Source organism: Telmatherina bonti (assembly GCF_933228915.1).
Source record: "Telmatherina bonti genome assembly, chromosome: 19".
Lineage (NCBI taxonomy): Eukaryota > Metazoa > Chordata > Actinopteri > Atheriniformes > Telmatherinidae > Telmatherina > Telmatherina bonti.
Window position 1 is genome coordinate 7396299 of NC_136617.1, and position 72089 is coordinate 7468387.

General features: G+C 41.2%; 3 protein-coding genes across 3 annotated transcripts in view; all 3 read right to left on the minus strand.

Annotated features, from left to right (window-relative positions):
- Positions 1-1134, minus strand: part of LOC306770402 (collectin-12-like) — a gene marked incomplete at both ends in the record, with an annotated part of 1704 nt that extends 570 nt beyond the window's left edge. The window contains 3 exons of the mRNA XM_079259262.1: positions 1-73; positions 694-764; positions 1091-1134. The exon at positions 1-73 is cut by the window's left edge and continues 79 nt beyond it. Of these exons, the coding sequence (XP_079115388.1) occupies positions 1-73; positions 694-764; positions 1091-1134 (188 nt within the window). The remainder of the gene's footprint in view (positions 74-693; positions 765-1090) is intronic.
- A 12400-nt stretch (positions 1135-13534) lies between these two features.
- On the minus strand, positions 13535-31889 carry LOC306770403 (type-2 ice-structuring protein-like; the record flags this gene model as incomplete). The annotated part of the gene is made up of 6 exons (XM_079259263.1): positions 13535-13709; positions 13799-13923; positions 27150-27301; positions 27726-27803; positions 27931-28047; positions 31862-31889. The coding sequence occupies 6 exons, from the start codon at positions 31887-31889 to the stop codon at positions 13535-13537; spliced, it is 675 nt and encodes a 224-aa protein (XP_079115389.1).
- Positions 31890-33183: 1294 nt separating this feature from the next.
- On the minus strand, positions 33184-42645 carry LOC306770404 (collectin-12-like). Its single transcript, XM_079259264.1, has 7 exons — positions 42561-42645; positions 42409-42480; positions 36819-36944; positions 36560-36619; positions 33906-34057; positions 33682-33806; positions 33184-33592 (listed from the first exon to the last, which is right to left on the minus strand). The coding sequence occupies exons 1-7, from the start codon at positions 42616-42618 to the stop codon at positions 33409-33411; spliced, it is 777 nt and encodes a 258-aa protein (XP_079115390.1). The 5' UTR covers positions 42619-42645; the 3' UTR covers positions 33184-33408.
- Between the last annotated feature and the right edge of the window lie 29444 nt (positions 42646-72089).

Here is a 72089-nt window from a genome sequence, read left to right on the forward strand (position 1 = left end):
TTAGTGGTGGTGAAGTAATAACACTTTTCTCCATGAACCTCCCAGTCTCCAAAACATCCTAGACAGCTCCTTCCTAACAGAAAACAGCAAAGACTTGAGTGATTGAGGTGGAAGAAATCTCTGTTGATGTTTGTGTGATTTGGAGGCAGCAGGAGGCGTCTTCTGTCCTGCAGTTACAATCTAACTTCCTGAATCTGTCAGTCCATCAATGTTTCTTTAATCATCATCACAGGAAACAAACACAAGAAAATCTAAATCTAGAACTTACTGAACCAGTAATTGTCTTCAGAAGGCGGACGACACGCAGAAGGAAGTGGACATGTTTGAGATGTTTCTACAATTACAACAACAAAACTTTAATTTCAACAACTTGGTATCAGAATTTGATCAGAAACATGAAGAAAATGAACTGAATTAAACTAAAGGAGGTTGGAAATAATCTAGATTTAATCCAGAAAGATTAAAACGCGTAAGAGACAGAAAAGCTGCTTGGAGGAAAATAAAGAAGTAATTATGAGGAAGGTCATCTATATATCCGATGGAAAAGGTGTGAAACTGGCAGTTCGAGAGCTGTCCGCTGTGGGTTTCACACTTTACATCAATAAGTTTATAAATGTTTAAAGTGACAGTAACACACCAGTGACGTGATACTGAATGAGACTTCCAGACTGAACCTTGTGAAGAGTTTCTCACCTGGGAAATGTTTCCTCAGAGCTTCATTCTCTTCTTTCAGGCTTCGGAGAGTTTGATCGGTTTTAGACTTACTGAAGGGGGAAAAGACTGTTTACAGTTAGGATCAGAGCAGTAAGGGTCCAATACAAATGAACAGAAGGAAGCAGTAGCAGCTCACACAGAAAGCAAATAACGGAGAGAGCAGCTGCCAGCAGCGAAGCCTGAACCACCAGGACCAGCTTGGATCTTCTGTTCGATCTTCTGGGAGCAGCTTCATCTGAGGAGCATTTAGAGCAGAATCACATCAACACGACTAGAAACGCAGCAACAACCAGCTCTGATGTCACTGAACTCATCAGTTAACATGCATTTAAGTTTTCCTGCACCTGGAGTTAACTTGGTTCATGCATTCATTCACCTGGTGAAGGCACCTTTGATGCAGCTGTTGTCTTTATTCGTCATCTTCAGTGACCTAAAAGGTGCTTTTTACATCAAATTTATCGTTCCTGCACACGTGTTCAGTTATAATAAATAGGTTGTGCATGCATATCCATTATGCATGCATGAATGATTTATGAATTATTTATAAATGTAGTGTTGATTTATTTCCATTCTGTTATAAACACCAGAAAATGTTACCTTGGGGGGGTTTATGATTTTAAAAAAACAAAAAAACCCAAAACAAAACCTGTTTGGTACTATTGTTGAAGCAAAACTTGAAGACAGAATTGTTTCATTCTCAGAACCTTCGTAACATAATGCAGAAATATTTCAGACTTTGTTCTATTTGTGTGCAGATTAAATAAAATTTTAGTGTTGCTGTCAGTTTAAACATTGATGAACTTTTTTCTTTAAAGTGTGAAACCCACAGCGGACAGCGCTGCCAGTTTCACACCTCCTTCATCAGATAACAAATAGACGACCTTCCTCATAATAACTTCTTTATTTTCCTCCCCGGAAGCTTTTCTGAGTCTTGTAACCTTTTTATTTTTATTTTTTATCTCTTTGCAAAAAAATCTGATGTAATCTTAGTATAAAATGATTTGTTTCATTAATGATTGAAATTATCAGAATGAAATCTTTACTCAGTTAAAACATTTTCTCACGATACAAACTGTGAAAACCAAAGCAGACGCCTCGTTTACATCTTCCGTAGGAGAGAAGACAAACTTCCCCGTCATTATTTCCTCTTTTCTCCTCTTTATCTTTTTACTGTTTAAACTGAAAGTTTTTCATTTCTTTTATTAATACTTTGTATAAAATGTTAAATCAACATTTAATGTTGGTTTTAATCCTGCAAAGCATCACATGTGATGACATGTTGCAGTGATGGAACAGTAAATGTGGCCTGAAGTGAGAGAAAATGTTTTATTCCACTTTCTGTGTGTTATGTTGAGTCTGCTTGTTGTTTGTGTGATGATGAGCTCTCAGATGTGACTGCAGCTTCTTCTTCACCTTCCTGCTGATTCAGCAGCACATTAACGTTCTTACCTTCTGTGTAGCTCTGTGGACGCCTCATCATGCAGACACTTCAGAGTCAGTCCAACGTCTGCAACACAAACACATTTAACCTGATCTGGATCAGATCAAAACGCTTTTAAAGCTTCATGTTTTCATTTCATTCCCATATTTCTGCTGCTGGAAGGTAAACACATGAAATCCAAACTATTCCACTGACAGGAAGACGACTGGTGGAGAAGCTGAGTCTGGTTTAAATGTCTGACATGAATTTTTTAGCTAGTTTCGGGTCAGAAAATGAACTTGGACGTCATGTTGATGCCTCAGATTTTCTTAGTTTGTTGTACAGAAAGGCATCAGGACTCACCATAAACGTGTCCTCGCTCCTCTTCAGTCTTTTCAGGAAGAAATTCTGTGTGACGCCTTCATGTCTCACAGCTTTGTGTTGAATAAACTTCCTGTTGTTTAGAGGATGAGGAGGAGCCTTCATCATCAGCAGTCTAGTTCCTCATGTTGATTCAGATAAAACTGATTTTCTTCTTTAATACTGATATTGATGATTAGTTGGTTTGTTTTGATTGAGTTTATTTAAAATCTGATTTAAAGAGACCAGTTTGACCCTACTGTATTTATAGTAATTTATTCTGAATTACAGAAACTGTTTCTGGGGTAAAAATACATTACACTCAACAAAACACAACTTATTTCCAACTCGAACCACAGAATAACTAAAAAACTAAGTTGTAAAATGATCTGGATCTTTTCCCTGATTTCTGTAAAACAACCATCGTCATGACAACAAACACAAACTTCCAGTCTGTAAAGTACAAAGTTATTCACTAAACTTGCATCACATGAAGCAGATGTTAAAAATAGGACTGAAAAACACAAACGGACACACAACAGCACACACACATTCATGTGGTGAGATTAGCCACAGAAAAAGGCTCTTCTGGTTAATTTTGTCTTATTTTTCAGGTTTCAATTATTTTTTTTTTTTTGTTTGTTTTTTTTAACTGTGTAAAAACACTAAAACTTGGAACACGTTTGTTGAATTTAGTTGCAACAAATGATGCAGCAGGAAATAAATCTCCTCTGAAACGTCACACCGATGCCTCATTTTCCTGAATGCGCATGAATATTTAACTACAGGAAGAAATGAGAAGAAACAGAGTTTATGGATGAAAATTGTTTCATATATTTTCCAGGTGAAGCTGCAGATCATGACAATAAATAAAGAAATGAAACACAAAACATGAATCAAATTAGAAGATTTTGTTTCTTTCAACACGTCTAGAAGGAAACTTTAAATGTATAAAAAGAAGCATCGCTGAACTTTTTCCTTGAGGAGGAGGGGCTGGTTTGTTCTGGGACCTGGGTGACCGATGCCCAGTGGGCTCGGTGGCTGCTGTCCTCGGCCTCTTGGCGTCTGGGCTCCATGGCTGTGGGGGACTCTGGGTCGGTCGTCTGCAGTCTGGGCGGATGTGTGGTCGTCTCTGCGGTGGGCTGGCTGAGTTTCAGGTTTTTGGAGGCTGGTGTCCTGGATCTTGCCCCCCCCTGCTGGTCTGCCTCTGATCTTGCAGGGACCTGGTTGCATTTGCACAATCACACTCCTCACTGATCACTATTCATTCGGCAACATGCATGCTGACACCTGCAGGCTTAAAGCAGCCTAGGAGATGTTTTCCTGAAGCATTTTACTTAAAATCCCCTTCACACCAAAACAGAGAGTTAATCAAATGTTGTCAAAGAAAAATGGGGGAAAAAAGTCATCTGTGGAACCGACAGGACTGGGAAAAAAGAAACAACAACCAATCATTTTATCAAACCCGTCTGCCATTTGTCCCTCTGCTCCAGCCTCAACCCTTCTGCACATGCTCCTCTTCATGCACGCGCTCTCAGCAGCTTGGAGCTCTTGTGAAGAGCTTGGCTAGCTACATCAGCTAGCTGCAGCGGTTACCAAACATGAGTCCATGTTCAGATCGGAGCAAGTGGAGGAAAAGCTGACAGTTTCTGATGGAGTCAATAAGTTCCAGTAATTCCAGACATGAACTTGACTGGACTCGGTGGCAGTTTGGTTTACCAGGAAATAAACTGTACAGGTTGCAGTTTGGCTTCCTCCTGGAAGCTGTTGTGGAATTTATCTGATTAGGAATACATCTAGAAATCCACTGTTCTGTCCAGTTTATTACTCGAGAGCTCTGCCAGCCGCTCAGGGTGTTCAGCGAGCTTTAGGCAGACACAGACAGCCTTCGCCTGGCAGCACTCGTCAAAACAACTGCTAGCAGAAGATGATCGGAGTCAAAGCTGAAACAGAACATTGCATTTACTTACTAAAGCAGCTTTCTGGACTACTTTAAACTATGCAGAATATATTTTCTACGACATAAAATAACTTTAATAAAGGAGGAACACATTAAAAATATGCTGTCTAATTTCCACTACAAAGCTCCGGGGAAGTCAGAAACCATGCGTGTTGGCAGAAATGAATGATATTCATGGTGCGGCAGATTAACTTCACATTCAAATCCAGATCAGAACAGCCGACTGACCCACGTAAAGTCTCCTGCGACACACGTAGGGATGGAGAGCCGTCTTTGGGAATGAACGGGATATAACATGGACATGTTTCAGGGGGATCGAAGAAAGGGGTTCGGACTTTTAAATCGTGTCATTTAAAACTGCGAAGTGTTTTTCCAGGATCTTTTTCCAACTCCGGTTATGTTTGGGTTTGTTTGTGCTGATGATGTTGCTGCAATGTCCAGGTGGTTTTCTGTTTCTTTGCAGGTGTAGCAGCTGGTTCAGCTGATGTTTCCTAACTTTGTCCTTTTTTTCTGCTCTTCAGTCATTTTCTCTTCTGTTGAAAATCTCGTTTCTTTTAAATCTTTAAATCATCTAGTTTCTGCTGATTTCTCACAAATACTTTTGTGAGGGACGTTGCAGGATTTATCAAACCAACACTTCAGATCAGCAGCTCCTGTTTTCTCCCCCATCCTCCCACAGTCCTCTCCTGCAGGATTTTCTCCTTTCCAGTCATCCGGCTCCTTCTTCCTCCAAAAAGTCAAACTAAGAGATGAAGAACAGAAAGAACAGGTTCAGTAAAAGTGATGACTTTGATTCTGCAAATGGACCAAAATGTTTCAGAACAAACAAACCATGTGTCCAGAGGTGATCCGTCCACCCACACCCATCTTCCTTCTTCCTCGGAGTCTGTCAGTCCGATCCAGAACTTGTCCTCGTTTCCATCTGGCATTTTATCTCTCAGTCTTCTCTCCAGGAATTTCTGAAGAGAAAAGTGGATGAAAATGATTCTGAGATTATTCAGAAACAGGAGGATGAGATGAAATAAGTGAGAAGATGAAGCTGCAGCAGTGTTTCATACCTGCGCCTCCCTGCTGTCTATCTTCACCAGGTCTCCTCCTTTATCTTTACATCCAGCTCTGCCGACGTTCCAGGATGATTTAGTGGTGGTGAAGTAATAACACTTTTCTCCATGAATCTCCCAACCTGCTGCACACTTCAGACATCTCTCATCTTTGAACAGAAAACAGCAAAGACTTGAGTGATTGAGGTGGAAGAAATCTCTGTTGATGTTTGTGTGATTTGGAGGCAGCAGGAGGCGTCTTCTGTCCTGCAGTTACAATCTAACTTCCTGAATCTGTCAGTCCATCAATGTTTCTTTAATCATCATCACAGGAAACAAACGCTGGAAAAATAAACCCAGAACTCACTCAGCTTTGGTCCAGGTGGTGCAGATGTAGCAGGCAGAGGAGATGTTGGAGATGGTGTAGATGATTGAGGCGGTGTAGATGTCATAGCTGTAAAAATTATGATAGAAAGTCTGATTATTCGGAGTAAAGGAGGCCTGTATTTATCTTTCCTGATCAACCTGGACTAGTTTCATGCACGTGGTCTGTCTGTAGTGAGAAGCTGTGATGACCTGAAACCTCAAACGCATCATTTCATGCACCTCCCCATTTAATTAAACCAGTTTCAGCTGCTGGTGTTTGCTCCCAGGTCTGGAGAGATGCCTGAAGGAAAACCAGCAGACTACTAGATGACTGCAGTGAACTCTGACAAACCAGTTGAACCACTAAAAGACTGGACTGGACAGAGGATGAAGCTGCTGATCTGGATGCAGCTGCTGGAGAAACGGATGTGCAGGTTTGATCATAATAATTCTTTTATAAAAGCAGCTCTTCGGTTTGTCATGTTGCCTCCTTTCAGCAGACTGTGGGCGGGGGGGTATGGTCTGGGGTTTGCTGCAGCTGGTCCGGTCTCGGTTGTGGTCTAGGTTCAGGGTCTGAAGACTAGCTGAATATCCTGAATGAGCAGGTTGTTCCATCTTCCCTGACGGAAAGGTGATATTCCAGGACGACAACAGAAGGATTCATGAGGCTCAGATTGTGAAAGATCGGTTCTGGAAACAACATTTTCACACCTGCAGAGTCCAGACCTGAACCTCACTGAGGACAAGGCCGGATTGTCCAATGGGGATTATGTGCACAGGCCCAGGAGTCCACGCCCATCTGGGGCCCACGTAGGGCAAACGCCAGCAGTTTGGACATGAAATAAACTGTACATAAAAGCCAGGAAGTTACATCACAGTGTCTCGTGTATTGCTACTGGAACCACTGGCTGAGAGATGTTAGAAATGTAGTTTCACAAATTTGACAATGTTGCGGTGGGTAAGGGGCCCCCGGAACACTCCGGGCCCTGGAGCTTCTGCACTTTTAATCCGGCCCTGACTGAGGATCTTTGTGATGTGAGGAATCAGGCTTTGCACAGAAGTCAGACTCTCCAATCATCAACAGTGGACAAAAAATGTAACTATTTTTTCCGGTGTTTGTGCAGCTGGAACGCTGACTGTCATGACGTCCCTGATGTCACACGCTCGGAGTTACGAGACAACAGGAACGTATTTATCTAAGCTGAAGCATCATAGTCACAGTCATGGACTCTGTCGCCAGGATACGGATCAAATGGCTGCTAAGTTTCCTGAGTGTAAAAATGATGGACAGGAACATAAACTTTACCTGTCTGCTTAAACAATCAATGAAACAACATGCTTACCTTGTTTAGCAGACCTCACAGAGCTGAATACTGAGTGACAGGATGAAACAGCATAAAAAAACAAGAAAAAAGCAGAATTTTTAACAAAGATTTTCTGAATTAAATTTAATTTTTCAACAATCTGAGCCAATAAAACAGATTTCTACCAAAAACTGTTAAAGGGATTCTTCATCGATCCTTCATGTTGTTGTACATGAATAGAAACTCACTGGTGACTCCGAGCGCGATGACGGCAGCGACCAGAAGAAGGCTGACGACCAGCAGCGCCGCTCGCTCTGAGGTCACATGACTCTTCCTGTTCGACCTGGCCAGTTCCTGGCTGCAGTTGCTGCAGACTGACATGTAAAAAACACATCAGCACTTAGAAACACGTCCAGCTTGTTGAAACAGGATATTGTGCCGCAGATTTTTTTCATGAGATCATTCAGGTTATTGCTTCATAATACTTCATATATTCTGTTTACACTGCAGATCTGCTAAATGTTCAGCTGCACAATCAGCAGTGAATCTAGATTTTAGATGTAGTTATAAACTTGTTTTCCAAGCTGCACCTGAACTTCTGCAACGACTGGAACAAAGAGAAGAAAGTGGAGATATTTGGTCATGATGTCCACAACCAGTTAACTTGCTTTGTTTTGACTCAACATGACGGCAGCAGTCAGAAACTGAAGCAACTGATGATTAAATGAAGATAAGATGAAGAAATGAGACGATGCAGCTCAGGTTTTAGGTAAAGCTAAAAGTGTTTTGAAATTGAGGGCAATCGATGAAAAAGGGATTTACTGTCAATTAAACTAGAAACGGTCTGTAAATATCTTAGATATTTCCTGCGCTGCGTTTCCGTCTGCACTATAATAACAATAAAGAGCAAACCAGTAAACTGGACGAAATAATCACACATTTACAGGAAAGAGTGGCTTAGACTTTGTGGCTTATTGTTTCCACACAACCTCCTGAAGAAGACTTCCTAATTCTCAGTGACTGGACAGTTTTTTTTCCTGCATTTTTAAGAGAAAATCCTTCAGCAGAAGACAATACACACTTTTTAACTCAGTTATATTTTATTAGAACTTTATTTTTGTCAGCTAACTGTTAGAAAAGCAGGAGACATGATGAATAAAAGCAGTGCTTCTTCAAACTTCTTATCCATCGCCCTAAAGATAACATATGTTGGTGTTTGTGACCCCCACACGACAAACGAGTAAATATTGTTTGTATCAGATATTTCATCATGTAAATGTGAAGCTGTGAAACTGTCAGAATCTCAACCCAAAAAGTCATAATTCACATTTTTTCATGAGTAATAACTTTGTTGTTTATGCGTTACGGTGAACATTTAGGTGCTAATTTCACAAATGAGCTCTGAATTAATAGCTTATTTTAGACAGACCTGAAAAAGCCACAATACAATGAAACATTTATCTGAAGTGGTCTTGTGACCCTAATGAGGGTCCAAACCCCCACTTTGAGGACTGACTTCAAGTACTCCCCCGACTTTCTGCATAACTCCACCCACTGCCAAATGTAGAAAAGTGCCAGAAACCGCTGGTCTGAGGGGTGGAGTGGGCGGGCAGGAATACACAAGCAGATATTTGGGCTACATTGGTCTGCGGTGTAAATGTAGCCAAGGAGCAGCACCATGTTTATCTAAACGTTATGACAAACAAAACCTGGTTTTATCCTGTATGGACGTTCATTTTTTTACAGACAACTCCACATTTTTAAAGAAAAAAAAAGACCAGTATAGGTGGTTTTCATCACATTTAAGTAAAACAATGTTGTTGACATCTCAATACATAGACTGTATAAAAGATGGGCGGAGCCTTTGTGACGTCTCCCATAGTTTTCTGATAAGTAAATGTAGTTCATTTTCTGAACCCCTTTGTCCGATTAAGGGTCGAGGAAGGCTAGGCTGTGAGCATCATGGTGGATGATTGACATCTAGCGAACTCTGACCTGCCTGTAGCCAAGAGCTAACAGGAGTTAACCAGCTAACGGAGGTAAGCGGGCTAAAGCTAAGTAATGTTAACCGGCTAAAAACCGCGGTTGTTCCACATTCCTTCCTCTTGAAGCGGGACATTGGGTACCTGTCAATCAAAAGAACATGACCCTAAATATGCCAAATTTTGACATGAAATACTTTTAAAATGGGGGGTTAGAAAAAAATTCACTCCTCCCACAGTTGTCATGAAAGTAAACCTGACCTATTAAACCTAGAATGGATTTTTGTACCAGGCTGTAAACATGTTTATTCCTGCTGTAAACATGTTTATTCCTGCTGTGAAGTTGGTCTTTTTAACATGGGAGTCTATGGGGATTTGCTCTGTTTTGCAGCCCCTAGTGGGTGAAGGGGGAACTGCAGTTTTTGTCACTTCCATAAAGGCTTCTGTCCAGAAGTTGCAACTAATTTTGACTAATTTTGCTGCATGTAATATACAAGTTGAGTTTTTTCCCCTTTCAGGTGGATTTTTAAAATGGAATATTCTTGGATAATTGACTCTTTTTTGCTTTTAAGCATAAAAAACACGAATGGCTGAAAAATAACTACTGTTACTCCGGATTACAAGTAAAAACAGCTTCTCTCTGCTGTTCATAGAGAGATTCTGTTTGCTTGTTTTTACCAACCTGGCAGCACTGATGACAGAGTCTTGACTCCTGAGTAAGTGATACCATCTGATGATGTATCTGCAGCATAAAACATGGACATGCAATAACCTCAGGTTGTATCACAAATAGAGTATACATCACTGCAGATGAATGGTTTAGCTTACCGTTGTTTGGTCTTCTGAACTTCACATCAGTGTATATTACTTCAGCTTCAGCCATGTTGCAGCTGTGTGATCAGCAGCGAGTCTGAAACTCTGAAGCATATTGCAATGACTTGGCAGTTGCCTCCTTCAGTCTAAGCCTCGCCCCCATGGCGAACACAATGTTTTTTGTGAAAAAAAAAAAGAGAACCCAAATTGACACACACACACACACACACACACATGCGCACACATAACCAGGGCCAGATTAAAAGTACACAGGCCCCAGGGCCCAGAATGTTCCAGGGGCCCCCTTCCCCACTGCAAAATTGTGAAAAGTGGAAATGATACACTGTGAAACTACATTTCTAACATCTCAGTCAATGGTAGCAGTATTTTGTTTATTTGTTTATTTGAGTTTGCACTTTAAAAGTAACAGTAGAACATTCATAGAGGACAAAAAGGATGAGGAAAGATTCAAATGATAGACAATACGCGTAAATATAATAATATCAGTTACAGTGCTGGGGAGGCTTATCGAGAACCTCACCATTATCTAAATACAAGAATAGATTAAGTAAATAATTAAACCAGATAAAGGAAATACATACAACTGTCACTTAGCAATACACTAGACACTGTGGTGTAACTGTCTGGCTTTTATGTACATTTTGTTTCATGTCCAAAATGCTGGTGTTTGCCCTACATGGGCCCTGAGTGAGCGTGGGCCCCTGGGCCTGTGCTCATAATGCCCACTGGATAATCCGGCCTTCCATATAACAATATTCTCTGCAAGCACTGTCCGGACCTTCACTGACATGATTTTCCATGTAGTCTTGCTACTTGTAGGACCACAAACACCCACACACCCATATAGATGAGTGGATTTATCAATAATCACTAACAAAGAAGACACAGTTGTAATCAATGAATTATGTCCTGGCAGACTTTTTAAAAACCTTTATTTAATGTGATGAAGCTGTGCGACAGATGAGTTTCTGTTTCGGAACAAAGCCTGTCTGGTCAGTCGAACCATCTACGATCTCAGACTGGTTTGTGGAGTTACTGTAAAACATAACCCGTAACTTTCCTCAGAAATAACTACTCTTATATGTTCACAGTGACTCATTTAAAACTTTAATATCTGACCTAAAAATAATGGACTAAAATCTGAAGTCATTATTGATCCCTTTTGACAAAATGTGAAGTGATGCAGATCCCAGCAGCTGTATGTAGCTGTACAATACGTACACCGTTAAAGGCTGCAGGACTTTTTACAGAATGCTGCTTAAAGTTATGAGTCTAATTATATAAAATTACCATTGAACCAGTTTAATCTTTCATAACTAGTACGAACAGAACAGGTATGACTGTAAAATGGGCGAAACTCATCACTGTCTGCAAACCTTCAGTCCGCATCACTTCAGACTAAAATAACAGGTCTAATAAACATTTAAACTGCAAATAAACATTAAAATGTTCATCAGTGAAAAGAGTTTAGTGTTAGTTTGACAAGCCGGAAAGCTTTTCTCCAAGCTGCAGCTTGACCTCCGCTGAGCACATTTTCTATCAGATGACCACAAAGGCATAAAGTTCACGTCTGCCTGGAAACTCTTCTGTCGTGTTTTCTGTCCTTTTTCTTTTTTTCTGAAATAAAATCATGAAGGTAATCTTAGTTCTGGTCTCATCCCAGCAGTAGACTCATCAACCACTGTTATTTATTCAGTTTTATTATTGTTTTATTTATTATTTCTCTTTAATTCCTCCCACTCCCCTTCACCTTCTCTTCAGGATTAATTTGAATAGTTTTAATAAAATATTAAACTGCAGTGTATAAATCCATCCATCCATCCATCCATCCATCCCTCTTCTGCCGCTTATCCGGGGTCGGGTCACGGGGGCAGCAGCCTAAGCAGGGAAGCCCAGACTTCCCTCTCCCCAGCCACATTTGCCAACTCTGCGGGGGGGATCCTGAGGCGTTCCCAGGCCAGCCGAGATATAATCCCTCCAGCGTGTCCTGGGTCTTCCCCGGGGTCTCCTCCCCGAGGGACGTGCCTGGAACACCTCACCAGGGAGGCGTCCAGGAGGCATCCTGACCAGATGCCCGAGCCACCTCAACTGGTTCCTCTCGATGTGGAGGAGCAGCGGCTCTACTCTGATCTCCTCCCGGATGACCGAGCTCCTCACCCTATCTCTAAGGGAGAGCCCGGCCACCCTGCGGAGGAAACTCATTTCAGCCGCCTGGATACGAGGCAGTGTATAAATATCAGATAAAAACCCCCGTGACTTTGTTTCAGTTTAAAGCATGTGTTTAAATGTTTTCTCATTTTGCAAACTGTGAAAACCACAGCAGCGTAACAGGAAACTTGACAATTAGCTGATACCTTTTTTTTTTATCACATTGTGTAGATTTTAGTCAAAGAATAATTTTTTTCTTCCTCAGTTGTTTCTCTTTTCTTACCTGCATCTCTTTAAAGTATGAAAATGAGATGTAACTTTGGTCCTTTATCTACTGTTTCATAACATCATACAGAGTATTGTCACGTCTAAAAAAAAATCCCTTTTTAATGTATAAAAGTTTGAATTTCTGGAACAGACATTAACACTGAGACGCTGCAGGTGAAGGATGTGAAAAGATAAAATGCAAAGTTTAGTCTGTGGTGTCTGACTGTAGAGACGAACCTCCATCCTCATGTTGATGCCTCAGATTTTCTTAGTTTGTTGTACAGAAAAGCATCAGGACTCACCATAAACGTGTCCTCGCTCCTCTTCAGTCTTTTCAGGAAGAAATTCTGTGTGACGCCTTCATGTCTCACAGCTTTGTGTTGAATAAACTTCCTGTTGTTTAGAGGATGAGGAGGAGCCTTCATCATCAGCAGTCTAGTTCCTCATGTTGATTCAGATAAAACTGCTGATTTATCTTCTTTAATACTTTTGTTTTTGATGATCATTGGCTTTGTTCTGATTATTTGTAGTAGGACTTGTAGAAACCAGTGCAACCCTCATGTAAAACATTCATAACTCTGATGCTGCTAATTCCACTGGGAACCGCCCAGTGAGCTTAAACTAAACTTTTCAGAACCCTACGGAGGACGTCACTTAGGCTCCGCCCATATTTCATATACAGTCTATGGTATTGCCACCGGTGCGCCCCCTACTGGAGGGTTGGTCTATGAATAAAACATGAGATCATCATGGTTTGGTACGATGGATCCTTCAGAATAGTTTGGATATTTTTATCTCTGAACCTTTTTTTTTTCATGTTTTTCTTTTTATTATCCATTAAATATGTATATCTATAACTTCAGGGGAAAAAACCAACATGAGAGTTGATGGATTTAAATAGTTTAATATATCTGCCAGGTGAAGCTGCTGCTGCAGATCATTATGAGATCAATAAGAAAAGACATTAAACACAAAACCTGAATCAAATCAGAGGATTTTATGTTTCTTGAAGCATGTCTGGAGTTAAACTTTAAATGTTGATTTAAAATAAAACAAAAAAATAGCAACGCTGCAGCTTCTGGATCCTGAACTGGGATTGTTTTAAAAGCTGAACTGAACTTTAACCTCTTACAAATAAATCATCTAGTTTCTGCTGATTTCTCACAAATACTTTTGTGAGGATTGTTGCAGGATTTATCAAACCAACACTTCAGATCAGCAGCTCCTCCCCTCTCCCCCATCCTCACACAGTCCTCTCCTGCAGGATTTGTTTCTGTATGGTCATCCGGCTCCTTGTGGCTCCAAAAAGTCAAACTAAGAGATGAAGAACAGAAAGAACAAGTTCAGGAAAAGTGATGACTTTGATTCTGCAAATGGACCAAAATGTTTCAGAATAAACAAACCCTGTGTCCAGAGGTGATCCGTCCACCCACACCCATCTTCCTTCTTCCTCGGAGTCTGTCAGTCCGATCCAGAACTTGTCCTCAGCTTCCTCCATTTTATCTCTCAGTCTTCTCTCCAGGAATATCTGAAGAGAAAAGTGGATGAAAATGATTCTGAGATTATTCAGAAACAGGAGGATGAGATGAAATAAGTGAGAAGATGAAGCTGCAGCAGTGTTTCATACCTGCTCCTCCCAGCTGTCTATCTTCACCAGGTCTCCTCCTTTATCTTTACATCCAGCTCTGCTGTCGTTCCAGGATGATTTAGTGGTGGTGAAGTAATAACACTTTTCTCCATGAACCTCCCAGCCTGCTGCACACTTCAGACATCTCTCATCTTTGAACAGAAAACAGCAAAGACTTGAGTGATTGAGGTGGAAGAAATCTCTGTTGATGTTTGTGTGATTTGGAGGCAGCAGGAGGCGTCTTCTGTCCTGCAGTTACAATCTGTGTGATAGAGTAGGACACTCTGGAGGGATAAGGCTCATGCCTTTACAGCTCATCTATGCCTGTTTCGGAACATGAGGTGGGGAGATGTCAAAGGACACTGCCGCTCCTTGAAGATGTATCATATTCTGATGTATAGTCAGGATATGATACATCTGGATCCGTCGTCCAGGACAGTGAACCCTTCCATGGAGTGCTCAGCGTTGTACAGGCTGACTTTCACCAACTTTAGCATAACTCTTTGCGGGCGACAAGTCAAAATGGATTGTGTTGGGAGCAGCAGTGACCATCAACACCTTCTTAGCCTCTTTATGGCACACTTTAAATTAGGGGCACAGACTGAGGTAATGATCTCAGTTCTTGTAGTCAGGGCAATAAGACTTAAACCAAGCTTTAGCTTTGGGGAACTTTGTGCTGAGAGCAGGGTTGGAAGAAGGCATTTTAGCCTGGCTTTCTGTGTTATAGAACACATTGAATGAGCCTATGGTTTCCTTTGGCTCCTTAGGTTGGTATTGGAACATGAGAACTGTTCTGTATAAAATACGTGTAATGAGTTACCCTGAGGATCCGTAATACAGCCACACACAGGGAGTTCTGGACAAATGACCAGTTTATTGGTGGAGGAGTATGAACAGAAGACCAAAGACAGGCAGGGTTGGTAACCAGAAGATCCGAAAAGTTGCGGTGTCCGTCGAGGGCAAGGCAAGGAGGGTAATCCAGGGGCATAAAGCAGAAGGTCGGCAACTGAGGATCAATCCGTAGAACGCTGGAACAAAACTAGACATAGGTCTGATTATTATCTGGCAGAGAAGGAGGGATTGGAGGGAGCTTAAGTAGGCAGTGAGAGAAAAGGAAACCAGGTGAACTGAATGAGAAAGCACAGGCAATTAGGAAGCCAGCAGGTGGATCGAGTAACCAATGATGAGCACCAGGAAATCAGGATGGCAAAAACATGACAATACGCTTTGCTTGTGACTTTAACTGAAGTCATTTGGAGAAGTTAGGGAGGGTGTAGATCTGATCAGTGCCAGACCTCAGAATGCCTTGGTTTATATTGTATTCCACAAACCCATCTCGATAGTTAGTAGGCAGTTTGCTAAGCCAGCTATCTATGAGAGAGCCGCATTGCAGTTAATACCTATTCTCACTTTCAAGGGAGCGTAGCACGCCCACAAGACCCTGTAGTGATAAGGCAAAGTTGTCAAAAGTCTTTGGATCCTCAGGTCTTTTTGGTGGTGAGTTTAAGATGACACCTAGCTCACTCTGTACAAACTGACACGTTTGTCCATATTTACCTTGGAGGGCCTGAAGAGCTGAGGTGTATAGCCTTGGGTCATGCATGTAAGCTTGGGCTAGTTTGTAGGCACTTAGCAGCTTCAGGTGATCAACGAGGACTTGATATTTCAACTGCTATGTGAGGTGAGCATGAGTGTTGAGCAGGTTGTCCAAAGCCAGCTTGAGCCGTACAAAGTCTGGCAATCTTCCTGAGGTGAAATGAGGTATGGCAGGTCTAGGGAGACCATAGGAAATGGCAACCAGAAGCTCCAAGAGATCTGTGCCCAGAGGTGCTTTGTAACCTGAGGGTGGTTCTGTCACCTGTTGTGGTGGAAGTAGCATAGCAGAGTATGCATAAAGCAGTGTATTGGTACCTGTGGCACTAGGTGTTAAGTTGGGATAAGTGGAGGCACATGCTGGACCTGTGCTTGCCTGTGGTACATCTGTGGTTGGTGAAGCAGGGCCATATCTTGCTCTCTGGATTGTGAGGTAGCATGTGGTGTAAAGGCACACACATTTGACTTAGGAGGTTGCTGTGGTAAGTTGAGTGCTACATCAGGAGTATGCATGCGGTGTATGTCAGCTATTACTGGCTGAACATACCAACATTAGCAGTGACTAGCAGGTGTGGAGTGGTCTGAACTGGTACTGACTAGAGTTTAGTTGAGGCACGTAGGTTGGTGGCTGCACCAGGAACAAGCAACAACACATGGGTGGATGAAGTAGGGTGGAGCAGTCCAGGTGCACCTTGTGAATCAGGTGTTGGAGGCCGGTGCCGAGTCGATGACCTCGGGTTGTACTCACATTCACTAAGGGACCTGGAAGATGGATGACTCCCTGTTTCCTCTTCTCTCAGGAAAGTTGTGATCAGTCTCCTCTTTCAGTCGTCATTGCAGCATTTGGTGTCTGTTTATAGCTTCTTTGCTCTTATATATATTGCTCTTATATATATCATCTCTGCCTTCTCCTTCAACATTTCGGCCGCTCTTGTTCTCTGAGGAGCTCCTCCTTCTTGTTCAGGGCATCTCTAGCTTCTTTGTCTCGCCAACTGCACCGCTCATCCACTGGCGTCTGTTCCAAACTTTGCCTTTGCACTTCTGCTACTTTCTCCTCCAGCATGGCACTTTGTAGCTCTGTTAGCTACCCTAAAATGGACTTGTAAGTCAGTGCCGTCTTGGCTTCACGTTCTGCTACGATGAGCAGATGTAGACAACTGGGATGACTACGCTTTTGCAGAAAGTGGCTCATAAGCTAAGACTGTTCCTCCAGGTTCCCCTTCAGTAGTAAGAGGGATCATGACTTCTGGTCGACAACTGAAAACTCTTCAAAGTGTGCTGGTACCTGTCTCTCTCGCTGGGGTCTAAGACACACTGCTGTTCTGGCAGATGGTTGTTCTGACTTCATATTGTTTCCAAAAAGCTATCTTCTGGCTCAAAGGACCATGTAATAGTTGGACACTCTGGAGGGATATTGCTGGTTTTCCACAGAGCTCCAGTCAGAGAGAAGGGCACAAAAGGGTAGCTCTCAAGCACACTTTCTTACAGTAGTTTCCAACTAAATGCAGGTGAGGAAATAAATGTAGATGTTTGTGTGGTATTACAATGCACACACACAGTGGGTGACCATCTCTTGGAATCTGCTCTTAGTACAGAGGGCGCTCAGAAAGGAAATTACGTCATAAACAGAGAACTTCAAAATAATATAACTGAGGAACTTACAAAGACTTTCTAACTTCCGGAATCTGTCAGTCCATCAGTGTTTCTTTAATGATCATCACAGGAAACAAACAAAAGAAAAACTAAGTCCAGAACTCACTCAGGATTGGTCCAGATGGTGGAGATGTCGAAGGCAGTGGACATGTTGGAGATGGTGGACATGTTGTCTGAGCTGTGATGAAGATAGAACGTTACCTAATCTGTCAGTGTGTGTGTGTATATATTCCATAATATTTTAGTTCCTCCACAACAAAGCTTTGTTCCCAGAAACCGAAACAAAACTAACCCTTGTGGACATTTAAAAATCCTGGCAGTCTCACCTGAGAGATTTTTCCTCAGAGCTTCTATCTCAGCTTTCAGGGTTTTATATAAATGAGAGAAAATCGAATCAGAGGTTAGTTTGATAGTGAAATCCATGAGACACAAAACAAAAATGGGTGCATCTGAATAAAACCACACTTTACTTTAAAGGTAACTTCCCTGCAGACGTGACAATATATGACTTTATTTATTATATAGCTTTACAGCTTTACTACAGGATTTGTTTTTGTTAGTTCAGTTATTACTAGAGAACATAATTATATCCAGATGTGATTAGGTTTTGCAACTGTAGATGTCTGATAGGACAGATGTAAGTTTGAGTATCCCTCACACCTCTGATGTCATACACGTATAATCTTGCCAGCATGGAGGTGCTGATGGATGTTTTTATTTCTCGAAGATGAATTTATTATAATGCGTAGTGTAATCCAGTAGATTATAGTTATTATGCCCTGCTCTCCGCTCATCCCAAAAAATCTATTTCAAGCTTACAATTACTCCAGAACTTGGCTGCATAAGTTCTGTCAAGGACTAGAGGGTGGGAAGACGTTGCAGCAGTTTTAAAGTGGCTGCTTTGGCAAAATCTTCATCAATACGTAAACCAGGATTTTGGAAAATAATCCAGGTCTTAAACGCCAACAAGCACATTTGTCTTTTTAAAAATTTTTATATTTAAAATATGACTGTCCCTATGACCCGAGCACATGAGTACTGAAGTGGTTTGGAAAGTGTGACGTCTGATAGCGCCATGCTAGATGAAGAATGGTTGATTACGGCAGCCAACATGGTGGCGTGCAAAACAATGTGTCGTCACTGAGAATGCTCCATATGGCTGCAGAAATGCATGATAGATGTCACTGTACCATCAGACGGGTTTCAGGATGTGGAGTTTAAATGTCAGAAAGTTACGTTGTGCATCTTTGTGTTTGTGCAACTTGTTCTAGTATGCAAACAGTTTCAGAGGTGTGAGAGACTGAGGACTTCATCAAGATTTGCCTAGTTTTCTTTTTTTTCCAAATGTAAACAGTCTGAAAAACTCTCATGCAGTTTAAAGACGTTGTAAGGAATCTTCTCAAAGTCTTGAGTTTATTCCAGCTTTACATCTAAAGAACATGCTTACCTTTGAGTTTTTTGTTTTCTTCAGGCTTCGCATCATTAAATACTGCATTGAAGAATGAAAGACAGAAAAATTCTAAAAGTTAGTTGCATTTTCTGTTTAACAAAGATTAGGGCACATTTACATCAGGATGGTTCGGGAGATTCGGTTCGATTTGGAGGGAATTCCGAAAATATTTTGGGTTTCGTTTGGTTTGTTTGGCGTTGCTTTCATGTTGCATATCAGTCCAACCAAACTGCCTGGTCAGGGCTACTCAGTTTGGTCCCACAAGAGCTTCAGTCCTGCAAGTGTTCAATGTTTACCTGCTCCAACATACCCGATTCAAATAAATAAGTCGGTAAGCAGAACGGTGGTGTAGTGGTTGGCACACAGCAAGAAGGTCACTGGTTCGAGCCTCAGCTTGGGTCGTCTATAAATGGTCTGACCTTTCTGTGTGGAGTTTGCATGTTCTCCCCATGTTCTGCAAAATGTCTGTAGAGTAAAATAGAACTTCACAGGCGTCACGGAGTCAGGCGTGTTGGAGCAGGGCAACACTGAAAACCTGCAGGACTGCAGCCCTTGTTGGACCAAACTGAGTAGCCATTACAGTTACAACAGCTGCTCACAAGGAGGCGGTGTTCCCTGAAACGACCGCTGACCAAGAAGAAGGAAGAAAATTCAAATCAATGATTGGCCAGCGTAAAAAAACAAAAAAAAACAAAAAAACCCCAAACGGCTCATTTGCTGCAAGTAAGCAATGGAGCAACTAATCCTTGCAGTCTTCTGGTTCCTGTTTGTACTTTGGTGTCCGTTGTCGGTAAAGTTACTTTACAAAGTTTGCCTCCGAGTCTAGAGCCGGTTACATGCTCTGCGAGACGCAAAACTCTTTTCCTATTCTTGACGCCATGACAACAATATTGCATCATTTTGTTGTCATGGTGAACATGGATGAGGACACCTTGTAGCTTGTTCTCAATGAATCCACCAAGCTGAACTTTCTTCTCGTCGAGCTCCGAAGTGTCGTGTGATTGGTTGTATGTCTGAGGTGGGTGTGGTCAATGTGGAAAAGCAGGAAGTGGAAAGGGAAAGTCGTTGCTTCTGCATTTTTTCAAGTTGCACAAATAGTTTTAATTAACAGCTGGGAGGCGGTGAAAGAATGTAAGTGTATCCCACATGTTGTATGCAAAGATATAGACACCGCCACATGCACAAGACCTGCACTGGATGGAAGGTTCTCTTTCAATATAAAACAACTGGATCAGTTGTTCAATGCACATGAAAACGCAGACATCCCCGCCAGTGATCCCCACCCCCATTCCTGTGGAATGAATTTAATGGACCAATTTTAATTTGTTCTTTTGGCCACGAACAGGAATAAAGTTGTTGCTTTTTGTCTGTAACAAACAAGCAGGATTATCTGCTGAGACAGACCAGGTTTGTTAAAACCGGACCAAACTGCTCCAGTGTGAATGGAACCAACAGATCTGGAAAAGTAAAGCTAAGATTTAAAGTGAAACGTCGAACAGAAAATGTTTCTAAACCTGAAATTTAGTTTATTCCAAGTTAATTTTTTTGTTCTCAAAAAAATAAAATCGGCATTTTTTTCCAGCTAATATCCATCACTTCATTTCTCAAACAGTCTGTTTTAATAAACTCACCAGTGACTCCGAGAGTGATGATGGCAGCGACCAGAAGAAGGCTGAGAACCAGCAGCGCTGCTCGCTCTGAGGTCACATGACACTTCCTGTTCGACCCGGTTTGTTTCTGGCTGCAGTTGCTGCTGACTGACATGTAAAACACACATCAGTAGAAAGAAACATGTACAGCTTGTTGAAACAAAATCCTCAGTAGCATGAAATCATCCAGGTTCTTGTTGCTTTGACATCAATTATTAAGGTTTTAAAAATTTCATTGGCAGTTAATTTTAATCAAAGATGAAATTGATGAAAACATAAAATCTTTAAAAAAAAATAATTCAAAAAGAGCTAAACATAGAAGAAACAGTCATATGTCCAGAAAGGAGTAAAGGAGGCAAAAGCAGAGATCATGTTCTCTTGTCATTTACTGACTCGCTCAACCACTTTCTCCCTCCCACATGCTCATCTGTGCAATATTTAAATCATAAAGACAGAAGCAGGTGCGCATGCTTACGCGGATCAGAAGATGGCAGAAGTAAATTATTTCTTTTTGCGCATGGCTTGTAAAGTATTACATTTCTGTTAGCGTGTTACGTCTGTTAGCATGTTACATCTGTTAGCATGTTACATCTGTTAGCGTGATGGCCAGTTAAAAGTGCACCGGCCCCGAGGCCCAGAGTGTTCCAGGTGGGCACCCACAGCGACATTGTGAAAAATGAGAATGACACACCATGAAACAACATTTCTACCATCTCTCAGCCAATGGTACCAATAGCAACACACCAAGTGGGCGTGGGCCCCTGGGCCTGTGGCCACAATGCCCATTGGATAATCCGGCCTTGGTGATGGCAGAGCTTCATGTTTTTATACCTGAACTAAACATTCAGTTGCAGAATCTACAAAGCAGAAACAAAGTTTGGATCGATTATATCAGGACTTGGCATGTAATCATCTCATCTTAAAATGAGGTAAATGGATAAAGACTGTTTAAAGGGACATCGTGTGATTTCTGGCCACTAGGGGCGCAAAAATGAAACTTCATCCAGAGTTTTGGAATTGTGTTTTCAGACGACTTTGACCAGCTAATGGCCAAGTGATTCAGATTGACTGTTAAAGGACAAAGTTCTGACAGATGTACACGCCTCTGAAATGTTTAGGAAGTCACTTTGGTCTGTATCTTATTAGCTTCAACTAGCCGCAGTTAGCTTCTTCTGAACAGCAGAATAAAGAGACAGACGTATCGGCAGCTCATCGGCACTTACTGCAGTTGTTCTGAATAAACACTCCTGAAAGATGTGAAGAAGTTTATCGCAAGATGTAAGTTTGCTCAATAGGCAAAGAGCTAACTTAGCAGTCTGATAACGGTACCGGTTTTACATCCAGACTGGTCTTTCCTCATGCTCCAACCAGCAGGTGAACTCGTGTCTTTTGTCTGGCCTAGCGATCCCTTTCCTGCTTTCTCCTGGCCTCCTCAGAGACTGTTTTCACCTTTTTACATTGCTCAGCCATGACATTCATTGGAAGAGGAGGTAAAAGAAGCACAAAGCAGATCCTCTGTGTTTATAGAAGGGGCGCTATAAAGCAAAGCGCTCTAGGTCACATGATCTCAAAAGAGTCTGATCCGCTCATAGACTGTGTATAAAAGATGGATGAAGCCTCGGTGACGTCACCCGTAGGTTTCTAAAGAGCTGAATTGAAGCTCATTGGGCGGTTTCCCACAGAAAAATGGGCAAAGAGGTGGAGTTTAGAGGGGGGCTGTGAGCGTCATGGTGGATGACGCTCACAGCTCACATCTAGAGAACTCCGAGCTGCCGGCAGCTAAGAGCTAACTGAGCTAACCTGCAGATAACAGGCGATAACCAGCTAACGGGGGTAAGCGGGCTGAAGCTAAATCACACTGTTAACCCGGTAAAAATGCAGTTGTTCTACATTCCTCCTTGAAGCGGGAGATCGGGTACCTGTCAATCAAAAGGACACGCCCCTAAATAATGTTGAGATTAAATTACTTTTAAACTGAGGAGTTACAAAAAAATTCACTCCCCCCCACAGTTGTTATGAAGGTAAACCTGACCTATTACACCCAAAATGATTTGGTCTTTTTGCTCTGCGACGGACTGGTGAGCTGTCCAGGGTGTACCCCGCCTCTCGCCCAATGACTGCTGGGATAGGCTCCAGCTTCCCTGCAACCCTTAATCGGACTAAACAGCTCGGATACTGAATGAATGAAGTTGGTCTTTTTAACATGGGAGTCAATGGGGATTTGCTCCGTTTTGGAGCCCCTAGTGGATGAAGGGGGAACTGCAGATTTTGGGACTCCCCCATCGGCTTCACTTTTAACCGCCGGAGGTTGCCGCTTGGATCCGCTCCTACAGTGTAACAATGTCTGGTTTCTGAAGAAGACAACCTGCTCAGAGCGCTGACACACTTTAAGCTCTGTATACTGACTGCATCTAAACTTGTTTTAGAAATGAGCTGAGAGCAGAGTTGGGTTGTTTGAGCCGCATGTGCAGCAGCAGGTTATGTTTGTTTCTGTTTTCCTTCACATTATCTGGGAACTAGTTGTCTTCAATAAGCAGTGCCTGTGCAGGACAGGGGATGACTTGCTTTTTCTATTGAGTTACTCCTGTCTTTTCATAGAAGCCATTTGAAATGGGAAGTTTCAGCAAATTTAAACCAGCATCTGACTGTATTTCTAAATATGTGGCCGTTACATTGAAGTCATGTCTCTTACATGCAAATTAAGCCTCAACATTAACCAACATCACGTAGCTGCTCCGTGTCAGCATCAGTTTCTTCTCTAAAATCAGTTTCCAACACGCTGAAATTATGAAGAAATCAGCTTGAAATGATGATAATGGTGTTGTAAAATGATGCTCTGCACATAAACAGATGTAGTCTAGAAGTACAAAGTAAACCAGCAGACCTAACGTTTCTCCTCTTCATCACTGAGTTCAGCAGTGGACAAATAATAAAGTTCAGTTGAATAAAGTTCAGTTATTTTTAATACTGAAATAGAAATTCGACCATTAGATCAGTCATTACAGTAAAAAGTAGCTGTCATTTCAGGTCAGAAAGTCAACATTAATAGAGTTTAATCCTACTAAAATCAGACATTTTGCCTCCAAAATCTCTTAAATCTGAAGGTTTTAGAGATTTTTCAAGCATGTGGCTTGTTGTGACCTCAGAATGAACTTAAAATGCACTTTAACCTTTTCAGGTGAACTTGATTTGACCTTAAACTTTCAAAAGCACATGTACAGCTGTTGCATGTTTCAGCTCTTATTGCGCAACATGCATGTTGGGAGATGGATCAAGAACTTCTTGTTAATCAAACAGTAACTAGTCTATTAAAGTGAAAAACGGGGTAAAAGAGATTTTCCCACAGTAAAGAAAATATGTGAAATTGTACGTGACAGTAGATTTTCTGCGACTTCATTTGCACAACCGATGCTCAAAACTCTGGAAAACGGCGTCACACCTACAAGAACAGGAAATGAGTTTGGACTAAACTTTTCAGATAAAAAACTTCCTTATTTTCAGTGACTTTTTTAGATTTACTTTGGTAACCAGTTTTATCATAAAACACATCCCGTTTTCTGTCATTTATTTTGTTTTATTCATCGGTTCAGATAAGCAAATATTTGTCTATTACAGTAAACTAATTCATTAAGCCCACTTTTTCATTTTGAATCAAAGATTAATGTGCTCATTAGAATTTAAAATTAATTTCTTTACATGCAATGATTAAATTTGACGACTTATTGAGCCCAGTTTTACCAGTAAGGATGGTCCCAACCCCCTCCAACTCTAAACTGGAATGGCATGGAAGGATGTTAAATGTTCTGTATTTTCTGACTCAGTCTTTTGTCTGCAGAGGGAAAGCTGTGAATGACTGAAGAACACTGATCGTTACTGAGGAGAACAATTTCAACAGCTTCTCTACGCAGCTTTTAGAGACATCAGCTTCATCTTCCTGTTTATTTAGTGAGTTTTTACCTACCTGGCAGCTCAGGTTGCAGAATCTTTACTTCAGAGTAGGTGGTGTCATCTGATGATGGAGAAGCCTCTGCAAAGAAAACATGGATGGATGAATGGAGGGAAGGATGAAAGGAGGGATGGATGGATTATCTTACTGTTGGCTTTTCGTCCCGTGAACTTCACGTCTGCGTACGTTACATCAGCTTCAGGCATGTTGCTGCTGTCTGACCGTCAGCGGGTCTGAAAGGGAACTACACCTCAGAGGTCTGTCAGAGAAAAAGGTTCCTGCTAATGGGAGGGGGGGGGACTTTATAAAGCCTCCTGTTGCACAAAATGCGCCGTTTCTCTTCCTTTCGTTCTGGATAAAATAAACATGGTTAAAGTCAGTTATGAGCTGCTGGACTATTTGTAAGTTTCAATAAACCAAAGTAGTTTCAAAGGAAAAAAATAATTTCTTTTTCCAGTTTCTTTAATTCTCTTCTTCACTAAAATGGTTTTATTTGGATAAAACACCTTTCAGGATGCGTTACAGCTGTAGTCTATGACCAGCATGTCAAGAAGTGCTTCTAGAGATGCTGGTCAGGAACACTGGAGCACCACAAGGGTCTGTACTCTCACCGCTTCTTTTCTCTTTGCTGATCTTAGACTTCCAGTTCATTTCTGACTCCTGTCATCTGCAGAAATACTCTGATTACTCTGCAGTCAGAGGTGCCATGTGACAAAGTACAAATACCTCATGAACTTATTCAAGTAGACATTTTGGGATATCCTCCTTCCATTTTGAAGCAACAAAAGTTTTTTTTCCCCTTTTTTTATTGGTAACATTTTCATCTTTTATCCTTTTATACTTGTTTTATTCACCCTGTTTTGATGGTATCTGTCTGATCTATCTATCTAAACTATCAATCTACTTTATTTATCTAATCTATCTGCCCGCAGGTTTATTACAGTTTAGAAATATCCCAATTAATCATATTTAGTTCCACCTTTTCTTTGCAAAAACAGGATGTAAAAAATGCACAAATCCTCATATTTATATAAATCTTGCCATCCATTAGATTTTTTCAGAGTAGGATGAGAAGAACAAACACATTTCATTGCATATTGCATTGGTTTAAAGGTCTTCCATTGCACCGGTGCATGAAACAAATCACATCCCAGTCCAGAAAGAACAAGGCAGACATATGCAGGCTTATGTAGCAGGTAGCTTATAGCATCCCGATTTATTCATTACCATTTTCAATATAAAATTATAGTCCTTATGGTCTTTAGAATAATGTTTTTAAGGACATAGAATGGTGCATGTTAGGTCTCTGTGGCGCTTGAGATGAGACTGCAGTCTTAAAACTTGAGTATCTACATGTCAATGACTTTTCACACCTCTGTGAGCAGCTGTGCATGAGTGACAAGAAGCAGAGTACAGAGAGCTGCTCAGTTTGAGACAATGCAGAAATGATCACCTCATTTTGAACACAAAACAAAAATTGTGGAAATTCCAACCAGTTTTGTATCCATCTGCAGAGGCAGCAGTCTTGGAGTTCGCTCAGTCCTGCAGACACTTCTGGAGCCTTTGGACCTGATTGTCCATAGAATATAACTGTATGATATATACACTGAGCATATGTATTTATATTAGTTGTAGTAAATCATGCAGCAGCGAACAATTTTACTTAAAATGAGTAAATAATTCTTATTAAAAAGACAAACACATTTTTTTATTTGTAGTAGGACTTGTAGAAACCAGTGCAACCCTCATGTAAAACATTCATAACTCTGATGCTGCTAATTCCACTGGGAACCGCCCAGTGAGCTTAAACTAAACTTTTCAGAACCCTACGGAGGACGTCACTTAGGCTCCGCCCATATTTCATATACAGTCTATGGTATTGCCACCGGTGCGCCCCCTACTGGAGGGTTGGTCTATGAATAAAACATGAGATCATCATGGTTTGGTACGATGGATCCTTCAGAATAGTTTGGATATTTTTATCTCTGAACCTTTTTTTTTTTTCATGTTTTTCTTTTTATTATCCATTAAATATGTATATCTATAACTTCAGGGGAAAAAACCAACATGAGAGTTGATGGATTTAAATAGTTTAATATATCTGCCAGGTGAAGCTGCTGCTGCAGATCATTATGAGATCAATAAGAAAAGACATTAAACACAAAACCTGAATCAAATCAGAGGATTTTATGTTTCTTGAAGCATGTCTGGAGTTAAACTTTAAATGTTGATTTAAAATAACAAAACAAAAAAATAGCAACGCTGCAGCTTCTGGATCCTGAACTGGGATTGTTTTAAAAGCTGAACAGCACTTTAACCTCTTACAAATAAATCATCTAGTTTCTGCTGATTTCTCACAAATACTTTTCTGAGGATTGTTGCAGGATTTATCAAACCAACACTTCAGATCAGCAGCTCTTCCCCTCTTCCCCATCCTCACACAGTCCTCTCCTGCAGGATTTTCTCCTTTCCAGTCATCCGGCTCCTTGTGGCTCCAAAAAGTCAAACTAAGAGATGAAGAACAGAAAGAACAAGTTCAGGAAAAGTGATGACTTTGATTCAGCAAATGGACCAAAATGTTTCAGAATAAACAAACCCTGTGTCCAGAGGTGATCCGTCCACCCACACCCATCTTCCTTCTTCCTCGGAGTCTGTCAGTCCGATCCAGAACTTGTCCTCGTTTCCATCTGGCATTTTACCTCTCAGTCTTCTCTCCAGGAATATCTGAAGAGAAAAGTGGATGAAAATGATTCTGTGATTTTTCTGTGCTGAGACGAAGAAACAGGAGGATGAGATGAAATAAGTGAGAAGATGAAGCTGCAGCAGTGTTTCATACCTGCTCCTCCCTGCTGTCTATCTTCACCAGGTCTCCTCCTTTATCTTTACATCCAGCTCTGCTGACGTTCCAGGATGATTTAGTGGTGTTGAAGTAATAACACTTTTCTCCATGAATCTCCCAGCCTGCTGCACACTTCAGATGTTTTCCATCTTTGAACAGAAAACAGTAAAGACTTGAGTGATTGAGGTGGAAGAAATCTCTGTTGATGTTTGTGTGATTTGGAGGCAGCAGGAGGCGTCTTCTGTCCTGCAGTTACGATCTAACTTCCTGAATCTGTCAGTCCATCAATGTTTCTTTAATTATCATCACAGGAAACAAACGCTGGAAAAATAAACCCAGAACTCACTCAGGTTTGGTCCAGGTGGTGCAGATGTTGGAGGTGGTGGACATGTTGGAGGTGCAGATGTCTGAACTTTGTTTCCAGATCGATTTTCTGTTTTAAAATGGAAAACAAACAACAACCCTAAATAACTTTATGAATAATCCAGAAAGATTTCCATGTTAATGTGACCTGATACTGAATGAGATTCCAGACTGAACCTTGTGGACAGTTTCTAACCATGACAGTCTCACCTGAGAGATGTTTCCTCAGAGCTTCATTCTCTTCTTTCAGGCTTTGCAGAGTTTCATTGATCATTAAATTGGCAAAAGCTGATTATAGAAGAAACTGCTGTTCAAGTTAGGCTGATAATGGTAAACTAAAATATCTTATTAAAACACAGCAGGTCAATATTTGTTCATTCTTTATTATCCAAATTTATTAAAAGTAGAAACTCACCAAGACGGTAAATAACGATGAGAGCAGCTGCCAGCAGAGCAGCCAGAACCAGCAGGACCAGTCTCTCTGATGGCAGCTTCCATCTTCTGTTTTCATGTTGAGAGGCAGCAGCTTCACCTGAGGAGCATTTAGAGCAGAATCACATCAACAGCTGGACCAGAAAAATACGACAATACTCACAACACATCATGTTTGTGTTGCCATGGAGACATCTTCACCGCTGAGGCAGTTTGTTAAAAGTGGAGATAAACGCGTCATAAAATAATTTATTCATCTTTCTGTTTGAAAATTTAATGTTGAAGAAATATCTTGCATCTATTCAATTCAATTCAGCTTTATTTGTATAGCGCCACTTCACAACAATGTTGTCACAGGACACTTTACACACACGAATCAACATACACATCATTTCGAGCCAATTCATACATAGCCTAAAATAGAAACCAACTGATTGCATCGAGTCATGACTTCGATCCAATCCTCCATCCTGAGCTGCACGAGGTGACAGTGGGAAGGAAAAAACTCCCCTTTAACAGGAAGAAACCCTCCAGCAGAACCCGGCTCAGGGAGGGCAGCCATCTGGAGGGAGTCTGCCTCCCGAACCCACGGTGGGAGCTGGTTCCATAAGAGAGGAGCCTGATAGCTAAAGGCCCTTCCTCCCATAGTACTCTTTGAGACTCTGGGAACCAGCAGTAAACCTGCAGTCTGAGAGCGGAGTGCTCTATTTGGAATATATGGAACTATAAGATCTTTTATGTACAATGGAGCTTGGTCATGGAGAGCTTTATATTTGAGGAGAAGAATTTTAAACTTTATCCTGGATTTAACAGGGAGCCAGTGTAGAGAGGCTAAAACTGGTGAAATACGATCTCTCCTGCTAGTCCTTATCAGAACCCTCGCTGCAGCATTTTGGATCAGCTGGAGACTTTTCAGGGCTTATTTGGGACAACCCATAAATAAGGAATTGCAGTAATAATGTCTGGAAGTAATAAAGGCATGGACTACTTTTTCTGCATCTTTCTGAGACAAGATGCCCCTAATTTTTGCAATATTACGCAGGTGGAAGAAGGCGGTTCTAAAAACCTGTTTTAAATGTGAGCTAAAAGACAAGTCCTGGTCAATAATGACTCCAAGATTTCTCACAGTGGTACTGGAGGCCAGATTAATGCCATCCAGATTAATTACATAACTGGATCATTTTATTCTAAGTTTTTCAGGGCCGAAGATAATGACCTCTGTCTTGTCTGAGTTTAAAAGGAGAAAATTCAGTCATCCAGGTCTTGGTGTCTATAAGACATCTTTGTAATCTAAGAATCTGATTGGTTTCATCTGGCTTCATTGAAAGGTAGATCTGAGTGTCACAATGAAAATTTATACCATGCTGCCTGATGATATATCCTAAGGGAAGCATGTACAATGTGAAAAGTATTGGTCCAAGTACAGAACCCGGAGGAACTCCATGACTTACCCTGGTGTGTGAGGAAGACAAATCATTTACATTTACAAGCTGAAATCTATCAGATAAATATGACTGGAACCAGTCTAATGCGGTCCCTTTAACCCCAATAACATGTTCCAGCCTCTGTAGCAGAATATTGTGATCAATAGTGTCGAATGCAGCACTGAGATCTAAAAGAATGAGTTCAGACAGAAGTCCTTTATCTGAGGCCATGAGAAGATCATTAGACTTTCACCAGTGCTGCCTCTGTGCTATGATGAGCTCTAAATCCTGACTGAAACTCTTCAGATTGTTTCTGCTCAGACAGGCGCATAGTTGGGTTGAAACTGTTTTCTCAAGAATTTTAGAGAAGAAGGGGAGATTAGATATTGGTCGATAATCAGGTAAAACTCCTGGATCCAGAGTTGGTTTTTTTAAGCAACGGTTTAATTAATGACTTCCTGTTCTTCAACCATTCAAAGATCAAAATCTTCAGCCCATTCAGGAGATATGTTCTAAGACTTTTGGTCTTTGTAACATTTAAACTTTTGAAGTTATTCAAGTTTTTGTCAATGTATTGAAATTTGTTCCTGTGATTGGACGAAACGGAATTCAGCTCAGCGATTGGTCCATTTTGTGCACCGGGACACAGGTACACATACAAGGCACGGGTTCAAATGCAGCATTTAACATATTAAACAAGCTGTTGCTTGTGTGATGGCGTGCAGTTCTGCAGGCTGCCCAAAGTGAACTATTGGTGTCAGCTGTACACTACAAGGAGCAAAGGAATTTATTTGCAAATGTCTCAGTTAAATATGAAGGATTTGTTCCAAAAATACTCCCTGCAACATTTCAACACTTTGATCAATCTCAAACAACTTAAAAAGGTTTTTCACATTGAACAATAAAGTCTGTCACATCTTTACTGGAGTTTAGTTCAACCTCGCACGTGTTTTTGCAATCCCGCTAATTACACCCTGCTGGAAGTGGGAAAAAAAGGCAATTAGAAAAAATTTGAACGCTTTTTCCAAGGTGCACCTCAGCACATGAGTGGTGTAGTGAGCAAGTCAGTGCACTTCAATGCAAGAGTTCATGGGTTCAAATCCTAATGTGGGGTAATTAGGAAAAATGTCAGCTGTCCATTTTTTTTTTCCAATTTCTTATACTTGTGCAATTTCATTTCAATCATTCAGCATAGTTCAATAAATGGGCATTCACAGCTGCTATTATTTCAATAATAGCTGGTTCTAGTTACATCTGTCTAAAAATATTTAGGTACATATCCTATTAATAGAGACAAATTGATCAGGTCCAGTACAAATGTATTGATTAAGAAAAATATTTCCTTGAATAATCTGGTTGGGATGGGGTCTAAAACACAGGTTGAAGTTTTAGATGAAGCTATTGTTTGTTAACTCGGAGAGCTGTACAGGCAAGAAACGGTCCAAATGAAAATCGGCTTCTAAAAATCAGCTTCTAATAAACACAAAAAACTAAAATCATCTTCCTACAAACCAGCATCTGAACCATTTCCTGCAAAAATCTCTAAATTACGTTATTTCATCATTAAATTACACCATCAATCAGTAGGAAACATGAACTGTGAGTTTCAACATGTTGAAACATTTTCTCACAGTACAAACTTCAAACTACGGTTGACCAACACTGACCCATGTTTAAAACCTTCTGCATGAGACAACACGTCCATGACCTTCCTCATACTCACTTCAATTTTCCCCTTTTTTTTTTCTCTTTTTAGATTCTGAAAAATAACAGAAGCATGCAGATCTAGTTCTGATAAATGTCTATCTTGGTAGCCTTCAGGCTGGATGTGAAGAGTGAGAGTTTTTGCTGGTACTCTGACAAGTCAGTATTTTACTTAGATTTGCACCACTTTCTTTCTGCAGCCCTGAGACCTGCTCTGTGACATCTTAGGAGCTCTGTGAGCCAAACTGGGAGGGTTTAGTCTGGCTGGTTTAGATAGCAGAGGACAGTTTGTCCAGAGAGGAGGCGAGAGAGGAGCAGAGAGTTTCTGTAGCCTCATTAACAGATGGTGAGGATTTATCAGAATCAGATCTTAACTCAGATAAAACCTATTCTCACTTTGCAGACTGTGAAAACCAAAGCAGACGCCTCGTTTACATCTTCCGTAGGAGAGAGAAGACAAACTTCCCCATCATTATTTCCTCTTTTCTCCTTTTTATCTTTTTACTGTTTAAACTGAAGAAAGTTTTTCATTTCTTTTATTAATACTTTGTATAAAATGTTAAATCAACATTTAATGTTGGTTTTAATCCTGCAAAGCATCACATGTGATGACATGTTGCAGTGATGGAACAGTAAATGTGGCCTGAAGTGAGAGAAAATGTTTTATTCCACTTTCTGTGTGTTATGTTGAGTCTGCTTGTTGTGTGTGTGATGATGAGCTCTCAGATGTGACTGCAGCTTCTTCTTCACCTTCCTGCTGATTCAGCAGCACATTAACGTTCTTACCTTCTGTGTAGCTCTGTGGACGCCTCATCATGCAGACACTTCAGAGTCAGTCCAACGTCGGCAACACAAACACATTTAACCTGATCTGGATCAGATCAAAACGCTTTTAAAGCTTCATGTTTTCATTTCATTCCCATATTTCTGCTGCTGGAAGGTAAACACATGAAATCCAAACTATTCCACTGACAGGAAGACGACTGGTGGAGAAGCTGAGTCTGGTTTAAATGTCTGACATGAATTTTTTAGCTAGTTTCGGGTCAGAAAATGAACTTGGACGTCATGTTGATGCCTCAGATTTTCTTAGTTTGTTGTACAGAAAAGCATCAGGACTCACCATAAACGTGTCCTCGCTCCTCTTCAGTCTTTTCAGGAAGAAATTCTGTGTGACGCCTTCATGTCTCACAGCTTTGTGTTGAATAAACTTCCTGTTTAGAGGATGAGGAGGAGCCTTCATCATCAGCAGTCTAGTTCCTCATGTTGATTCAGATAAAACTGGTGATTTATCTTCTTTAATACTTTTGTTTTTGATGATCATTGGCTTTGTTCTGATTATTTGTAGTAGGACTTGTAGAAACCAGTGCAGATTGGCAGATTTTTCATGGGGTTTTTAATAGTTATTTTGTTGTTGTATGAAATGAGCAAACATAGATGTGGATGTGCTGCCCTCCTCTGGCAAACTTGTTTTTCTTTTTTTCTTAAAACTTTTTAATACTTTATATTCAGCTTTGAGTGACACAGTTGATTTATTTAAAAACAGAGATCTTCATCCCTTTCCTGTCATCTACCCCACAACCGGTCCAGGCAGATGAACTGGAGGTTTTTCTTCCTGTTAACAGGAAGTTTTTCCTTCCCACTGTCGCCTCGTGCAGCTCAGGATACAGGACTGGATCCACATCCAGATTAGATACAATCTGTTGGTTTTCCTTAACTAGGCTGTTTATTATGAATTGGCTCAAACTGATGTCTATAAGATGTTCTGATATGACATTATGAGGTGGCGCCATACAAATAAATCTGAATTGAACTTAATTTGTATTTTCTTTAGTTGATGAAAGCAGTAATAACGATGACATTTCAATAAAACGTCTCAAAGCTACAGCAAATAATTAATTCAAATTTATATGTTATTTGTAATGTAAGAAAAAAGGACAAACATGACAATTTAGGCAAGGCAAGTTTATTTGTACAGCACCTTTCATGTATAGGACTATTCAACGTGCTTTACATGCAACATTAAAAACATTACAGATGGTGTTAAAACAAACAAAAATCAAAGGCAGAAAAGAAAACATAGTCAAGAATAGTTTATTATATTTAACAGGTGACCCTGATGTCGATGCGCAATCATGAGATTATTTTGAAACAAATCTGACACAAAACAAGTTTTAAGTTGTTTATTTTTCACATGAAAACCCAAGATGGCAGAGAAACACAGTCGTACATGATTCAGAGGCTGTTCCACCGTTTAACACTAAAACACAGGATATAAACTAAAAAGACAAATATAAGGATAAATATGTACAATATTTAACCTCATATGGATTAAATCATCTAGTTTCTGCTGATTTCTCACAAATACTTTTGTGAGGGACGTTGCAGGATTTATCAAACCAACATTTCAGATCAGCAGCTCCTCCTCTCTCCCCCATCCTCACACAGTCCTCTCCTTTAGGATTTTCTCTATTTTCTCCTTTCCAGTCATCCGGCTCCTTTATGTGCCAAAAAGTCAAACTAAGAGATGAAGAACAGAAAGAACAGGTTCAGTAAAAGTGATGACTTTGATTCTGCGAAAGGACCAAAATGTTTCATGATAAACAAACCCTGTGTCCAGAGGTGATCCGTCCACCCACACCCATCTTCCTTCTTCCTCGGAGTCTGTCAGTCCGATCCAGAACTTGTCCTCAGCTTCCTCCATTTTATCTCTCAGTCTTGCCTCCAGGAATTTCTGAAGAGAAAAGTGGATGAAAATGATTCTGAGATTATTCAGAAACAGGAGGATGAGATGAAAAAAGTGAGAAGATGAAGCTGCAGCAGTGTTTCATACCTGCTCCTCCCTGCTGTCTATCTTCACCAGGTCTCCTCCTTTATCTTTACATCCAGCTCTGCTGACGTTCCAGGATGATTTAGTGGTGGTGAAATAATAACACTTTTCTCCATGAATCTCCCAGCCTGCTGCACACTTCAGATGTTTTCCATCTTTGAACAGAAAACAGTAAAGACTTGAGTGATTGAGGTGGAAGAAATCTCTGTTGATGTTTGTGTGATTTGGCGGCAGCAGGAGGCGTCTTCTGTCCTGCAGTTACAATCTAACTTCCTGAATCTGTCAGTCCATCAATGTTTCTTTAATCATCATCACAGGAAACAAACGCTGGAAAAATAAACCCAGAACTCACTCAGGTTTGGTCCAGATGGTGCAGATGTAAGAGGTATTGATATTCGACATAATTAGGGGCTTGTCCTTTTGATTGGCTTTTGATTGTGTGCTGATATCCCGCTTCAAGAAGGCAGAATGTGGAACAACTGCAGCGTTTAGCCGGTTCACAGTGTGATTTCGTTTTAGCCCACTTCCCTCTGTTTGCTGGTTAGCTTCTTTTAGCTCTGTTAGCTCTTAGTTACATGCAGGTCGGAGTTTGATGGATGTCATTTATCCACCCCCACGCTCACAGCCCCCCTCTTAACTCCAACTCTTTGCCCATTTTTGCATTTTCTGGGAGAGTCGACTCGCTGCCAAGAAGGCGATGGTAGGAACCGCCCATTGAGCTTCAGCTTAGCTTTTCAGAAATCTACGGGTGAAGTCAGGTAGGCTCCGTCCGTCTTTTATACAGTCTATGGTCTGTGTCAGGGGTCTCTAACTTCAGACCTCATGAGCTACCATTCTGCAGGTCTTAATGTGCTGCAACACACCTGATGCAAATCAACAGTTCATTAAAGCTGGAGTAGGTAATCATGCTCAGAGACATTTTATTTACTTTGGATGAAGTGTTTCCTCGTCCTGATAGCAGTCTGTACATTTTCTAATCATGAACAATAAGAAATGTAGTTAGACTCCTCAGTTTACTGTAAACCTGTAAAAACTGACCAGTCCAAATGTTCGGGCCAAATTGAAGTTGTTCATTTCTTATATTTTGTAAGTTTCTTCACAGCTGAGAAAATGCAGAAAAATTATATCTCGACCCGGCTCGGTTTATTTTCCTTCTCCTGCTAAACAGCTGAAAAAGAGAAAATTGTTGGTAGAAAAGGCTGCGAACTAGAAAAGCACTCGGAGAGCACAAACCTCCGCCAAGGCCTATAAAAATTCCTAAACGGTGATCGCCACAAAATTAAACCTGTTTTTCGTTTTCACATTTCCAGCAACTCTTGAAAATTTAATCCGTCCATAACTTTTTGAGTTATCTTGAACACAAACAGATAAACGTCGGTAAAAACATAACCTCTTTAGCAGAGACAAGAAACAAGCCTTTCATCACACATGGAGAAAAACCAGAGGGGGAGGAGCCAAGACAGGCTGCTACTTTCACATCTTGCTAGCTCCCTAACATTATCTACCCCAGCTTCAATAGGCAGGTGCAAAACATGACGAGTTGTTGTAGAACTACTTTGAATCAAATGCGTCGTACCAGGGAAACACTAAAACCTGCAGGATTGAAGCTCAGAAGAACTGGAGTTGGACACTGTTGGTCTGTGTGTGTTAACCATAGACTGTATATAAAAGATGGACGGAGCCTCCGTGACGTCACCAATAGGTTTCTGAGGGGCTAAACTGAAGCTCGGTGGGCAGTTCCTACCATCGCCATCTTGACAGGGGCACGCATGTCGTCTCACCCAGAAAATACAAATATAGGCGAAGAGGTGGAGCTGAGAGGGGGGCTGTGAACGTCATAGTGGATGATTAACGGTGTGTTCAGACCAAACACGTTTTGAGCGTCAAACGCTGAACGCTCGATGCTGGTCACTAAACTGCCACTTTTGTGTCCGACGCCCAAAACGCTCCCAACGCTCCTGCCGCGTCTGCCGCTTGTGTCTGCAGCGAGCGGCAAACACGGCAGAAAAGAGAGGAGGGAGGCGGTGCTTTCCTTCCCGGCAGGTGAATGATGGCGGCTTCAGTAGAGATATGGCATGGTTTTATTTAATAAATAAAGCTAGATGACATTGTCGTAGGGCAGTAATAGTCAGTATTAATGCAACAAGAGCCGCACTCAGCAGAGTGCCGCCGCCGCGCGGAATGCCGACGCTCAAAACGCTACGCGAGAAAGCTCGTTGCCGCCTTGTCGCGCCTCCCCATAGACTTTACATGGAAACCTGCCGTTCTCGACGCTCAAAATTTGGTCTGAACACACCGTAACATTGAGCGAAATCCAAGCTGCCTATAGCCAAGAGCTAACCGAACTAACCCGTATATAACAGGAGGTAAGTGGGCTACAGCTAAGTCATCTTGTTAACCGGCTAAAAACCATAGTGGTTCTACATTTTTCTTGAAGCGGGAGATCAGGTACCTGTCAATCAAAATGACACACCTCTAAATATGCCAAATTTAGAGATTAAATTACTTTTTAATGAGTGAGTTAGGGTCCTGAAGGACCCTTTTTTGGGTCCTGAAAGAAAATCTTCTGCACTGTTTAAAACGTTGAGCATTGAGACTTAAAACGGTCTGAATTTATTTTAGCTTCTTTATTTAACTGATCAAAAGAACATGCTCACCTTCAGGTTGGTCATTTTCAGACTCCGTGTGGTTCCTTCTGGATACCATTTTGTTAGAAACTGAGTTTAAAAAAAATTAATCAAGACAGAAAAATAAGAAAACTTTCTGCTGAACAAAGATTTTCTGAATCACATTTTATTTATCAGCAACAGATCTGGAAAAAGTAAAACTATCATTTAATTAAATCTTCTTTTTTCCCTCTAATCTCCATCACTTTTGGCCCTCCATTGGTTATTAAATCACTGTAGATAAACTCACTAGTGACTCCGAGAGTGACAACGGCGGCAACCAGAAGAAGGCTGAGAAGCAGCAGCGCTGCTTTCTTTGAGGTCACATGACACTTCCTGTTTGACTCGGTTTGTTGCTGGATGATGTTGGGAGAGACTGAACCGTAAAAAAAACATTAGAAACACGTACAGCTTGTTAAAACAACAGACAGGCAGCAAAAATCACACAAATATTTACTTTTTACCTATTTGTTGAATTGAAATTAAATTAATAACCCTTTTTGTGTTCATACTTTTCCTTTTTTTTTTTTTTTAAATAAAATGTTTTCTTTTTGAACATGTCCTCAACATTGAGCGCATCATCAGAAGTATAAACAATGTAATCAAAAATAACAGATTTTTTTTCTTGATATTAAGATTAAAATGCAACTTATTTAAAGACCCTAAAATCTCAGAACTCTAAAGTAGATGGAAAAATGCACAATGTCTTAATTTAACATCCATCCATCATTCTTCCTTTACTATCCTTCATTTAACAACAACCAAAATACATAAGTAGGCTGATTTTATAGTGTGAGGTGAACAATCAGCAAGTTGGTAAGGATTAACCCTTTAAAGCCCAACCTGAGGACCACTGGGCAGAAAAGTCCAGTTTCTTTTAAAATCTGAAGTCTTTTTTTTGGATCTTTAACAAAACTAGACATTTTTTAAAACTTTTTGGCATTTTTGCCATTTCTCACCATGTGATATGTCACATGTCCACCAGGGGGCATGAGACAGTATTATACAGGTACATCTCAGAAAACAAGAATATTATGAAATTGTTCAATATTTTTTGTCACTCATTTCAAAATGTGAAACCCATATATTATATAGATTTATTACACATAGGGGTAGACATTTCAAATATTAAATCCTGGAAATTTTGATAATTGTGGCTTATAGATAATGAAAACCCAAAATGCAGTGCCTCAGAAAATTAGAATATTGTGAAAACTTCAATCTTAGAAAGTCATGGTGTCACACCCTAATCAACTAATTAACTCATAGGTATCCTAAACCTTTAAATTATCTCTCAGTCTGGGTCAGATGGCTCCACAATCATGAATAACACTGTTGACTTGACGGATGTCCAGAAAATGATCTTTGACCCTCGACAAGAAGGGAAAGCCATAAAAGATCATTTCTAAAGAAGCTGCTTGTCCAAAGATTGCTGTATCCAAGCATATTAAAGGAAAAGGTGCTCAGCCTTGAGAACATTGTCAAGCAACATACATTCAAGAACTTGGGGAGTGGACTGAAGCTGGACTCAGCGCATCAAGAGCCACTACGCACAGACGAATCATAGACAATGGGGTACAAAATGTCCCATTGCTCATGTCAAGCCACTCCTGAACCAGAGACAATGACAGCAGCATCTCACCTGGGCTAAGGAGGAAAAGGACTGGACTGTTTCTCAGATGAAAGCATATTTGGGATTTCATTTGGAAACCAAGCTCCCAGAGTCTGGAGGAAGAGTGAAGAGGCACAGAATCCATGTTGCTTGAAGTCCAGTGTGAAGTTTCCACAGTGATGATTTGGGGAGCCATGTCATCTGCTGGTGTTGGTCCACTGTGTTTTCTGAAGTGCATAGTCAACACAGCCATCTGCCAGGAAATTTTAGAGCACTTCATGCTTCCTTCTGCTGACAAGCTTTATGGAGATGAAGATTTTTTTTTTTCCCAAGAGGACTTGGCACCTGCTTACACTGCCAAAGGTACCTAAAGCTGCTTCAATGACCATAGTGATTCTGTGCTTGATTGCCCAACAAACTCACCTGATCTGAACCCCAAAGAGAATCTGTGGGGTCTTCTCAAGAAGAAGAAGAAACGAGACCCAACTATGTAGTTGACCTGAAGGCTGCTATCAAAGCAACCTGGGCTTCCATTAGACCTGAGTAGTTCCACACGCTGATTGCTTCTATTGCCATGCCGCATTGATGCAGTGATTCATGCTAAAGGAGGCCTATCTAAGTGTTGAGTGCATGGAAATGAACATACTTTTCAGAAACCTGACATTTCTGTTTAAAATATCCTTTATTTAATTGATCTTATGTATCCATCCATCCATCCATCCATCTTCTACAGCTTATCTGAGGGTCGGGTCACGGGGGCAGCATCTTAATCAGGGAAGCCCAGACTTCCCTCTCCCCAGCCACACTCTGCAGGGGGGATCCCGAGGCGTTCCCAGGCCAGCCGGGAGATATAATCTCTCCAGAGTGTCCTGAGTCTCCCCCGGGGTCTCCTCCCGGAAGCCTGGAACACCTCACCAGGGAAGGGTCCAGGAGGCATTCTGACCAGATACCCGAGTCACCTCAACTGGTTCTTCTCGATGCGGAGGCGCAGTTCTAATCTGAGCCCCTCCCGGATGACCGAGCTCGTCACCCTTTCTCTAAGGGAGAGCCTGGCCACCTTGCGGAGGAAACTCATTTCAGCCGCCTGTATACGAGATCTTGTTCTTTCGGTCACGACCCACAGCTCATGACCATAGGTGAGGGTAGGAACATACATCAACTGGTTAATCGAGAGCTTTGCCCTCTGGCTGAGCTCCTTCTTCACCACGATAGACCGGCACAGAGTCCACATTACTGCAGACACTGCACAGATCCGTCTGTGGCAGCCAGGCCAATCTGGGATGTGGCCTGGCTGCCACTAGGTGGTGGTCTGGTGATCCTGTCCCTCCGTCGGTGTGGGCTGTGCCTGTGCCTGTGGGGGCGGGGAGCTGCTTTCGGGCTCTTGGGGCCTTGGGGCCTGTGCTCTGTCTGCCCTGAACAGCTGGTCGACTGGTTGGGCAAACTCCCATACCCCCTCCAGGACCCCAAAGAGGGTATAGAGCTGGTCCACTGTTCTGCGACCAGGAAGAAAACTACACTACTCCTCCTCAATCCAAGATTCGACGATTCAACCAACCCTCCTCTCCAGGACCCCTGAATAGACCTTACCAGGGATGCTGAGTAGTGTGATCCCCCTGTAACTGGAACACACCCTCCAGTCCCCCCTCTTAAAAAGGGGGACCAGCATTCCAGTCTGCCAGTCCAAAAGCACTGTCCCCGATGTCCACGCGATGCTGCAGAGGCCTGTCAGCCAGTACAGCCCGACAGCATCCAGAGCCTAAAGGAACTCCAGGCAGATCTCATTAACCCCCAGGGCCTCTCCGCCAAGGAGCTTTTTAACCACCTCAGCAACTTCAGCCCCAGAGATAGGAGAGTCTACCCTGAGTCTCCCAGCTCTGTTGGTAGGATCGAGGAGGTCTTCGAAGTATTCCTTCCCCCAACCTAGAACGTCCTGAGTTGAGGTCAGCAGCTCCCCATTTCCCCTGTACATAGTGTTGACGGAGCACTGCTTCCCCCCTTCTGAGCCGCCCACGTTTGGACCTGCCAGATCTGACCGGCTTCCTCCCCCACCATCTGAGCCAACTCACCACCAGATGGTGATCAGTTGATAGCTCCGCCCCCCTCTTCACCCAAGTGTCCAAAGCATGTGGCCGCAGGTCCGATGATACAAATACAAAATTGTTCATTGAACTGCGACCCAGGAAGTCCTGATGCCAGATGTACATATGGACACTCTTATATTGGAACATGGTGTACATATGGACCCTCTTATGTTTGAACATAGTATTTGTTATGGACAATCCATGACAAGCACAGAAGTCCAATAACGAAACACAATTTGGGTTCAGAGGGGGGGACCATGCCTCCCAATCACTCCCCTCCAGGTCTCACTGTCATTGCTCACGTGAGCATTGAATTCCCTCAGCAGAACAATGAAGTCCCCAGAAAGGAGCGCCCTCCAGCACTCCCTCCAAGGACTCCAGAAAGGGTGGGTACTCTGAACTGCTGTTCGGTGTATCGGCACAGGCAACAGTCAGAACCCGTCCTCCCACCCAAAGGCGGAGGGAAACTACCCGTTCATCCACCGGGGTAAACCCCAACATGCAGGCTACTAGCCGGGGGCTGATGAGAATGCCCACACCTGCTCGGCGCCTCTCACCATGAGCAACTTCAGAGTGGAAGAAGGTCCAGCCCCTCTCGAGGGTACTGATTCCAGAGCCCAAGCCATGCATCAAGGTGAGTCAAACTATATCTAGTCGGAACCGCTCAACCTCTCGCACAATCTCAGGCTCCTTCCCCCTTCCTCCTTCAAGGTGACATTCCATGTCCCTAGAACCAGCTTCTGCAGCCGAGGATCGGACCGCCAGGGTCCCCGCCCCTTGCTGCTTCCCAGCTCACACTGCACCCGATCCTTAATGCTCTTCCCTCAGATGGTGAGCCCATGGGAAGTGGGGCCCATGTAACCCTTTCGGGCTGAGCCCGACTGGGCACCATGGGCAAAGGCCAGGCCACCAGATGCTCGCTCTCGTGCCCCACCCCCAGGTCCGGCTCCAGAGGGTGACCCCAGTAACCTGTGTCCGGGCAAAGGAACATTTATGCCCATGTATGAGCCGTACTTGGTCTGGTCCCTCCCCTAGACACCTGATCCGGATCACTCTTAGCATTTAATGGAATTTAAAACCCGTTCTCAGAAAAGCATCCAAGAGCTTTGCGTAAAGTTAAAACATAACCTCCCCCAGCTCCTCGGGGACCTTGGCCGTCATCCTGAAAGTTTCCCATGTCTTCCCGTTCCAACATAACAGGTTCAAGTGAAGGGACCAGGTTCCCCATCCCAGCTTTAAGAACTGAAGTGTGATGCCGTAACCCATGACAACTCTGTGCTACAAAGGCTGGATAACTGTGAGTAGCTCTGCTACTGGAAATGTAAACATTACATCCTTCATTTCTGCACAAAGTCAATATTTCAACTCGCAAAATAATCTTTTTTTCCATGTATATTTGCAACAGGTAATCTTTTATTACGTCACTCAAACCAGCTCAGAAAGTTGGTTTGTTTTGGAGTGAACGGCTGGTTTTTTGTTTAAGAAGCAGTGTCTTTTTAAATAAATCTTTATCTGGAGACTGAGAAGAGTAAATAACTTCATGTTTGTCAATTTATTTACTTTTAAAGGTAAAAATTAACATAAATATGCTGGGAAAAATCTTATTCTGCAGCTCATTTTTATCCTTATAATGAATAAAATATATAAAAATGTGGGTGAAAGTAGATTTAGTGCACCGTCTGCTTTGACGTTGATCATCGTGTTAGTTGAGATAAACACTGAGACATCCAGAAAGAGGAAATTTTACTTGCTTATTTTTCCCCCGAAAAACCAAGATGTCTTAAACACAGTTCCTCATTTTAGTTACTTCCAATGGTTCAGAAAAGCAACAAATATAAGAAGAGATCATGGATTAATTGAGTTCAGCCCACTTTTGCTGTTTTTAAATGTAAAAACTGTAAAAGGATTTCTTTCATGTGACCTGCTTCTTGTTTAGTAAAATATGCAGTTGTTTATCTTATTGTTATTGAAAGGCACAGAATCAAGTTGTTACTTTAATATTTCTGGTTCTTTCTTTTGTCTGCAGACATAAAAACAATAAATGTCTGACTACTAAAAATCGTTGCAGAGGAAGACGAGTAAAAACAGCGTCTCTGTGCAGCTTATTGAGACATCGGGTTCCTGTTTATCTGATGCTGGTTACCAACCTGGTGGATCAGATTTCAGAATCCTGACTTCAGAGTAGGTGGTGTCGTCTGATGATGGAGAAGCAGCAGCATCTGGAACATCGACACACAAACAGATGCTATCACTAAAACTGCTGAGACATGTGGACGTGTGGCTGGATGGGTCGGCTTACCAGTGGCCTTTGGCGTTTTGAACCTCACATCGGCGTACGTTACTTCCTCTTCAGGCATCTTGCTGCAGTCTGGTCAGCAGTGAGGCTAAAAGGGAACTAAAGTTCATTCTGTGTTAAAAAGGAGACTATAAAAAATAAGACTTCCTGATGACACAGAGGGCGTCCAGCATTTGCTCAGTGGGAGTGGCTTTTTTTTTTTTTTTTTTGTTATGAATGAAAAAACACTGGCTTGAGGAGCAGACACCATAAACACAAGTAGCACACATATTAGCATCTTCTAATGGATGAGACCCTGCATGGATGGAAAACCCAAAGCCAGACGGTCCTGGTCATGGAGGAGTCCCTGAAGGGGGCGGTTCCATCCAACTATCAGCCAATAACCGGCTTTTGTACAGTGGATCAGACTAGACGTCGGTGTTGCACAACAACACTGCGGTAAGAAGAACGATGAAAATAACAGATTATTTTCATGTGTAAAGTAGATTCTATTTATTTTACCTTTTATATAAGAAGGTTGTTCCATTGATAATAAAGATCACTGTTAAGGACCTGGCCAAGATGGCTGCTGCACAGAATGATGCACAAATGACAGTGAAAGAGGTTTTATCGTTTACTCCTTCATGTCCGTTTCTGTACTTGTAAAATCACATGAACAACTTTATTGATCAGTTTTTGTGCTATTTTCTGGTCTGGGAACATTCAAGATGTTGATTGACGTCAGAAATCTTTAATAATGATCTAAATACTTTAATAATGATCTAAACTAGTATTTTACCAGCTTTAACTAGCAGAACAGACGTGACTGAGTCTGATAAGACACAAAACTTTAGGCTCAACTTCATTTCAATTCAATTTCAATTCAACTTTATTTATATAACATCAAATCACGGCAATGCCATCTCAAGATGCTTTACAGACAGAGGGGAAAACATAATGAAGGCCAATTCATAACAGCCTATATAAGGAATAAACTTTCATTGTTATGCAGATGATACTCAACTATACTTATCCTTTAAACCAGATGAAACAAATCAGCCCAATAGGCTACAAAATTGTCTCATAGACATAAAGACTTGGATGTCTAGAAATTTTCTCCTCTTAAACTCAGATAAGACTGAAGTAATTCTCGTTGGATCTGAAAAACTCAGAGCTAAATTTTCCGGTTTTGTAATGAACCTGGATGGCATTACTTTAGCTTCCAGTGCTACAGTGAGAAACCTTGGAGTAATATTTGACCCTGACCTGTCCTTTGGCCCACATATTAAGCAGGTTACTAAAACAGCCTTCTTTCATTTACGTAATATAGCCAAAATTAGGGACATTCTGTCTCGGAGTGATGCAGAAAAACTGGTTCACGCTTTTGTTACTTCGAGACTAGATTACTGTAACTCTCTATTACTGGGCTGTCCTAAATATGCCCTGAAAAGCCTTCAGCTGATCCAGAATTCTGCAGCCAGAGTCCTGACCAGAACCAGCAGGAGAGATCATATTTCTCCAGTTTTAGCCTCTCTTCATTGGCTGCCTGTTGAATCTAGAATAGAATTTAAAATCCTTCTCCTTACATATAAAGCCCTCCACAGCCAGGCACCACTATATATCAAACACCTCATTGTTCCTTATATACCAAGCAGAGTACTTTGTTCGCAGACTGCAGGCTTACTTGTGGTTCCTAGAGTCTCAAAGAGCCGAGCAGGAGGCAGAGCCTTTGGTTATCAGGCCCCTCTCTTATGGAATAAGCTCCCAGTTAGTGTTAGGGAAGCAGACACCCTCCCCACCTTTAAGACTAGGCTGAAGACTTATCTTTTTGATAAGTCCTATAGCTAGGGATGGTTAGCATCCCTTAGTTATGCTGCTATAGGTTTAGACTGCTGAGGGACATTTCCTGATACACTGAGCTTCTTTCTTTTTCTCTTTATCTCTTTCTTTTACCCCCCCCCCCCCTCCCATAACAGTGTTGCATCATTAACATGTATGTGTTGGACTCAACTCAATCTGTTGGTTTCCTTATATAGGCTGTTATGAATTGGCTTTCATGATGTTTTCCCCTCTGTCTGTAAAGCGTCTTGAGATGGCATTGCCGTGATTTGACGCTACATAAATAAAGTTGAATTGAATTGAATTGAAGGAAACCAACAGATTGAGTTGAGTCCAACTCAATCTCCCATCCTGAGCAAGCACACTGGCAACAGTGGGAAGGAAAAAACTCCCTTTTAACAGGAAGGAAACCTCCGGCAGAACCCGGCTCAGGACAGGCAGCCATCTGCCTCTGCTGTGTGGGGGGAAGAGGACAGAAAGACAACAGACAACAGGAACTGCTACTCCCGGCCAGGGAGACCTGCTGAGACAGGAGACATACATGTTAATGATGCAACACTGTTATGGGGGGGTAAAAGACAGAGATAAAGAGAAAAAGAAAGAAGCTCAGTGTATCAGGAAAGGTCCCTCAGCAGTCTAAACCTATAGCAGCATAACTAAGGGATGCTAACCATCCATAGCTATAGGACTTATCAAAAAGATAAGTCTTCAGCCTAGTCTTAAAGGTGGGGAGGGTGTCTGCTTCCCTAACACTAACTGGGAGCTTATTCCATAAGAGAGGGGCCTGATAACCAAAGGCTCTGCCTCCTGCTCGGCTCTTTGAGACTCTAGGAACCACAAGTAAGCCTGCAGTCTGCGAACGAAGTACTCTGCTTGGTATATAAGGAACAATGAGGTGTTTGATATATAGTGGTGCCTGGCTGTGGAGGGCTTTATATGTAAGGAGAAGGATTTTAAATTCTATTCTAGATTCAACAGGCAGCCAATGAAGAGAGGCTAAAACTGGAGAAATATGATCTCTCCTGCTGGTTCTGGTCAGGACTCTGGCTGCAGAATTCTGGATCAGCTGAAGGCTTTTCAGGGCATATTTAGGACAGCCCAGTAATAGAGAGTTACAGTAATCTAGTCTCGAAGTAACAAAAGCGTGAACCAGTTTTTCTGCATCACTCTGAGACAATTAATTCTCTATTTCAGATTCATAACATTGTCATGATATTTTATTAGTCGTGTAGTTGTATGATTAAAGTGTTCATCAGTGTGGAACATTTCAGACGTTTTCTCACGCTGCGAACTGAAAACCACAGTGCACTGATAACAAACATCAGTTTTACACCTTCTGTGTCAGAAAAACAGATAAACATCTTCATAATCACGTCTCTTTTCCCCTCTCTGGTTTCTTTTCTCTTTAAAAACTCAACAAAATGTTCTTTGCTGCACGGTGGCGTACTGGTTAGCACTGTGGCCTCACAGCAGGAATGTCACTGGTTCCAACTTCAGCTGGGGGAGATCTGAACTCACCTTTCTGTGTGGAATTTGTCTGTACTATCTGTGTATGTGTGTGTTCTCTCCGGGTCTCCGGCTTCCTCCCACCCAAATTAGATTAAGTGCAATGGTTAGTTGATCACTTATCACATATGATCCACCACATTCACACACACATGCAACGTATCTTAGTTCACATGACATAGTATCATGTATGTGTGTGTGTCTGTATGTCTGGAAATAAATCTTTATTAGGAAACTGAGAAGAGAAAATACTTCAATCTAATGAATTTATTAACTTTTAAAGGTAAAAAAAATAACATAAAATGCTGGAAAAGATCTTATTCTGCAGTGCATTTTTGTCCTTATATAAAAATGTGGGTGAAAGTAGATTTAGTGCATCGTCTGCTTTGACATTGATCATCGTGTTAGTTGAGATAAACACTGAGACATCCAGCAAGAGGAAATACATTTTACTTGCTCATTTGTCCTCTGAAAAACAAAGACGTCTGAAACACAGTTCCTCATTATAATTACTTTCAACAGTTCAGAAAAGCAACAAATATAAGAAGAGATCTTGGATTAATTATGAGTTCAGCCCACTTTTGCTGTTTTTAAATGTAAAACCTGTAAAATGATTTCTTTCATGTGACCTGCTTCTTGTGTAGTCAGATACGCAGTTGTTTATATTGTTATTTAAATGCAAAGAATCAAGTTGTTACTTTAATATTTAGTATTTCTGGTTCTGTCTTTTGTCTGCAGACAACGAGGAAACAATGAATATCTGACTACTAAAGATCGTTGCAGAGGAAGACGAGTAAAAACAGCGTCTCTGTGCAGCTTATTGAGACATCAGGTTCCTGTTTATCTGTTGCTGGTTACTAACCTGGTAGGGTGGGGAATCGCATAGAAAAAATAGAAAATCAGGATGTTTTGCTTTACAATTGTGGTGGAATTATGCGTATAGTGTAGTTTTAATATGTTACTCATTTATTAAGTTTCTTTTAGGTAGTACAAAATATACACTATTCACAAAAAGCTTGGAGTGTCACAGAGTGTCATCAGCAGGTTGCAACAGAGATATGGAGAGACTGGAAGAGTCACAGAAAGGCCTAGAAGTGGACGTCCTTTGGCCACATCCCGTGCTGATGACCGCTACATTGTGAATGCTGCCCTGAGAAACCGGATGATGAATGCCACTCAACTCCAGGCACGTTTAAGAGAGGTGAGAGGCACCCAAGTGTCACGTCAGACCATTCCAAACTGTTTCCATCAGCGTGGTCTGCGTGCTAGACGACCTGCACGGGTACCTGACCACACCACCAGGCACAGGCATCATCGTCTTGCATGGGCCAGGGAGCATTTACGTTGGACGAGGAACCAGTGGGCCTCAGTGCTGTTCTCTGATGAAAGTCGATTCACACTGAGCAGAAATGATGGCCGGCAACGATGTTGGAGACGTCAGGGAGAGCGCTATGCATCAGCCACTGTTGTCACCAGGCCAGCTTTTGGTGGTGGCGGTGTTACAGTGTGGGCAGGGGTGTCCACTTGGTACAGAACTGCCCTACACTTTGTGAATGGTACAGTGACAAGCCCATACTACCTGAATAACATCATTAATCCAGTGATTGTGCCCCTACATGAACAGCACAGGCCTAATTTCATCTTCATGGACGACAATGCTCCTGCTCATCGAGGCTGCATCATCAGGGAACGGCTGTTGGAGACTGGTGTACCTCAAATGGAACGGCCTGCACTCTCTCCAGACCTGAATCCCATTGAAAACCTGTGGGATCAGCTGAGCCGTCGTGTAGAGGCTCGAAACCCTGCAGCCCAGAACCTCAATGACCTGAGGGCTGCCCTTCAAGAAGAGTGGGATGCCATGCCTCAGCAGGCAATAAGTTGCCTTGTGAACAGCATGAGACGTCGTTGTCAAGCTGTAATTGATGCTCAAGGGCACATGACGAGATATTGAGACGTTCACATTTTTTGTTGTGGTGTAACTACCATTGTTGTTACCTTTTGTGTTGAATGAATTTTTTGAGATGAGGAAATCAGTAGTGCATCCTTCTACTGAAATGTCTTACTTTTATGATATTATATCACTGTAGCATGAACATGTTGCATTTTCCATAAATTTCACCTAAAAGCCAAATATCCCTAACTTTTTGTGAGTAATGTATATTCTGCATAGTTAGAGTAGTTCAGTAAGCTTGCTTTAGTAGGTTCATGCATCAAACTAAGTGTTCTGCTCAAGGCCTGTTCCAGCTTTGACTGTTGTTATCTTCAAGCTGGCAGTTGTTTTGACTCGTGCTGCCAGGCAGAGGTTATTTGTGTATGTCTAAAGATTGCTGTGGCACTCTTAGCGGGGGCAGAGCTCTCGAGACCTCTCGCCAGCAACATCTGTACATGGTCAATAAACTGAATAGAAAACAGTTGATTTATAGATTTATTTCTCATCGGATAAATTCCACGAGAATAATTTTATAATCAATTTCTTTAAAGAAATAAAAAAATTAATTAAATTAGCACCTTTTGTTACTTAAACGTAATGATTATAAATCCAAAAAATCTGTTTGAATCGAGAATCGATTTTGAATTGAATCGTTGCCCCCAAAAACAAAATCGAATTGAATCTTGAGTTGTTAGATTCACATCCCTACAACCTGGTGGGTCAGATTTCAGAACCTTGACGTCAGAGTACGTGGTGTCACCTGTCAGTCACACCTGCAAACACAAAATGTGGCACGTGGCACCAGCGCGCCCTCTGCTGGAGGGTGAATGAACCTGAACGGGTGTTGAGGATCAGTAGTTGTTGAGGTGAATTCTACAACACAGTTCTACTGTGGTGTTTAAAAATGATAGTAAGTACATTATTTTCATCTTTTTATTAATCTGTGTTGATGTATTTTTTATATGTAGAAAATCAGCTGTAACGCTAACATGACTGAATCGGCCGTTAGCCACCATGCTAATTAGCATAACTCTTGTTATCAGCTGGTTAATCTGCTGAAACGTGTTTCTTTCTGTTCTTCTGTCCTTTTTAATCATTCTCTGGCTTTTATGTGTCTGTAAGAACTAGTTTGGTCGGTGTTTACTGGATAATCTCTGGTTTCCTCGTGTAAATAATCTGAACTAATTCTTTGTGTAAAGTGAGAGAATTGCAGAAACTGTCATGTCACGTTTAGTCCAACAGGTGTCGCTGTTGGTATTTTAGATACACTCAGTTTATTTGTAATCGGGGGAAAAATTTATTTAAATGTAATTTCACTTTATTTATGTTGCTTATTTATGTTTTCAGATGTTAATATAAACTAAAATGTGTTGTCATTCCAGCCAGTTAATAAACATTATTTTTCTTTTCTTGCTGCTCTGTAGGAACAAACAGACACCCACCCATCTTTTCCAGCCCATGCCCACAAGTAATAATATTAATGTCTCTTCTTCAACAGTAAAAGAAACAGAACACTGTTAGAAAACTGTTTGTTTCCTGACAGACAGTGACGAGCATCAGACCACCGAGCAGCTCCCAAGTGGATTTTTGGATCTTCTCCTACAGATCATGACGACACAAGAAGGTGAGTCAGTTTAAGTCAGTGTATATTGATAAACTCACCAGTGAATCCGGGAGTGACCAGAAGAAGGTTGAGAACCAGCAGCGCCGCTCGCTCTGTGTTCACATGACACTTCCTGTGTGACCCGACTAGTTTCTGGCTGCGGTTGCTGCAGACTGACATGTAAACAACACATCAGTAGAGAGAAACATGTACAACCCGTTAAAACAACAGATAAAAAGCAGTTTTTTTTAAATAACCAATAAAACGTTTGTTCTATTTGAATTATTTTTTGCATTTTAATATTATTGCTTCAAACTTCAGATCTGCAGATGAACCAAACATCAGCAATGCATCAATATATTTGGCTGCAGTTGAGGATGTTTTTCATGGAGAAACTTTACACTATTTATAAATAACAGTAAACCCAAAATGCAGGAACAGAGTGTGTGTCCATTATAAGATGGCAAGTATCTAAAAGATCTTGGTGATCAAACACAGTTTAGATGATTGCTCAGTTTATGACAGCCCAGTCTGAAAAAGACTGAACCAGTCTGCAGCAGAAAGCATATTCACACTAAAACAAACACGGCGGCACATCTTTGGTCGTCAAAGCTGCATCTGATTTCACGTCAATGTCCTCCAGACAGACCAGACCAAAGTGAAGATGTTTGGTCAGAATTACCACCAGCAGATGTTTGCTTTTTTTTTGTTTTTTTGTATTTTTTTTAATGAAAATCCTTTCTTGACAGAAAGGGATCAGACAGAAGAGGGGGTGAGATGGAGAAAAGGACCGCTGGCTGGCATTTAACCCTGGACTGGCTGGTGACTATTAGCCAGGGCTCTACCTGAGTCCTGTTATGTTAAAACTCTGAATTGAGGGAACCTATAAGACCTGCAGGAACCTTCTGGACATGCAGGTAAATGACTCTGGTCTCCTGGATTGGTGACTACCTCACAGGTTGGCCACAGGCTGCAGGGTATCGCCTCAGACACCATCTTGAACAGCACAGGGACTCCTCAGGGAATGGTTCTTTCACCTTACCTGTTCACACTGTCCACCTCGGGCTTTAGGTACTTCAGGTCGGTTAAATTTAAAAAAGGCGAGTTAGAAAAAAATTCTTGCTAACCAGCTAACGGAGGTAAGCAGGCTAAAGCTAAGTCATGTTGTTCTACATTCTTCTGACTTGAAGCGGGAGATTGGGTACCTGTCAATCAAAAGGACACGCCCCTAAACATGCCAAATTTTGATATTAAGTTACTTTTAAACGGGCGAGTTATAAAAAAAATTCACTCCCCCCACAGTTGTCATGAAGGTAAACCTGACCTATTAAACCTAAAATATTTTTTGTACCAGGCTGTAAACATGTTTATTCCTGCTGTGAAGTTGGTCTTTTTAACATGGGAGTCTATGGGGATTCGCTCTGTTGTGGAGTCCCTAGTGGATGAAGGGGGAACTGCAGTTTTATGTACATAGGCTTCACTTTTAACCACCGGAGGTTACCGCTTGGTCTTTGTAGATTGTGACATGGAACTGAATGTAGCCAATGAAAAGAGCATGCGTACTGGGAAAGACGGAAGCAGAAAAAAACAAGAACAAGCACGGCCAACATTCAGATCGGGTGAACTAAAACATGGAGGAGCAAATCATAGAGCTGTGGGAAGAGAGAATGTTTCTTCAACATTCCCACCAAGTCCTCCTGGGTGTTGTGTTTTTACAGGTGTTGCTGCTCTGTTTGTTCTTTGTTTTTGTGAGATCATGCAAGATTTCTGGCTTGGAGTACTAAATTCTAGACCGGCTGAGGGACAGAATCATAATGTGTGTGTTGTGCTGAAAGCACATCACATGCAGTACCATCAATTCAAATCAATTCCTGATTTTTATCTTCATGTGAAGAGTCTCTAGCAGATAAAAGATCTCCTTATGTGTGTCCCAGCTTCATGTTGTTCTTCATGACCTGTGACAACGGGAGCATGTCGATCCCAGGATGGGAGTTCCCCAAATCCCCCAAAGTAAGAATTTCAGAACTCCATGTGTAATTCTCGTCTGATCAAATGTAAAGTTTCCTACCTGGGCGGCTGTAGCTCAGGAGGAGGAGCAGTCGTCTTAATTGGAAAGTTGGGAGATCGATTCCAGGCTTCCCCTGAGGATGTGCCGAAGTGTCCTTGGGCAAGACACTGTACCCCAAGTTGCCCCCCATTAGGGCTGGGTATCATTCAAAATTTTTCGATACTGGTACCGGTACTGATACCTTCACTTCAATACCGGTTCATCAACAATACTTTTTTCGATACTTAACAAAAATAAAATGACACATTATCAATAAATTCTGAGTTTTTTTTTCTCAGCTTTGGCTTTCTTACACTCAAAAATCAGTTTTTCAACATCAATTTAAATGCAAATTTTTAGTGCAAAAGAACAGTTGCAAACAAGTTACAAGGCAGCATCTGGTGCTCATTGCTGCAGAGTAAACACCCTCAAATTTTAGTGAGGCTTTACTTAGCTATTCTTTTTCAGGAAAATTAACATGTCTGCTTTCTCAGGTAGGAGACAAGCACGCTCCAGGCTGATGGTGTCCCCAGCAGTAGAAAATGTACGCTCTGAGGGTGTGGATGATGCTTGCACACAAAGATACCTAGTTGCAAAGTTTGATAAGATTGGCAAAGTATCCCTCACATTCCACCACCAGGTTACTGGATTCACTGATGTTCGGGTGGATGGCAGATCCCTGTAATGCTGTATTTCTCTCTGAATTGTCTGTGCAGTGGTTAGAGTATCCTCTTGTCTCCTTTCAACTGCCATGTCCTCGTCAGCAAATAGCTCCTCAAGGGCAGAGAGCTTTGGCTTCTTCTGGAAACAAAAAAAAGGAAAAAAAGAGGAGCAAAAGACAATCAGCCTTGGTGCCAGTCAATTTTCTTAAAATAATAAATGGGGGAATATATATATATATATATATATATATATATATATATATACACATACATACATACACACATTCATGCTATATTACCACTGTTGCTACTGCAGCTGTACAGTCTTCATCAGAGGAGTCATCATTAACATGGTCACCAGCAATGGTGTCTTCAAGGTTCTGTTTCAAGTTCTGGGCCTGGACCCTGGTCTTTACACCCTCATTCTGTATTCAATAGATTATATGAGTCATATACACTGACATACTACAATGGAAGAGGAAAGGAATACGACCAACAACAATAAACACCTGTTGTGAGGTTCTACTCATGAGCTCCTCCTGTAATCTGGTCCACACTCCATCGGCCACTTTAGACTTGAATCTCGGGTCTAAGACTGTGCCCTCCTCTAAGAACTGCTTGATGCTCTCATCCTGCACAGCAAAAACATGCTATAGTAGTTATGTCTGTTTGAGTATATTTAATGAAAACAACAGAGAAATCAGAATTATGTTACACACTTGGTATCGTTTTGAGAGGTCTTCCCAGATCTTCTCCTTTATGGACCGAGTAAAGGAAGAGTCCTCATCAGTGACTGTAAAGTGCTGCTGGAGCTTCCCCAAGATGGGTAGAATCTGGCCCAGAGTTGGACTCCTTTCAGCAGAGATGCAGATGGGTGACGTATAGAGGACCTTCATAACTTTGACAAACTGTTCTGCTTTTCTGTAATCGTCATCAGAAAGTCACTCCAGTCTGAAAAAAGTACACATTGTTTTTTGTAGCTACAGCCTTTTGAGCACTTTAGCTTACGTTGATAATGGAATAAGGTAATATCAATGTACTGCCTTATCTACAATACCTGTCCTTCTCCCTTGGTTTTTTTAAACGAGGGTCCATGGAAGCTGCCTGGATAGCAGGGAACTGCTCCAGAAATCGCTCCACCATCAGAAACAAGCTGTTCCACCTGTTCTTCACATCCAGAATGACAGCATATTGTGGAAGACCTAGAGAGAGCATGTGTTTGGTTGTCAAATAGGTTGTCTTTGTGTAGTAGTAGTAGTAGTAGTTCAATAACTGATTTAGCCATGGAATTTTGCTCCAAGTTTAGTCTGTTTCCATTTCCAGACTTACCGAGAAGATGCTGCTTCTCTTTTAGGACAGGTTTAGCCAAGCTACACCTCTTTAGCCACACCACCATAGCTCTGATTCTTCCTGCCCACCTGGAGACTACTGGTGTAGTGTACAGCTTTTGAGCAGCAATGTTTAGAGTATGAGCAAAGCAGCCAATTTTTCGAATGCTCATTTTTTTTTTACTGCTACATCCATATTAGCTGCATTGTCTACAGTAATGGCAACCACTTTTTCCTTGATATTAAATTCATCAATAATATCCCCTATTTCCTCAGTTATTACAGCCCCTGTCTGTGATGTGTAGACTGCCCTGGTATGCAGGATTTTCTCCTTCATGGCACCCTCTCTCACGTAGTGGACTGAAACAGTCAGGTAGTGGTCCTGTGCCACACTGGTCCAGCCATCTGCAGTCACAGCCACATCCCAGACGTCTTGACATTTCCCTTCTCTACTGCATACCATGCAGGTATGAGTGTATTTGACAGAGTGTCTCTGCTGGGGGACTGATATCTGGGGTTTAGGGCCCTTATCATCTCCCTAAATTGAAATTGGAACACAAAACATCAACGATCGTATGGTTGTATTATTATTACTGCTTACTATAAAAGTAAAAAAAAAGATTATTTAAACTGTAGCTGAGAGATAACTAATCAACAGTAGCTTTTGAGGCTTACTTACCTCCACCATGGAGCCTCCACTGTGGAAAAAGGCAGCAAACCTTTAACAATAAAGTTTGTACCTGCCCTGTGGCACTCATCTTGTTTTTCTTTTGACAGTTTTCCTTTTTCAGCCAGTGTGAAAGGATTCACATTGGCTGGCCTTGTCTTCCTCCCACCAAGGTGAACTGGATCAGCAGTTTCTGTGAGGAGAAAATAAACAAAACACCTAAAATAAGATGTACTCTTCAACCAATCGACCGACCTAACAGATAACCTCTTATAATGATGCTAATATCAGTCACTGTCGTTCATTTGTTAGCTTTCTAGCTATATAGCCATAAAAGAAAGCTACACAACAATATATCCAGAACGTGATAAAGTAACATTTTAGTCATCTCAGTTCATCTTTTTCGTTGCAGTAACGTTAACTTAAGTAAACAAACGTAACGTTGTTTACTTACTAAACTATTTTGCTAAACGTAAACTTACCTGTTGAAATCCCAGACACAGTGCCGTCGTCGGTCCGCTCGGGTAAAACGGGGTCCGTTGGTGCAAGTTTTGGAGGCCGCCCAGGCTCTTCAACGTCCTCAGGCGAACTTGAATGATGTGAGGACAACGCATGCGGTCCACTCTTCTTGCAGTCAAACACGGAGCAACTTTCTGCCCTTAAATTGATTCCGTGCACATTCAAATGCTTAATCAAATTCATCGTGTTACCAGCCTTAGCAACTATTTGTTTTTGGCAAATATTGCACTGCGCACTGTTAGCATCAATCTTTCTGAAATGGAGCCACACTTGACCTGGGAGGCATTTTTTCCCTGCTTTGATAACACACGCGCTGTAGGTAGCAACACAAATACACGTGAACCTTGTTGTGGGCGTAACCACACGATATTGTCTCTATGTGCCTGAACCACGTGTGGCATTACAGCCAATCATCGGCAGCATTGCCAGCTCTCGTTCCTGTTATTAACCCTTAAAGGCACCGAAACTTGACAGACACGTCATATTTTGATACTGTCTAGTATGGAAGTTTTTCGGTCGGTGTAATAAAAGAACCGAAGTTCGGTACCCAGCCCTACCCCCCATGTATGAAACCCCTGAGGTTTCATACCCCCTGAGGTATGAAAGCTATAAAAGCGTCTGCTAAATTACTATAGAATAAATAGAATAGAACCTATTGACACAAATGACTTCCTGATCTCTAAGTATGTTTTGAACCAGTTTAGTCCGGTGCCAGAGAGACATACCCAGTCCTGCAGTCGTTTCGCAGTAATATGGTTGGCTTTCATCTTTGTTCTTCATGCATCAGAAGCAGTTTTTAATTATTATTTAATTGCTCTATGTGTTGAAGCAAATAATGAAATAGGGAAATAATGTCACTACTTCTAAAACTTATCAAACCACTAAAATAATTTCTGACGTGTCAATCCTTAATTCTTAACTCTTAAAGAACCAACCTAAGGAAAATGGGTGTAATCGTCTGCTTTCCTGGGTGGATTAAGGGGCAGAAGACAAGTCGTATGTCTTCCAAAGGATTTTGAGCACTTTATTTATTAATTTTTTTTTAAATTTATTTATTTTTTCATTTTACCCTAAGGTGATGCTAAATGTCTCAGAAAAACGTATCATATACGTCATGCTGGGCTCTTATGGGCTAATAAAGAAAGAGAACACAACAGTTTATGGTAAAATAGTTTAATATATTGGGAAGATGACCTTGCTGTTGTAGCACGTTATGAGAGGATTAAAAAAACCAAATCAAACACTTAAAGCAGGGTAGGAGATGTTATCCAGCTTAAAATCCTCTTCACACCCCTGTTGCAGCCACTTTCGGCACATTCACATCAGCCTTTTTGATCCGAATCCGAGTCCGTTTGCTCGGAAAGTCAACTTTGTTTGGGGAAATGTGAACGCACCAAATGAATTCTGATTCAGATCAAAGAAGCGGACTCCGCCTACAAACGCAGGTCTCGGCCCGTTTCAAGCTGACCAAATACAGGAAGCAGACTACAAAAAAGTCACTTCCAGCATTTTGACGTAGCATTGCATTGTGGGTAAATATATAGTGATTGCGTTCGAGCTTTCCTGATGTGAATGATCCCTTAATCAAAACCTCGAACACACAAAGAAAAAATCTTGTCATCTGTGCATCAGATAGGACTGATAAAACAACATCCAATCGTTTTTACCTATTTGAATTTCAGTTTCAGCTGTGATGTTGCATCTCGTTTGCAGCGGGTTAAGCTTTCATTTGTCCCTCTCTCATCAACCAAGTATTGCGTCTTTCTGTATTTGGAGGCGTGGCTTCGGGGGAAGTCTGAGGAAACAGGTTTGGACTTCTGAATTGTGTATTTTTAACTGTAGCTGGATCTCCTACCCTACGTTTAGCTTGATTTAAATCAGAGTATTTTATATTTCTTTCAATGTGTCTGGAAGGAAACTTGAGGTTATTGTAAATAAGAATATTTAGCTGTGTAAAGACAGGTTTGAGATAATAACTTGAAATGCACATTCAAAAGGCTTGTAGGGCGTTATCATGAACACGAGAGCATCTTAACCCTTCTGTGAGAAATGGAAGGTTTTGGCTTTGAATGTTGAGTTTTAAAAAGTAGCATCGCTGCAGGTTCTGGATCCTGAATTTTAACCTCTTACAGAATAAATCATGTAGTTTCTGCTGATTTCTCACAAATACTTTTGTGAGGGACGTTGCAGGATTTATCAAACCAACATTTCAGTTCAGCAGCTCCTGTTTTCTCCCCCATCCTCCCACAGTCCTCTCCTGCAGGATTTTCTCCTTTCCAGTCATCCGGCTCCTTGTGGCTCCAAAAAGTCAAACTAAGAGATGAAGAACAGAAAGAACAGGTTCAGTAAAAGTGATGACTTTGATTCTGCAAATGGACCAAAATGTTTCAGAATGAACAAACCATGTGTCCAGAGAGGTGATCCGTCCACCCACACCCATCTTCCTTCTTCCTCGGAGTCTGTCAGTCCGATCCAGAACTTGTCCTCAGCTTCCTCCATTTTACCTCTCAGTCTTCCCTCCAGGAATTTCTGAAGAGAAAAGTGGATGAAAATGATTCTGAGATTATTCAGAAATCATTTTTATGCTTCACTTCCTGTTCCCTTCTCTCAGTCATTGATTGTCACGCCTGCTTCCTATTTTGTGATCAGGTTTTCCTTCGCCTTTTACCAGTTCATCGTGTGTGTTGATATTTTTCGGTGCCACTGTTCTCAGTAAGATTTTTCTAAGTGTTGTTGCTGCTTCTGGAGTTTTCTGTTTTATTAAATCATCTCAACTCAGTCCAGCATCTATCTGCGTCTTTGAGTCCTGCGTTTGGGTTCTTTTTTTTGTCTCATTATTATTTTACATTCTTGTCATGATTTAATGTTTTATTCTGCTCTTTTCTTTAAACACAGGTTCAGTGAAAGTTGTTGTAATTTTTCTCTTTCACTAAATATGATGAAAGTTTCCTGATTCTGATTTGGTTTTAAAGTTAGCAGCTGCCCTGCTCTGGTTTATTTCTATTTGTCTTTTTTTTCTCAGTTTGCTCTGTGAACTATATTTTTTCACCTTTCATGCTTGTGGACATCTTCCAACTTTTTCTATCATTATTTTATATTTAACGTTGCTGCAGCTAAATGTTGTCAATTTTATACAATGTTTAGTTGCAGCAGGAAATAGATAAAACTATATTCCGATCAAACCACCAGTGAATCAATTTCCTTAATATGTGTAAATAAAATAAAAACATGACAGTTTATGATTGAATATAGTTTATTGAACAGTTTAACCTGCTGCTGAACCACTTTACACAGAGATCTATAGAGAAAAGAAAAACAATGAAACACAAAACATGGATCAAATCAGAGGATTTTATGTTTCTTTCAACACGTCTGGAAGGAAACTTTAAATGTTGCATAAAAATTGCATCGCTGCAGGTTCTGGATCCTGAACTTTAACCTCTTACAGATTAAATAATTTAGTTTCTGCTGATTTCTCACAAATACTTTTGTGAGGGACGTTGCAGGATTTATCAAACCAACACTTCAGATCAGCAGCTCCTGTTTTCTCCCCCATCCTCCCACAGTCCTCTCCTGCAGGATTTTCTCCTTTCCAGTCATCCGGCTCCTTGGGGCTCCAAAAAGTCAAACTAAGAGATGAAGAACAGAAAGAACAAGTTCAGTAAAAGTGATGACTTTGATTCTGCAAATGGACCAAAATGTTTCAGAACAAACCATGTGTCCAGAGGTGATCCGTCCACCCACACCCATCTTCCTTCTTCCTCGGAGTCTGTCAGTCCGATCCAGAACCTGTCCTCGTTTCCATCTGGCATTTTATCTCTCAGTCTTCTCTCCAGGAATATCTGAAGAGAAAAGTGGATGAAAATGATTCTGAGATTATTCAGAAACAGGAGGATGAGATGAAATAAGTGAGAAGATGAAGCTGCAGCAGTGTTTCATACCTGCTCCTCCCTGCTGTCTATCTTCACCAGGTCTCCTCCTTTATCTTTACATCCAGCTCTGCTGACGTTCCAGGATGATTTAGTGGTGTTGAAATAATAACACTTTTCTCCATGAACCTCCCAACCTGCTGCACACTTCAGACATCTCTCATCTTTGAACAGAAAACAGCAAAGACTTGAGTGATTGAGGTGGAAGAAATCTCTGTTGATGTTTGTGTGATTTGGAGGCAGCAGGAGGCGTCTTCTGTCCTGCAGTTACAATCTAACTTCCTGAATCTGTCAGTCCATCAATGTTTCTTTAATCATCATCACAGGAAACAAACGCTGGAAAAATAAACCCAGAACTCACTCAGGTTTGGTCCAGATGGTGCAGATGAAGGCAGAGGTGATGGAGGTGGTGGACACGTTGGAGGTAGTGGAGATGTTGGACATGTTGGAGGTGGCGGACGTGTTGGAGATGTTGGAGGTGGTGCACATGTTGGAGGGGGCGGACATTTTGGAGGAGGTGGACATGTTGGAGATGGTGGATGGGAAGAAGGTGGTGGACATGTTGGACTTGTCTGAACTGTGTTTCCTGCTACATGAAATATTGTTTTCACTGGATATATGTAGATTACCAGATTTTATCTCCAAACAATAACAAATCAGGATGCATTCACACCAGGATTCTCCGCTAGACTCTGTCTGATTGGGGACTCGGTTCAGTTGCAGGTGCAACATTCTTCCAGACCAAGTTTGTGTTCACGCTGTACTACTCAAACTAATCGGACCTTTTTTATAAAGTGTTTCTTTCTACACCAGAAACAACGCTGCATCAGGAAATACTGAAGGAAAAGACGAGACAACTGAGAAGAAAACTGGTTCATTTTCTGGTGAATGCAGGACAACCTGTGTTTCCAACATTGAGCTGCATCAGATTCTAGCGGTTTTGAGTCGATCATGTTTTTATCAGTTCTTCTTCACCTGACCACCAATCATCCCACACATACATTTTGGTTGTGTTTACCCACAATGCCTTTTGTTTTGAAGTCCAGTTTCTGTATTTAGTCCACTTGAAGTGGACTTACACCCATAGTTATAGGAGGACAGTCATCTTTTTTTTTTATCTAAAGAATTCATTAATGCATTCACAAGTTCTCAAACGTTCTGACTTCCAATGCAATGGACTAGGATTTGAACTGGTGTGAATGTGCCCTAAAACTGAACCTTGTGGACACTTTCAAACCCTGACGGGCTCACCTGAGAGATTTTTCTTCAGAGCTTCAATCTCATCTTTCATGGGGTTTGATGTTGTAGAAATGAGAAAATAAAGAAAAAAGTCAGAGGTTAGTTTAAAATCCATAAAATCAAAAGTGTGATCAAAACAAAGGTCTCCTCTGTATTTTAGATATTAGATTTTACTTGAACCAGTTTTCTTGGTAACTTGCACTACCTTCCTGAACATGATTTGTGAGGTGGTCATGAGCTGTGGGTCGTGACCGAAAGACCGTATACAGGCAGCTGAAATGAGTTTCCTCCGCAGGGTGGCCGGGCTCTCCCTTAGAGATAGGGTGAGGAGCTCGGTCATCCGGGAGGAGATCAGACTAGAGCCGCTGCTCCTCCGCATCGAGAGGAACCAGTTGAGGTGGCTCGGGCATCTGGTCAGGATGCCTCCTGGACCTCCCTGGTGAGGTGTTCCAGGCACGTCCCTCTGGGAGGAGACCCCGGGGAAGACCCAGGACACGCTGGAGGGATTATATCTCTCGGCTGGCCTGGGAACGCCTCGGGATCCCCCCGCAGAGTTGGCAAATGTGGCTGGGGAGAGGGAAGTCTGGGCTTCCCTGCTTAGGCTGCTGCCCCCGCGACCCGACCCCGGATAAGCGGCATAAAGATGAAGATTTGTGAGGAACAAAGTGAAGCTTAAGGACATCCCAGTCATTTCATGAGCCACCTTTTTACAGCTTATATTTGTACATTTTAAAATAAATCTTAAATTTATATGGTATAAGAGATTATTTAAATCAGTTGTTCATTGACAAATTACTAAACACATCCAGGGAATGCAGCAATAAAGGTGGGACGAGAAGAACAATATACTGTTTTATTCCTGCATCATGACAAGAAAATTGTTCACTTAGAAATAATGTCACCATCTCAGTTTCCATATCATTATAAAATGTTTTTGCACTTTCATTTATGGTTATATGAATATATATCTTGATTAATTTGATTAATGCTCTGTGAAGCGGTTTTTTTTTTTTTTTCCTGGTTGTCATTTTTAGGAATTATTATGCTGTATGTTACCAGCACACAGAGCTGTGGGCTGATTCACCTTGTTGGGAGACAGATGCCCAGTGCCATTTCTCTGTTTTACCCCTTCCCCTGGGATTCTCTTACCCTTATCCTCTTAAAATGGAAATGGTAAAGTAGTAGGCGGGAAAATATTCCCTGAGGGAATTAGATACCCAATTTTACTGTTACACATCGGCAGAGGCCTGTAGTGCTGAGTTCAGACTTCATGTTTTATCAGCATTTGGTAGTGTTGTCAGTCTGTATATAATTCATTCGTTTTTTTTTTTTCATTTGAAATAAAATAAAGAACATTTTTGCTGGGTTGCTGGGGCATCCGCCTAAGCAGGGAAGCCCAGTCTTCCCTCTTCCCAGGCCCCTCTGCCATCTCTGCAAAAAGCAGGGACCCAATCCTGAGGCCACCAAGCCAGATCCCCTCAACACCTCTGCTGCGCCTAGAAGTTCTGTGCATATAAGTTCTGTCCATATAAGTTATGAACAGAATCGGTGATAAAGGGCAGCCTTGGTGGAGTCCAACCCTCACCGGAAATTAATCCGACTTGCAGCCAGCAATTTGGAATTAGCTCCGACACCTGTTGTACTGGGACCAGACAGCTCGTACAAGGGGGTCCAGTATCCCATACTTCCGGAGTAACCCCCACGGGAGTCCCTGGGAGACACGGTCAAATTCCTTCTTCAAATCCACAAAGCACATGTAGACTGTTTGGGCAAACTCCCATGCCCCCTCCAGGACCCCAAAGAGGGTATAGAGCTGGTCCACTGTTCTGCAACCAGGACGAAAACCACACTGCTCCTCCTCAATCCAAGATTCGACTATCCGGCGGACCCTCCTCTCCAGGACCCACGAATAGACCTTACCAGGGAGGCTGAGGACTGTGATTCCCCTGTAATTGGAACACACCCTCCAGTCCCCCTTCTTGAAAAGGGGGACCACCACCCCAGTCTGCCAGTCCAGCGGCACTGTCTCCGATGTCCATGCGATGCCGCAGAGGCGTGTCAGCCAGGACAGCCCCATAGCATCCAGAGCCTTAAGGAACTCCGGGCGGATCTCATCCACCCTCGGGGTGGAGCTTTTAAACCACCTCAGCAACTTCAGCCCCAGAGATAGGAGAGTCCACCCCTGAGTCCCCCAGCTCTGCTTCCTCTTCAGAAGACATGTTGGTAGGATTGAGGAGGTCTTCGAAGTATTCCCTCCACCGACCCACAACGTCCCGAGTTGAGGTCAGCAGCTCCCCACCTCCACTGTACACAGTATTGATGGAGTACTGCTGGTGGTGGACCAGAATCACCTCGAAGCCGTCCGGTAGTCATTCTCCATGGCCTCACCAAACTCCTCCAATCCCCGAGTTTTTGCATTAGCATCAGCCGAAGCCACATGTGGCTTAGCCTGTCGGTACCCATCAGCTGCCTCCCAAGTCCCCAAGGCCAAGAAGGCCTGATAGGACTCTTTCTTCAGCTTGACCGCATTCCCTTTTTTGTTTCCTATTCTAAAATAAAAAATGAGATAACAGATCGTTATCAGTTTTCGAATTTTGTGAACAAAACAAAAAAGGGGGAAAAATGATAACGAGCACATAGATTTGATATTTCATCTTTGCAGCAGCGGTGGGACCTAGAAGTTCTGTCTTCTGCATTGCCGCTGTGTTGTCCACATGTCCAGAACGGTGAAGTGATTCAATAATTATGCTCTTCAGTTTCTTCAGCATCTTTTTTTAAGGTGCTTTTTATTTGCTCTTTGTCCGTCATCTTCTTCCTCCTCTTCTCATCTGGTTCGTTTCTTTGGCTTGTTGTGTGTCAGCTATACAAGTCAACACTGCCCCCATCATTCTGGTGGTATCACTCTGTATTATGCATCACGTGATGGATAGTTAATCCCTTTAAAATCAATCATGTTAGACCCTTAACTTATTCAGGAGACAGACAAAACTGCACATTGGTATGTATATCTGTCTTCTACGTGGAATATAAATAGAGCTTTAGTCAATGCTGGTTTGGACTTTTTAAATCCAATGTTGTTCCTGCTTGCTAGAAAACATGACTGACATTTTGAGTTTTAAAACTCTGTAAATGTTTAAACTCAACACCATGTAGACAACTTCCCAAGCGTGTATAAATACAGAGACTCCTTCCCTTTGTCTTTCTGGACAGACGTTGACTTAAAACTGAAAGATTTCATTTAGATGTGAATGTGAAAAGTCTTGCAGCTACAGCATCTGGTGAAGCTGACAACTGTTTATAAAGCCCTTAGAAGTGGAAGCACATTTCTTACTGAAATAAAAAGATGAGCAGTTTTACATTTGGCCACATGGTGCCCCTATTCAGCCAGTTATTTGACAATTGAGATTTAATATGGCAGATTTTACACTAAAAATAACAAACTAATTGTAACGTTTAACTCTTGAAGCCAAGATGTAACATGAAACCTGCACAGTAAATAAAAAATATATTTTTACAAAGAGCTTATGTTCCTTATCCTGAAAGAAAATCTTGCATACTGTTTAAGAAGTAGAGAACTTTAATATGATCTGTGTCTTTGGTGCTTTGTACAATCCACATTTATTCCAGCTGATCACATTTTAAAACATGCTTACCTTTGAGTTTTTCATATTCACACTCAGAGATATTTTCCTTGGTTCTCATGTTGCTCAGAACTGCATGAAAAAGAAAAAAGAATACTAAAAACGAAGGAGAAAAGGCTGAATGAATCTCAATCTGTCTTTCAGTTTCTATGAACTTTCTTACATCTAAACTGTTTTTATAAACTCACCAGTGACTCCGAGAGTGATGATTGCAGCGACCAGAAGAAGGCCGAGAACCAGCAGCGCCGCTCGCTCTGCGGTCACATGACGCTTCCTGTTTGACCCGACATGTTTCTGGCTACAGTTGGCGCAGACTGACATTTAAAAAACATGTCAGTGTTACATTGAAAACAAGGACAAACAGCAGAAAAAACGTTTTCCCCTTTGAAGTCATCTTTCAATGTATTTTGCCTTCAAAGTATTGCGGTAAGCGTGAACTAGAAAGTTTAACATATCGGTGGTTAAACAGCTGATAAGGTTCCTGAAAAGCAATCATTTGATACACTACGGGAGCCCTAAAGTCCATTTCATATTATATCTTTCCATAAAGTTCTTGGTGTTTCTTTCAAAGAAATGGCCCAAATTTCTCAGCGTGTTGTGAGTTTATTCATTTATTTAGTTTATTTAATTTTCCAAATTGGCTTTCATCAATGGCTTTCATTTGTCAAACAAATGTGGAAATTAAAGCACATCTAATTGCAGGAATGGTCATATAATTGTGATTAACAAAACGTTGATATCTGACCAATCTAAGCACACAAATAATCAGGCCTTGATGAATGCAGGGGCTGAAATCCATCAGTGTTTATTTGTTTCACCCTTAACCCTAAAAAACGTCTCATTTATGATGCAGTTTCTGAGACATTTGGCATCTTTATGGTAGAAACTTTGCTCGGCCCACTTCTATGTAATCTGATTCTCGTCTTCTGCCCCTTGGTGGTTACCAGGAAGCAGAACACGACAATCACTCAGATGTCACACATGATAAATAGTAAAAATACCAAAAACTACATCTTTTTTCTTTTTTTTTTTTTAGATTTTGTTAATGAGCTAAATATAGTCGTCAGATTTAAAACACTGGAGTTATCTCTGGGGGTTTTTCTTGGGTTAAATATTCGTGGTCCAGAGGCCTCATCCAGTGAAGTCAAACTATGGAGAGGAGAAGCTTTGCCAAAATAACTTTTCAGAAGCTGAAATTAAAACCTTTACTTGAAAGGTGGAACACAGAAAGAAGATTAAAAAAAATGGAATCTGTTTTAATATACTTGTATGAAAATGGGTTCATTCTTGGTCTGAATGAGATTGCTTACGCTTCAATGGTGTTTTGAGGTTTGTTTGATGATTATTTCCAGGGTCTGCTGTGCTGCAACACAAATCCACACTGATTCAAGCTTTCTACACAGCGTCAAACGTAGTGAAACTAAAAGCTCCTACACTTCAGTGGAAATGGTCATGTACAGATTTACTTCTGAAAAATGAGGACCAAGGTCTGTTGGACAGACCAGAGCAGATTGGAGATGTTTTAGGTGTCTGCGTCACTTCCTTTTTCCTTGTTGCAAACATTATTGTACGTATGTATAATGTACAATTAATCATATAAATAAATTATGTGTGTGTATATATATATATATATATATATATATATATATATATATATATATATATATATATATATATATATATATATATATATATAAAGTGTATGAAATATAATGATAAAATGCTAAAAAGAAAATAAATTAAACATATATGTAGGTCTGTGTGCTTTGGTCACTACAGTGCAGGAACATCGCAAATTATCCATTATTTTTCAGAAAAACATCTCATTACCTGTTTGCTTTGGAAAACGTTAAGTGAGTAATAATCAGTCAATTATTCCCTCAAATTTCGAACTTTTTTTTTTCTGCTTTTTTTAGGGCGCGTTTCCATCATTTCATCCAACCTGCTCCCCTACACGTCAGCACTGACACATCAGAGATGTTTGGAGATTTTCCAGCTGCAAGTTCAGGATATAATACAAGTTTCTTCATAAATATGTTTTTTTTTTGTGTATTATAATCTTTAAAATTAGCTGTTTTTCTGACTCATTGCATGCTGAAAAAACTGTTGAGGTAGTGCAGTTTTAAACCAGAAGAGAGGATGTGCTGTTGATTCAACTGATTTTTACACAAACGTACCAGCGTCTGAATACAGGGAAGTATTGAAGTACACTTCTTGATTTGGATTCAAATGAAGTGTAAATGAATTAATACTAGAGACACAAGGTTCTTCCTCTTTTTGCTGGTTGCTACCTACCTGACAGCTGGGATTTCACAGTCTGGACTTCAGAGTCTGCTGCGTTATCCGATGGTGGAGAAGTGTCTGCAGCTGAAAGGATGGATGCACTCAGATTTCATCACAGATATAAACTCTTTATAAACACAACCAGTCAAATCTCTGGACACGCCGTTGTATTGGGTTTGTTCGCTGAAATCATGACAACACTGGTTTGTTGAAGTGATGAAAACCATAAAGACACTGTGCTCTTTACAAAAAGAGATGCGGTGTAAGAAATGGGGAACAAGCTGAGAGTTTTCTTGCGTAACTCAGGTTGTGGCATCTCTTCCCTGGTTTTCATTTACGAGTCCGTAAGTTTATTTTATTTCCATTTAAACGTCTTAATTGTCAAACAGGCTCTTAAATCAGCAGACCAGATGGTTTTAACTCTAGTAAATCAGAGGAAACAGAGACTTTAAAGGGAAGCCGGGTGTTAACAGGCGATCTAGAGGTCATCTGTTCGAGTCCTTGTCTTTCACCCCAGAGTGTTTTCATTCCTTTTCTCTGTATTTGTTATTTGAGATGTTTTCTGGCTGCTTTGTGGGAAATTGTAGCTTTTTATTCTGTTTTTCTCTCTTTGCATCTTAATCGTTGGTGCTGGCTTTCTCTCACTTACATTTATTGTTTGATCAGATGTTTTGTTTTCCTTTTTAATTCCTTTAGGAATAAAGTGGTTTGGTGTGTGAGGCTGGTTATCACCTACCTGCCGGCTCTGACTTCACTATCTTGACTTCGGAGTATGTGGTGTCATCTGATGACGGAAAACGTTCTGCAACTGAAAACGTAGTCACAATGAAAACATTGATTTTACCACCAATGTGCTGTTCAGGTTGATCGATAAATAGATCAACTCACCTTTGGCCTCTGTTTTTGTAAACTTCACATCGGCGTACGTTACGTCGGCTTCAGGCATTTCGCAGCAGTCTGATCAGCAGCGAGTCTGAAAGGGAACTATGGTGATGAAGTCAGTCTGCATGCAGGGAGGGCTTTCTAAAGCTTCCTGTTGCACAAACTCAACCTGTTTATCAATTATAGAAATGTATTTATTGTATTTCTTCCTCTTTTCAACAAAAGATAAATTAGTTTTTATTTTAGTGAAACAGAGTTGTGAACTTTTAATCTATTGTTTGTGTGTTTGAAGAGGAAGTTCTAAGCATAAAACAAGTAACTCAGGGAGCCATTGTATTGAAAGTGAGAAAGACATGGTTGATGATTGGCGTTAACAACCACCAAATCCATTTTATTTATACAGCTCTTTTCCAGATGTCACAACAACGCTTCAGTTAAAAAACACATAAGAAATACCCTGCTTGGCCAAAAACATAAACCTGCCACCTGCATTAAACAAATAGGAACTTGTGATTTTCTTTCTGCTCCAACAACCTTATTTAACTCCAACTGATGCTATAAGCTGATTTTAATTTCCTAAACAAGCATGTGGAAAGTTGTTAGTCTCTAGAACTGTGTTTTTCAACCTTTCTTGAGCCAAAGCACATTGTTTTTTTGTTTTGTTTTTTACAGAAAACCCACAAAGCACACCACTAACCATTTTTTAAAGCTCATATTGTTAATATAAAGTCCATCTTGTCAAAGTGGCCTTGAATAGAAATAAGATAAACACAAGAAGATGGAATTTTATTATCTTTCACCTGGGCCCTGGATGAACACAGAGCTGCTTTTTAGACCAATCAGGTGAAATTGGATAATTTCTCAGGGCATACCTGATAATCTCTCACAGCACACTTGTGTGCCACGGCACAGTGGTTGAAAAACACTGCTCTAGAAGCATAAAGATTAGACTTTGGAACTTTGGAGCTGGAAGAAGGTCTGATGAGTCCAGACGGACCCTGTTCCAGAGTGATGGAGCATCAGCGTCAGGAAAGAGGCAGAGGAAGTGATGCAGACATCATGTCTAGTGTTACTGTACAAGCCTGCGGGGGGAGGCTGTGTTCTGTAGTTGCTCAGATCTCGGTTCAGGTCCTGGTTGAGGGTCAGCTGATCCATGTATATACTAATTGAGCAGGTTAATCCATCTTTTCTGATGATAAACATATAAACTGAGATGACAACACCAGGATCCGTGATTGTGAAAGACTGCTTCAGGGATCCCGGCTGCCACAGAGACCAGACCTGAACCCAGTCTTCAGACTATCCTTAAAGAAAAATTAGTGCAAAACTGGAGGAGAATAAATCTTGTGACATTGCAGAAGTTTGTTGAAACTATAAACAGCAAATGCTGCTGGATTTAAAGCCTAAGGTGGTGCAGTAAAATGATTTTTTTTTTTTTTGCCTTGCCACTTTTTTTTGGCCAGGTAGAAAATCATCTTAAACACATTAATAATAACTCATTGAATAAACCTTAATATTGTTTATTTTATTTTACACATTTAAAGTATTCAGCAAATCGGGGAGAAAAAGACAGACAACAGTGCAGGGAGAGGCAATAAACTTAAAGCCTCATGAGCCTGCAGAGACTGTAGATATTTTTAAAAATAGAAAATAGAAGAATTTTTCTTCTTTACTTATTTATTTAATGATTAATTTATTATTTATCTTTATACAGCATTGTCTTACCTAATTTTATGACATCGTGTACTTTTGATGTATTTTTATATTACTTGGGTTTAATCTTTTTGTTCTAATTAATGTTTTACTGTATTTTTGGTTTCCTTGTATTTATTTAGTTATTTTATCTTGTGTGTTTCTTACTTTATCTTTTTAACTTTTTAGCTCCAGTGTGTTTCCTCATGGGGATCCTCCGTGTCGCGGGCTGCGCCTGTTTGACCAGCGGTATCGCTGTGGCGGGGGTAGTCCTGGCGGGGGTTCTACACTGCAGCCATATGGCTGGCCTGGGTTTTCCCTGTCTTCGCTGGTCATATCTGGGGACGGATTCCCCAGATATTGATTCCAGACATATCCAGTGTAGAGCCTGATACAGACATAGAATCCCGAAGGTAGTAGTTTATGTGAATGTGAAAAGGTTGTGTGTGTGTGTGTGTAAGTGTAAAACTGTTCTCATATTGTTGCATCTGTATGAAAAGTGCAATACAAATAGTTTGATTTGATGAAATGAGGAAAAATAAGAAATTGTCTCTTTATTAAAATACGCTTTGCCACATAAAACTGACATTCAAAGAGTAAAAACAATGTTTAAATGTATACAAACATACAAAAGATTACATATTGGTAATCAAGTCAAATAACCTTTTAAATTTTTACATTGTGACACTTGTTTGCTGAATAAATGATATTATTCTGTAACTTATCCCCTCTGTACCTTATTGACTGCCTGGTGAGTAACTGAGGATGATGAAGATAAGCTGATTGATTACATAAGAATAAACCTTTAAATGAACTTGGAAAGAAGACAGACATTTATTAAGAATCTTTTCTTTGAAAATATTTAATAGAAACTCAAATCTGAAAAGAATAAATACCATAAATCTATTAGAAGGCTGGACTTATATTGTTACAATTACCAGCTATCAATCTGAGCAAGTGGCTATGACCTGTTTAGTACCTCAGGGGTCAGTCCTTGGACCTCCTCTCAACTTATATTTGCTTACTTTGGGTCAAATAATACAGAACTTTAACATCAATTATCCCAGTTATGCAGACTATACACAACTTTATGCGTCTTTGTCACCAGATGACCACAGTCCAACAACCTGAGTGAGAGAGAATTTTCTATAATTACATTTTTTTATTGGGAATTTTTGATAGTTTTGTTGTCTTGTATGCTTCATTACACCATTATGCTTTTAATGCTTGATGTAAATCACTTTGAATTGCCTTCTACATTAAAGGTGCTCTACAAATAAACTTGCCTTGCCTTTTGCAGGGGAAAAAAATGAAAAAATGTTTAAAGATCCCCTATTTTCTCCAGTTCTACATCACAGTATCCAGAATTTTGCTGCGATGCAGATCTAGCTTTGATGTCTTGTAAAACCTCTTGTGAAATATTCCTGGATTTTCTGACCATTTATTGTGGAGTTATATTCATATATACTGAAAACAGCCTTATCTTGCCATGATATAAAAAAAAAATTAAAAAAAAATAAAAAAAATTCCTGGGTCTGTCCAGTCCATCCAGTAGTCTGTCCAGTCTGTCCAGCAGTCTTTGTAAAAAGTTGCTTCAAGGTTTTGAGTCCCTTTTAAAAGCATCCCACAGTCAATGATGCCTTCAGGTTGTCTGGGACAGCTGAGGAGCAGCGGAGCAAAAGGGCCAGACCCCCACAGTGCAGTGGTGGGGAGGAGACGGTGCATTTGAAGAGCGGAGGGATCGTGTTGTGGTACATGGGGTGAGAAATTCTGCCAGACATTGGGTCTCATGGATACACTGGAAAGTGAAGAGGCAAATCTTAAATTGATTATGGGAAACCACTGTAGTAATATCTCCACACTTTGATCCAGAGTCCCAGCAGCACTGTTCTGGATGTGCTGCAGCTTTTGGATGGATGTGCTGGGATTCTGACTAGAAGTACTTTGCAGTAATCCAGTATGGAGCAGACAAAGGCGTGGACAACATGGAGAGACAAGCTTCTTTGCGTCTGGGCTGGTAAAAGTAGGTTGGAGTTTGGAAATGTTTCGGAGGTGGTAAAAAGATTGTCTTAGAGGTGTTTGATGTGAGGCTCATAGTTAAATGAGGGTCAAACTTCACAATGTTATTTCTAATGAAAAATGGCTGTCCCAGCCAGAGAAAGCCATGCTGGTTATAGTAGATCAGAGTTGCCAACTCTGGTCCTTGATGGCCAGTATCCTGCAGGTTTAGTTGTCTCCATGCTCCAACACACCTGACCGAAATGAATAAATATGTTGACAAGAAGCTGCTGGATCCATTTGATTTGAATCAGCTGTGTTGGTGCAGGGAAAAGACAAAGACTTGCCGCACACCGGCACTCGTGGACTGGAGTTTGACACCCCTGACGAGTTGGTTGTCGGGTGTGTCAAATACTGCTTCAGTTTTTAAGCAAATTGTGTCTTGTCATCTGCAAAAGGAAGCTGTGATTCATCCACACCTTCATCTCCCAGACAGGAGGGGAGAGTGACGACGATGAAGACAACGATGGCTTTGCATGGTGTGGGTTTCATGTAAAGGTGTGTGTGATCTGCATAGCCGTGAAATGAAATTCCAAAGAAACTAATGACTTGACCAAGGTGGGGTGTTGGTTTAGAGTGAAAAAAATTGGACCAAGGGCAGATCTATAAGGAACCCTACAGTTGACATTACAAGACCTGGACCTGGAATCATCTATTGAGACATGTTTTGTTCTGCCAGAAGTAGGATCTGAACCAGGGGATGATAGAGTCACTGAAACCAATACAGTGTTTAACATATTGATCAGGATGTGGCAGTCAATGGACATTAGCGAGGACGATGACAAGGGATCATGAATCTGCCACCATCGTCAGGTTCAACTGCAGAAGACAAGACAGGTTCAAAGCAAAGACAACACTTTTGATAATGGCTGAAAATTCACATTCAAAGGGGTTTTAGAGCAGTATGATGAATGAGAGCATCTTTACCCTGCTGTAATAAAAGGAAAGTTGAGGCTCTAAATGCTGTATAAGCGTAGCATCGCTGCAGCTTCTGGATCCTGAACTTTAACCTCTTACAGATTAAATCATCTAGTTTCTGCTGATTTCTCACAAATACTTTTCTGAGGATCACTGCATTCTCTGTCAAACCAACATTTCAGATCAGCAGCTCCTGCTTTCAGCCCCATCCTCACACAGTCCTCTCCTGCAGGATTCTCATTATTTTCTCCTTTCCAGTTGTCTGGCTGACTTGGATTCCAAAAAGTCAAACTAAGAGATGAAGAACAGAAAGAACAGGTTCAGTAAAAGTGATGACTTTGTTTCTGCAAATGAACCAAAATGTTTCAGAATAAACAAACCCTGTGTCCAGAAGTGATCCGTCCACCCACACCCATCTTCCTTCTTCCTCGGAGTCTGTCAGTCCGATCCAGAACTTGTCCATAGCTTCCACCATTTTATCTCTCAGTCTTGCCTCCAGGAATATCTGAAGAGAAAAGTGGATGAAAATGATTCTGTGATTTTTCTGTGCTGAGACGAAGAAACAGGAGGATGAGATGAAATAAGTGAGACGATGAAGCTGCAGCAGTGTTTCATACCTGCTCCTCCCAGCTGTCTATCTTCACCAGGTCTCCTCCTTTATCTTTACATCCAGCTCTGCTGTCGTTCCAGGATGATTTAGTGGTGTTGAAGTAATAACACTTTTCTCCATGAATCTCCCAGCCTGCTGCACACTTCAGATGTTTTCCATCTTTGAACAGAAAACAGCAAAGACTTGAGTGATTGAGGTGG

Coding starts and splice junctions, on each gene's coding strand:
- LOC306770404 (XM_079259264.1), bottom strand. CDS start 42,618: ATGCCTGAAGAGGAAGTAACGTACGCCGATGTGAGGTTCAAAACGCCA. Junction 36,620..36,818: donor TGTCACTCTCGGAGTCACTA/GTGAGTTTATCT, acceptor TTTTAAACTCAG/TTTCTAACAAAATGGTATCC. Junction 34,058..36,559: donor TGAAAATGACCAACCTGAAG/GTGAGCATGTTC, acceptor TTCTGTTCAAAG/ATGGAAAACATCTGAAGTGT.